Source organism: Alnus glutinosa, chromosome 14, assembly GCF_958979055.1.
Source record: "Alnus glutinosa chromosome 14, dhAlnGlut1.1, whole genome shotgun sequence".
In the NCBI taxonomy this organism is placed as follows: Eukaryota; Viridiplantae; Streptophyta; class Magnoliopsida; order Fagales; family Betulaceae; genus Alnus; species Alnus glutinosa.
In genome coordinates this window covers 18,824,143-18,891,750 of record NC_084899.1, presented here as the reverse complement: position 1 = coordinate 18,891,750, position 67,608 = coordinate 18,824,143, and the positions used below count along the sequence as shown (strand labels likewise).

At 35.6% G+C, this 67,608-nt stretch overlaps 5 protein-coding genes, 1 long non-coding RNA gene and 1 pseudogene across 6 annotated transcripts; 2 read left to right on the top strand and 5 right to left on the bottom strand.

Annotated features, from left to right (window-relative positions):
• The first annotated feature begins 9,511 nt into the window (after nt 1–9,511).
• LOC133856772 (two-component response regulator-like APRR1) lies at nt 9,512–10,522 on the top strand. Its single transcript, XM_062291821.1, has 4 exons — nt 9,512–9,743; nt 9,866–9,997; nt 10,205–10,218; nt 10,391–10,522. The coding sequence occupies exons 1-4, from the start codon at nt 9,512–9,514 to the stop codon at nt 10,520–10,522; spliced, it is 510 nt and encodes a 169-aa protein (XP_062147805.1).
• A 1,750-nt stretch (nt 10,523–12,272) lies between these two features.
• On the bottom strand, nt 12,273–15,816 carry LOC133856771 (uncharacterized). The gene is made up of 3 exons (XM_062291820.1): nt 15,726–15,816; nt 13,580–14,659; nt 12,273–13,531 (listed from the first exon to the last, which is right to left on the bottom strand). Exons 1-3 carry the CDS (start codon nt 15,814–15,816, stop codon nt 12,273–12,275), a joined length of 2,430 nt encoding a protein of 809 aa, XP_062147804.1.
• An 8,104-nt stretch (nt 15,817–23,920) lies between these two features.
• On the top strand, nt 23,921–24,778 carry LOC133856770 (uncharacterized). Its single transcript, XM_062291819.1, has one exon. The coding sequence runs from the start codon at nt 23,921–23,923 to the stop codon at nt 24,776–24,778; it is 858 nt and encodes a 285-aa protein (XP_062147803.1).
• Nucleotides 24,779–29,585: 4,807 nt separating this feature from the next.
• LOC133856769 (cytochrome P450 71AU50-like) lies at nt 29,586–37,144 on the bottom strand (annotated as a pseudogene).
• An 11,941-nt stretch (nt 37,145–49,085) lies between these two features.
• LOC133856539 (transcription termination factor MTERF5, chloroplastic) lies at nt 49,086–50,632 on the bottom strand. The gene is made up of 2 exons (XM_062291591.1): nt 49,372–50,632; nt 49,086–49,210 (listed from the first exon to the last, which is right to left on the bottom strand). Exon 1 carries the CDS (start codon nt 50,574–50,576, stop codon nt 49,398–49,400), a length of 1,179 nt encoding a protein of 392 aa, XP_062147575.1. The 5' UTR covers nt 50,577–50,632; the 3' UTR covers nt 49,086–49,210; nt 49,372–49,397.
• Nucleotides 50,633–59,876: 9,244 nt separating this feature from the next.
• LOC133857963 (uncharacterized) lies at nt 59,877–60,700 on the bottom strand. Its single transcript, XR_009898404.1, has 3 exons — nt 60,592–60,700; nt 60,417–60,505; nt 59,877–60,321 (listed from the first exon to the last, which is right to left on the bottom strand). It is a non-coding gene; the product is annotated as an uncharacterized LOC133857963 (long non-coding RNA).
• A 4,448-nt stretch (nt 60,701–65,148) lies between these two features.
• On the bottom strand, nt 65,149–66,996 carry LOC133857527 (cytochrome P450 71AU50-like). Its single transcript, XM_062292792.1, has 2 exons — nt 66,055–66,996; nt 65,149–65,954 (listed from the first exon to the last, which is right to left on the bottom strand). The coding sequence occupies exons 1-2, from the start codon at nt 66,931–66,933 to the stop codon at nt 65,337–65,339; spliced, it is 1,497 nt and encodes a 498-aa protein (XP_062148776.1). The 5' UTR covers nt 66,934–66,996; the 3' UTR covers nt 65,149–65,336.
• Between the last annotated feature and the right edge of the window lie 612 nt (nt 66,997–67,608).

Sequence of the window (67,608 nt, the reverse complement as noted above, 5' to 3'; positions counted from 1 at the left end):
AAGCTAATAACCTTAAAAGCATGTAATTTGACAATATTATACAAACTAAACTACATAAAGGCAGTCATAGCACCAGTTTTAGAGAGTGGTTTTAAAGATTTAAAGATTTACTAGGATTTATAACTTGGAAGCCCAATTAAAATTCAAGAAAAAAAAAAAACATCAAATATTTTAAATAAGGTTTCATTCTTTATGCAGACACATAGATATCTTATCAAATATATCCGAAATCACACTGATATCTTATCGATTCATATTAGCAACAGAATGCAAACTTCAACAGAATCAATAAAGCCCATGCAAAATTGAGAAATTTTAGAGAGAGAGAGAGAGAGGGGGGGGGGGGAAGGACTGCATTGGAGGGGAAATGAAATTGAGAAATGAAATTGGGAAATTGAGAAATGATTCCCAGATGGTTCTTATGTGTGGGATAGGTTGGCTACTTTGAGAAGCTTGAGCCATGAGAGGATAGATACAGACATTCTAATTTTGTCTGCAATGTGCATGCTGTTTGCCAGCCTTGCCTATGTGTTCTTTGTGGTGATGAAGCACAACTCCCCTCCTCACATATAGAGTGATAACATACATTACATGGACCTCTTAGAAGCAAAATTGGGAAGTTTTTAAGGAGCAAGACAAAGCAAGGAAACAGAGCAAAGAAGCATCCATAGGGTAAACGTCAACAAGAGTTAACCAAAAGGAAGCCTTCAATCGAAATTATGCAGAATACAACCAGGTATAACATATAATTTCTGTAGCCTGAATTGTCACATTCATGGCACACTGATGTATTCATATACAAATGTACCTTTTTTTCCTTCTCCAAATTACCATATCTAATTGCCTGGCACTGCAAAGAATGCAATATGCAAATTCGTTGGAAGCACTTTAATGAAAAAGGTGCATGAAGTAGCCTAAACCAAGTCATAGGCAATCCACTGGATCCGAAAAAAAATAACACAAGCAACGAATGACATGCCCCAAGGAGAATACTTCTTTTTCCTTAAAAGATGATAAAATAAGCAGCATGTTCCAGTCAAGAATAATATACACAAGCTGCATGATGTATCTCAATGTACAATGTAACAATACCAAAAACATCAAATGAAGGTGCTAGAAAATATAGAAGGATTCACATTACTGGCACAATAATAAAGGGGGACAAGCAAAGTAACCTATCCCCAATCCAAATGACAATAGGGCACATAATGAAGGGAAGAATATAATAAATCCTCAAAAACATAAAAGCAACTCCCATATTTCAAAAATCATGACAGCTTTCTTCAGGGGAAATAGTTAAGCATTCTAGAGAGGATTCTCACTCATCCAATCCACCCTCTTATTTCTTTAATAATACGTCATATACTAAGTTCTACCATTGAGCTGAATCCCTTGCACAAAATTATGGGTGAATAAAATGTGATTTCATACTGAATTCATAAAATTCCAGCTAGCTATGAATCAGAACTCCATAAATGGATTTAATACTCATGTCAAGATGCATCACTTGAATAAAAATTATCAAAACAAGACCAAAATTCAACTAGGTCACCACTTGTGTCCTAAACTGCCTAACAATGAAAAGAAAAGAACAAATCCCCAGAAAACCTGATCAAACAAGCTGAATCCCAAAAAAAAAATACAAACAAAAATACAAACAAAAAACAAAACAAAAAATTAATTAAAAAAAAAAAGGCATAACAATGAAAAGAAAAGAACAAATCCCCCAGAAAACCTAATCAAACAAGCTAAATCCCAAAAAAAATCAAAAACAAAAACAAACAAAAAACAAAAACCAAAAACCAAAAAAAAAATAATAATAATTAAAAAAAAAAAAACCGGGCATCGACTGCCTCCACTGTGTGAACAGCAAAGCCAAAAATTTTCCCCTTTTTTTTAGCAACAAATCCGACCAAAGAGAGAGAGAGAGAGAGAACCTATTTTTTTAGCTGGAAGGGGACGCTGGACGACGGAGGAGGCCGACCGCCGATAGGGACAGGGACCACCGGGGACTAAGCTTCGGACGATGCAGAGAGAGAGAGATTGAGAGGGACCGCCGAAGAGGGACCCCGGACGCCGAAAAGGAAGCCGCCGAGAGGGACGTGGACTACCGGCAAATGAGCTCCGGACGATGCAGAGAGAGAGATCGAGGGGGACTGCCGGAGAGCGATGCCGAACGCCTAGAAGAAAGCCGCCGAGAGGGACGGGGACTACTATAGACTGTCTCCGGATGATGCAGAGAGAGAGAGATCGAGGGGGACTGCCGGAGAGCGACGTCGAATGGTGAGAGGGATGGGGACTGCACGGGGTACTGTACGGATGCTTCAGTTGAGAGAGAGACAGAGACAGAGAGAGGGGGATTGCCGGTTGGAGGGACGCCGGACGCCGAAAGGGATGGGATTGTACGGACGTGAAATTTCGGAGAGAGAGGGGCGGGGGGTAGCGTTGGAGGGGAAATGAAATATCATTTCCCTCCAACCGGTTTTCAAGCAGCAAAAAGAAAATGAAAAAAAAAAATTAAAATCAGCCAGCCACATCAGCTTGTTGTGCGGTTGTTGTGAGAAATGAGTGCAAGAATCATTTCTCTAAGAATTATAAATCAATTAAAACGTGAATCTGACTCACACATGGTGCTCAATAAGTCGATCACGGAGCCACACTTTTGCCTCAAATCAGTAGAGATTAAAAAATAAAGGTCGACAAAAATTGATTAAAATATTAAAATATATAATTAACAAAATAATTCAATAATTCAATAAAATTTATTTTTTTTTTAACACCTAATGTTAACTTATTCATTTGTCCTCGATGGGTCTTCATAATCTTAACTAACTATAACTATATATTTTATACAATTTAAATATGTAACAAAAATTATATATATTTACAAACAAATAATTTTATTTAGAAATCTACATATATATATATATATATATATATATATATATAATAAATAAAAAGGGTGACTTCTTCTCTGTTCTAGGCCATCTTTTTACTATATTTGAATTGTTGATCCCCTTAAAAATGAAAAATTTGGCTGACCATGAGGAGAATGGGAATTCATAGTTTGAAGGCCATTTTTTTTTTTTAAAAAAAAAAAAAAAAAAGCTAAGGAACAGAGAAGGAAGATGGGGAATCTTTTCCAATACATGGAGGAAAAGAACTAGAAAAAGGGAAAGGATGGGAATGCTGGAGGAATAAATTCTGGTTGCGACCGAATTTGCCACATGATGGACACGAAAATTTACACTTCGGTTAATTTTACTAGTTGTCCAGCTAGTAGTTGATGAAAGAAGGGAATGAATGTTTGAAATGATAGAAGCAATTCTCCAGTCTTGTGTAATGGTGGGCAGTTGAAGTGCCAGAGTGATTATAAGCGAATCACCTTTTAAAATAAAATCTGATAATGTAATGTTCGGGGCATTATTTAATAATGAAAGTATAAAATTTAAGTAAATAACTAGTTATGTTAATTTAGTGTTATTAAAAATGTAAGAGAATATTTTTAAAGTTAAAAAAAAATATATATATATATATATAGAAAAGAAATTAGAAAAGAAATTGGAAAAGAAAATAAGAATAAAAAGAAAAAAAAATGAGGCCCTTCACAAAATGAAGGGCCACGTGACCCTTCCCCTAAATAAGGCTGGGCACCTTATTAAGTTAATAATAATAATAATAATAATAAATAAATAAATAAATAAAAGTGGGGAAGGAGGTTGTACGCCTCTTTGAGAAAAAAGGGTGCTTGATTTCATTTCTCATTTTTATGAAAAATCATGATCTACGAAAATTCAACCATCCAAACTCAAATCTAATTTTGAAAAAATGATCTACGAAGCCCGATCTACGTTTCTACTGATCGTTTTAAGATAAATCGTTAAATTTGTACTTTTTGAGATTTTTGGTTAAATCTTGTAAAATATGAGTTTAATCTTGATTATTCTTTAGGCTTTGTGTTATTTGGAGCTGGCAAAGATTCCCCAAACACTGGGTATTATTTGGGCAAATTTTTTGGCAAGTCCCTTTAAACCCTAGATTTTTTTGTATTAAATTTAAATGATATTTGGTGAAATTAACCCTAAGATTTTCTTATGGGTTAATGTTATATTGAATATGTTAGTGTTTATTGTTATTAGATTAGTGAATATAATTTGAGAGTTAGTATTTAGTGTTATTGTGAAAGTATTAATAAAAATAATTTATGGGTTAGCGTTCATTATTAGGGGTATGTGATTAGGATGCGATTTTAATGTCTAACCCTAAACTAGTGTTTTGGGTTAGTAGGGTTGTGGTTAAACTAGTAAATAAGGTTTATGAGTGTGTGTTTGGAACCCTTAAAATATTATGGGATTTCTAACTATATAGCCTAGAGCGATTCAAGTGTTAATTATGGTGTTAAATTATTTAGAGTATTAAATGGTGCAATGAGTTATTCCATAGTGGCGCATTGCATAGTGGTGTCTAGTAGACCTAGTGCTTAAATCCGCGTAACCAAGGTGAGTATTCTACTCACTTAGAAAAGTTACTTTTATGTATTTTATAGGAATGCAAATAAAGTGTTTTTCTTATAGAACCGACAATATGTTAATTATATGTTTTGGATGTATTGAGTAATTTTAATTATGTTGAAATATAACAATAATTTTTATATGATTTAAGAGGATTTGAGATATGAGTATGAAATATGTTTGATGTCTTGAGATATGATTTGAAGTGTTTTATTGTCTACTACGATTGGAAATTTGAGTTATATAACTTGTTTGAGAAAATGACATGTTGAACTGTTTATGTTTTATGAATAAAGCATGTGTTAAAGGCATGTCCATGAAATTAAATGTATAGTATTTGAGCATGAGCGTTGAGCATGAAACGAACAAGACTGAGGTTCAATTCCCTTGGCAAACGAACAAAACTGGGGTTAAATTCCCTTGGCAAACAAACAAGACCGGGGTTCAATTCCCTTGGCAAATGAACAAGACCGGGGTCCCTTGGCAAACGAACAAGACCGAGGTTAAATTCCCTTGGCACATAAACAAGACCGGGGTTAGATTCCCTTGGCAAACGCAAAACGACAAATGGAACAAGAAACAGAAACAAGCACGATGAATGACAAGCATGCATAGCATTGTTTTTATGAGTGTGATGTTTTCATGATTTGATATATAGTGTTTGCTTTTACAAGTTTCCTATAGTTATTTTCATGATAATCTACATAACTGATTTAAAAGCATAGAGCCTAGACATACATAGATGTTCACATTGTCCAGAAATGGGAATGCTGAGGTCTTTGTATAGTTAAGCTAGATGCCATTGTTTTCTAGCTTAAGGTCTACGTGCATGCCAATGCCCTCGTGTGTATGTAAGGCTAAGTCTCGGAATCAAAAGTATTATAGTAAGTGAGTGTATGTAGTTGTTCCTAGTAATGTAACTTCTATGTATAATCTCAGCTGCATAGTATGCTTTAAATGTTTTCTAATAGTCAGTGTTTGCTGTATAAGCTATAGGGTTTTTTTTTTTTTTTCAAACAAAGGTTTATAAAATTGGTAGTTGAAAATAGATGGACTTGTAAATGGCTCTTGTTGTAATTAATCGTTATGTATTAGATGTATTTCCGCTTATGATATGTGTGCCGCTGCACATTGATTATTATATTCTGCTGTTAGATGTAACTTTGAATATCAGGTATATGTTATGGAACGTGTACGTTATGTTGGCTGAGCAACACGTAATCATGCCACTGTGAAGATCCGTTTGTATGTTTTCAAAAAACAAAAAGGGGGTCACCATAGATAATCTCAAAGAAAACGCCAGTCGAGCTGCTAGTAGAGCTGCAAGGGCCTCACCGTGAATATGAGAACAAGAAAAACTAATAAGGGAGATACACCTGATAATAGAGCCTCTGGAATCTCTGCATACTGCCGCTTGAGCAGAGAATGTATCTCTAATAGTTGTATTGTAGTTAATCTTGAGAAAACGGAGGAGGGGACTGCCATACTCCACAAGAAATGGGCAGTTTAATCTTCCAAGCAGAATGATGTTCCAAAACGATTTTGTTGATTGTAGATGCAATAACAAGAGCATTCGGTATAAGATCCTCATGATGAGCTTTATACCTAATAAACCAAAGATAATCACAAGCAACAACAGCAAAGATTTGGAACATGTAGACCTCAACCTGAGGGATACCAATCGGACGATGTGGATTAAGTATAATAAGGAGCCAATCTCCCTTATTAGTTACATTTAAAGCAATAGTATCTAAAGGACAGAAAGATTGACACCATACCACTCGAGCAATAGCGCATGTAAAGAAAAGATGTAAAAGAGAGTATGTGGAAAATGAGTAAAGAGAGCAACTAGTATTAGTGGTGGAGGAAGGGATAGATTGAGAGATCCAGACTTTAGTAGGAATGATGTTCCAAACCATTTTCCAAAGAAAAAGTTTTAAACGATGATTGAGATTGAGCTTCCAAATGGCTTTCCAGGAAGATATGGAAAGGGGAGAGGGGTAGGGAGAAGAGAAAGACACTACAAGAAATTCGCCCATTAAGGGCGACACTATCAGCGTTAACTAAAAGTCAATGCTGATAGGTTAGTTGACGCTGATAGTCGACTATTAGTGTCAACTTTGGCAGTCGACTCTGATAATCGACTATTAGCGTCGACCCCTTAGTTGACGCTAATTGTCTAAAAAAATGCACTATTAGCGTAAACTTTGGTGTCAATGCTAATGTGTCGTTGCTAATAACCTAGCGGAAAATTTTGCCTCGCGTGGGTTGAGAAATAGCAACAACATTTCAGTATTAGCATCCACTTTCTTCGACGATAATAAATAACTTTCAGGATCGACATTAAATGTAGACATTGATAACCTATTATTAGCGACGACTTATATGTGTCGACGCTGATAATAGGTCATTAGCGTTGACTCTAGTGTCGACGCTAATGCTCCTATATAAAAAAATTAATTTTTTTATGAAAAAATTGAAAAGCATCAGCGTCGACCAAAAATTGGATGCTGATAATACATTATCAGCGTCCACTATAGGTCGACACTAATGACTATGTATAATTTTTTTTTTTTTTTTTTTTTTGAAAAATTGAAAAGCTTCAGTCGATGCTAATAATAGGTTATCAGCGTCGACGCCTGCAAGTTGGCGCTAATAACCTATTATCAGTGTCCACTTTAGGTCGACGCTAATGACCATGTATAAAAAAATTATTTTGTTTTTGAAAAAATTGAAAATTATCAGTGTCGACCTAAAAGTCAACGCTAATAATAGGTTATCAGCGTCCACTCTTACGTGTCAACACTGATAACATCTTATCAGCGTCCATTTTAGGTCGACACTAATGATCCTATATAACAAAAAAAAAATCATATAAACATATTGAACTTTTTTAAAAAAAATTAAAAAATAAATTTGAAACCTATAGAAAAAATACTTCTTTTATATTATTAGTAAAGTTTTTCTATTTTTTTAATTTTAATTTGTTGGGTTAAATGCCATTTTAATCTTTGGGTTTTAACGACTTTATTTTTTTATAGCTAGGTTTTATTTTGTATCAAAAATGGAATTTCATGTCAAACCAATCAAAACCTGCCATGTGGTCATATGTCTCATAAAAAAACATAAACATGAGGAAAATAAGAAATATATATATATATATATATATATATATATATATATATATATATATATATATATATAAAATAAAAAAAATAAAACAAAACAAGGGGTGGCAAAACATTGTGCATTAATCTGATCAATAAAGATAAGATCAATCTGATTAATCCTCACGAATCAGTTTGATCGATTGAATTTGACACAATTGAAGGCTCCATCGAACATCCTATCTATCATAGTGCATTAGTCTTATCGATCAAACTATATGGATTTTGTATTATTTATACTTGTGTATTAGTCCGATTAATCATTATAAGATTAATCTAATTGATCGTAATCAATTGAATGATCAATCAAACTTGACACGATTAAAGGTTTGATCCAAGATCCAATCGATACTAATGCATTAGTTCGATCATTGTAAAATCAAATAAATCATGATCTTATTTAGGACTGATCGAACTTGACATAATTTAAGGTTTGATTGAACGTCTGATTGTTCCTAGTGCATTAGTCTAATCGATTAAACTTTTTTAATTTTGTATTATCCTTATACATTAGTATGATCGAATGAAGAATTGATCATTAGTCTGATCGATAATGATAAGATCAAACTGATCGATCCTTACACATTAGTTTGATCAATTGTGATACAATCGAATGATCGATTGAATTTGACACAATTGAAGGTTCGATTGAAAATCCGATCGATTGTGATATGATCAATTGATCAATTGATCGATCAAACTAGTTCATAAGGATAATGCAAGATCTAAAGAGTTCGATCGAAAATAAAAATGAAGTATATATATTTTATATTTTTCCCTATATATAGTGTATGTATATTGAATATGATTTTTTTTATAAGTTTTATTTTTCAAAAATTTTAATAAGATTTTATTATTAAATATATATGTTAAAATTTTATTTGGTTTATACAAATTTTAAATTGCATAAATTAATAGGTTTTATTCACTATTAGTGTTGACTACTATTAGTCAACGCTAATAGTATGAGTATCAGCGTCGACTAATAATAGTTGACGCTGATAGTATTAGTATTAGCGTTGACTTATAATAGTCGACGCTGATACTCATTCTTGGCACTATGGAATTTTTTCAGACGAAATTTTTATCATATTTCAGAGGCTAGGTTTTCTTTGGCATTTTCAGAAATCTCTCTCTCACGCTCTCTCTCTCTCTAGTCTACTCTCACATCTCTCTCTCACGCTCTCTCTTTTCCTTCAACAGCCGTACTACCGCTCACCACCGATCTCCAGCACCGTTAACAAGGCAGATTCTCAAATCCTGTTAGATAATAAATTTTGATGGTGATTGATACAAAACATGGCACCAGGAAACAAGTTTTAGATGCCATCATCTGTACTAAAAATTCAGCTTCTCTAAAGGTTTAAATGGCTAAAAGATGAATTTGAAAGGCGACTCCATAGAAACAAGCAACGAATGACAGTATAATTCATTTTGTGGGTATTACTTTTCCATTTGTTATGTTCTCCTTTTACTATCTTGAAGTCAAATACTTCTTGATATGAATCAATTGAATTTCCAACCTTGATGTTAAACTTTATGATTTCCTAAAAATAAAGGCCAATGCAATTTAAGTAAAGGCCTATAAGTCTTGCTTGGATTTAAGCTGTAACAATGCTTAGCACATTGTTATTCATCCCAATTAAAAAAATTCTTAGCACATGGTTTGCTTTTCAATAAGTGCACATATAAACTCTCTGATTCTTGTTTCAAAGCAATTGTATGGGATCTGGCCTATGTGGAGTAAAACTTTGATAGAATTTATTGCTTTTTGTCAATTATGTAGTATGAGATACTCTTGTCATCCAATTACAGGGTTTCCTTCATCTTCTAATGCAACTTTCTGTTTCTTATATTTTGGGAGAGGATATTAATGACAACTCTGGATTTATTTGCTTTGCAGTGACTCCGGTGAGGTCAGCTAGACAGGTGATTGATGCACTGAATGCAGGACCTAATATAGATTTAATACTAGCTGAACTTGACCTTCCATTGGCCAAAGGCATGAAGATGTTGAAGTACATCAATCAGGATAAAGAGTTACACCGGTGCATTCCCGTGTTCAGTAAGTTTGTCTCATTTTTATTACTAGCACATGCATTCCTTGATAATAAGTTTCTCTCTTCAATCTTCATGGTAAATTAGATCCTCATCATCCTTATTTAAGTTTGTCTTTGTTCTGATAAGTGATGTCGGCACAAGACGAGGTCCCTGTTGTTGTCAAGTGCTTGAGGCTTGGAGCAGCGGACTATCTTGTAAAGCCTTTACGCACGAATGAGCTATTGAACCTGTGGACACATGCAGAGAAGAAAGCACATGGTTTGTTTTACATGACTCTTTGTTCATATGCCTTTTTTGCCCACAACCTAGATGCATGTCCACATAAAATTGATAGTCACTAATAAATGCTGGGAATTTTTATATACACAGCAAATGCAAAGAGCAGGAGTGATCCTTTATGGTACAGATAGAAAATGATACAATCTTAGACTGTTAACATCTTTATATGAGGCTCTTATTCTGTAGCTCATGGCTTTTCAGTAACTAGGAAGAATGCATAGGTGCTTGTCCATGTATATCACTTTTCCATTCAAGTGACCACCTTCTTGTGCTAGATATCACTAGTACACTTTCTCAAAAGTTTTACTCATAGCTAGCTTATCTCTCCCTAGATCAATATTGAAATGTTCATTCATATGATTATGTTGGCAGCTTGGACTTGCTGAGAAGAACATTTTGAACTATGAATTTGATTTGGTGGCCTTGGACCCTAGTGATGCTAATACAAACAATATTGCTACTTTGTTCTCGGATGACACAAATGACAAGTCTCACAGGAGCTAGCACCAATCCTGAGATGGAATTGTCAACCCATCAGGAAGATGAGGTGAGTGTACTATAGGCTTGGAATTTGGTTCTCAAAATTATAAGATCACCTCGATCTGCATTATGAATTAATTGATTTGTGAATTGTGACAATGGTTGGCCCTAATGACAATGGAATGTATATAAATTGTGATTGACTGTATCAATTCGAGATCTACTTTACAGGTTTACTTATTGCTTTTTCAAAATCTGGTTTCTGAACATTAGTTTATTTTTTTGGTATTATTATCGGGCTTGGTATCACAGCAATAGGCTTAAATATACCCTCACCCACCCACCACACACACACAAGAAAACAAAGAAATATTTGAAGAAATAATTAATGAACACTAGGAAATTTGTTGGTATACTGCAACGCGTGTAATCATTTTGATGCTGTCAGAATCAAGATTCTATCATTTTTGGCTAACTTTTTGTATGATTTTTGTCTTATCCTTTCTTAGGTTGGTTGACATGGTCCTTCAGACCATCAGGATTTATTGTTGGCTGATCAATATTCAAAGTTGAACGTGAGTGATGTTAAATTTTCTTTGATTAGCTGTATTGGCAATGATGATGAACTAAGGTCGTGGTTAAATTATTCAAATGACTTAATGGTATGGTTGGACAAAAATGCTCATTTTTCTCAAATTTCAGTTGATAATCTATACTGTATATGAGAGTTTGGATTAGTACAACCTAATGGGACGAAATGAAAGGAATGGGGGGATCTGTGCTGCCCAACAATGTTAAACGAAAGGAATTCAACTTTTAAGTAACTAAAAGGAATGCAAAGTGGCTAATTTTATGTTATTCGGTTCTCTGTTTGCACTTTGTAAATTACTAAGACATATTAGAGAGTGCCAAGAAACAAAAACATTTTCCAACCTTATATATATATTTTAAGCTACTAAAGTAAATATATTGTGTTGGATTATGGTTTGCTTCTAAGTAAGCTTGAATTGTATTAAGTTCCCCATCTATTTGTATGTTTTATCATTTTCTTTCTTGTGTATAAATTACGAAATATATGTATAAACTACTAATGGCATATTAAAAAAAATAAATTTTTTGTAGGGTATTAGCGTTGACCCAGTCGACTCTAATGGCCTTTTAATAATAATAATAATAATAATATATATATATATATATATATATATATATATATATATATATATATATATATATATATATATATATATATATATATATTATTAAAAATATTTAATTTTTAGGGTATTAGCGTCAACAAAGTCGACGCTAATGGTTTATTATTTATTTATTTTTATTTTTTATTTTTAGTGTATCAGCGTCGACTCATGGTATATGTGGTATAGGTTTTAGCGTCAACCGCATATAGTATTAGTGTCGACATAATAGTCTATCATCAGCGTCAACCATTAAGTTGATGCTGATGATTGGTTGATGAGCATCAGCGTTGGGCTTTTAGCGTCAACTTCAGGGGCGGAGCCAGGAATTAATTGGTGGGGGGGCCGAACTTAAATAAATAAATATGTATATATAGTCATTTTATATGTGCGCCCGCTTGTAAAATAAAACAAAACAAGTCTTAAACAGTTAAATTTAACTTCATACTAAAACATAAGTTATAACTGTATACAAGTCTTAAAAATAACTTTACTTTCAAATACAAAAGCTTTCTAGTTAATAGACATGTACAAAACAAAAAAAATCCAAAAAGGAACTTCATATCTCCTTCGAATTGTGCTCAACGTCGACGATCTTTCATGGAATAAAATTCATCAATTATCATCTCTGTCGTGAAATCCTTAGCAATTTCTTTCTCGATATAAACTACCAAATTATCTGCTAGAAACTCATCTTCCATTCTACTACGTAATCTAGTTTTTACAAGTTTCATGGCAGAAAAGGCTCGTTCAGTAGTAGCAGTAGAAACAGGGAGAGTCAACACTAGACGAATCAACCTGTCAATCAAATTATAAATCTTCGATTTTCCTGAAATTGCTAATCCTCTGCACAACTCAGATAAAGTGGACATATTCTGAAAATCTGAATGTTTTGGCACATCAAGCTTATAATGATCCAATTGAAATCTCAAAATCATTTTCTCTTGCTCAGTAAAATCTTGAGGATAGAACTTCTCAACTAAGCTACATATATCATCAATCTTAAATGATTTGTATGCATCTAAAGGGCTTAAAGCGGCACTAAGACAAAGAAGTTCCACTGCATGCTCACTAAATCTATTATCCAGTTCTTGTAATTGGAAGTCTCTTGCAGCAATAAACACATCAATTCTAAAATGATGCTCCATTGTCATGGAAGATTCTTCATTTTGGCGACATGATCTACCTCGAGCTCTAGTGTAACGAGTATTCATATCAGGAACATCTATTTCATTTTTTTCACAAAATGATTTAACAGTATGAAGGAAAGGCTCCCACTCTTCATTTCTCAAATTCTGAAGAAGTGATTTTGTAGTAGAAACCACTTTCATGGCATTTAAAATGTCTTGAGAATTTTGTTGCAAAGCTTGACAAAGACAATGCGTATATCCCATAATCTCTTTCATCAAATGCAATATCAAAACAAATTCAAATGATGTTAATACCATATAAGCCGCTTCAGCATCACCGCGTTGAGAATAGTTGGTTCCTTCCTTTGAGATAGTGTCAAGAACTGAACAAGTTGCACGAAACATTCTTATCATGCTAGAAACAGAATTAAAATGAGAAGACCATCGAGTATCTCCAGGTCGTTGCAAAGTACCAATTTGATTTGCCCCCCTTCCAGTCTCGATTTCATTAGAAGCAATCATACTTTCAATCTCAGCAACTTGAGCAGATTGCAATTCATCATTGCGTTTTGAAGAACCAACAACGATGTTGATAATAAAATTCAAATTCTCAAAGAACTGATGAACAGATTTTGCTTCTCTAGATGCTGCAACCAAAGCTAATTGTAACTTATGAGCAAAGCAATGCACATAATATGCATATGGACATTCTCTAAGAAATAAAGCTTGTAACCCATTCCATTCACCACGCATATTACTACCTCCATCATATCCCTGACCTCGAATATTCTGAATTTTGAGGTCGTTACAAGAAAGGACATCACATATCTTCTTTTTTAAAGTTAATGCAGTAGTATCTTTGACATGGACAATATGAAAGAATCTCTCTCGAATAAAACCATCTTTATCAACAAATCTCAAAATGATTGTCATTTGCTCCCTTTTTGACTCATCCCGAGCTTCATCAACAAGAATGCAAAATTTAGCATCCCCAATTTCTTTGCGAATTACATCTCGCACTTTAGTTGCAAAGATATGCAAAATTTCTTTTTGAATTTGGGGTGATGTATATTTGGCATTCCGTGGAGCATTTGTCAACACAACTCCATCAACTTTATCATTAAAAGTTGCTAATAACTTTATCAATTCAATGAAGTTACCTTGATTTTTTGAGTCGGAGCTTTCATCATGACCTCTAAATGCACATGCTTGGAATGCTAGCCATCTAACACTATCTATTGAGGTTTTGAGCCGCAATCGATTATTCTCTATTTCTTGTGATGACTGCTTTTCAATCAACTTCCCAATATGCTGTGAATAATTCTTCAAATCTTCACAACATTTCACAGCAATTTTATGTGGTGAATTTGGATCTGTCCCCACATGTCCCATTAAAGGACAATTCATTCCATCGTTCACCTTTTTCCAATTCCTAAAACCTTTCACTGTAAATGCATCTGATCCTGGACGGCCTGTTGATTTCTTAGCAAAAATGTAACATGGATGACAGAAGATGGCATCCTTTGATTCCGAATACTCCAACCAACTTGAGTATGTCTGAAACCAAGAAGCTTGAAATCGACGACGATGATTCTCCGGTCCTGAAGGTGGATATTCTGTAGGTAAAAGAATAGGTTGACATGGGCCAGCTCTAAGATAAGCACGCCGCATTTCATCTTGTAAGTTTACAGGATATTCCCATATTTGCGGACGTTTCCCTGGATCACGTTGCAAAGTGGTGGCATCAATTTCTTCAGGAAGGATTCTTGGACATTTAGAAGGCCGCTCATTAAGATCCGTTGCTAACGGTCTATTTAAAAGTGTATCACTATCAACCTCTGAATGACTCGCATTCTTTTTCTTAAAGAATGAATCGATTGTTTTTGGTTTGCTCATATTTTTTTAAGCTGTAAAAAAAATTTATAGATTAATAAATTAACCGAAAAGTACCCCTAAAAATATAAGATCTTTGTTAGAATTTTTTAATTATAATAATTCTTATTAGCATTAACAATTGAAAAAGGCAAAAAGCAATGAATAATTAACCAAATCAAATAACCCATCAAAATAGCAAACAAGAAAAAATATAAACTAATTGACAAATAAATTAAGCACAGTTAATAGAGCATAAAAAAAAAAAAAAGAGTACCTTTCAGTGAATCAACGTTATCTTGAGTTTGAAGGATTTCTTGAAGACAAATTAAAGATAATAGTGTGCTAACTGAACGCTGCAAACCAATAAAAAAATAATAAATTAGAAGAATAAGTGATGGAACACAATTAAAAAAGAAAAAAAAAGAAAGAAAAAAAAGAAGGCGTAGTTAGTTCCTTTTTTTGTGTATTTATTTTGTAAGTTTCTTAAGAATTCAATCTAGACTAAATACTGAAAAAAAAAAAACAAATTAAATAATAAAAACATATAAAAAATTTTATCAATAAAAAACAAATACTAACAAAACATATTTGATTAATTGATTATTTATCATATTAATAACATAATCACATTTGAAATTTTAAATAATTTGATTCCTAATTTTTTTTTTTTTAAGAAAAGGTCATTGATTAATTCTCTTCCCAATGTACATTTAATCTTCAATTAATTTTCTCCCCACCAAAGGTTGATGGTCCCACGAATAGCACCACTCTGCACTCATCCAACTATCCAAGTGATTGAACAAAAGGACAAATTCACAAAGAGTCAAAGACAATTTATCAAAAAGTGGTTTTGAAGCCCAATAACCCATTACTCATTGATTCACTCATGACCCACCCAGACCCACGGTATTCACTTCCAGTTTCTTATTTCTAGGACCTTCTTCTGGCTTCTTGGCTTCTCACTTTCTGCCTTTAATAATTTTGCTCTCCCCAATGCAGTGTCAACCACTCAACACAAAAAGGCACAACCGCACAAATGCTTCAAGCTTTCAAGCAAATCAAATTTCACAGATGCACGATCACAACCTTCAGTTTCAGTTTCACAGTTCACTCCTCCCATCCTCCGTCAGTCCGTCTCCTCGTCTCCTTTTACTTCCTCACTTCTCTAGTTTTCTCTACACTCTATTCTTCTTCTTCTTTTTGTTCATAGAAAAGCCCCAAATTTTAAAGCAAAAATTGCAAAATACTGAAATAGCCTACGGAAGTGAGATCTAGCAAATAACTCACAGTGCTGGACGGCTGGACCTGCTGGTGGACCGGTGGTGCGTGGACCTTGGACGGCTGACGGTGTTTCCTCCAAAGTTGTTCTTTTCAAATCTCAATCTCAGCTCTCTCAGTTCTCTCGAGCCTTCGGTATTTTGAAGCTGTGTTTTTCTTTTCTTTTCACTTAGGGTTGAATGTGAGAACGAGGTTGAGTGAAATTTGAGTTATTGAAAAGTTAATTTTGCCTCTTTTTTTTTTTTCCTTGTGCAGTGTATTTTTTAATTTTTTGATTGATATTGCCAGGTTGGATTGCCGTGTTGAGGAGGATTTGCTATTTTTTTTTCCTTTTAAATCTGTTGTGCTTGCTGTGGATTTGCAGGGTTATATATATATATATTTAAAAAAAAAAAAAACAAGGAAAAAAAACAAGGAAAAAAATTATATTTGTAGTTAGAGTAGAGTTTTTTTAGGGGGGGCCTGATTCTATTTTTGCAGGGGCCAATGCTTAGCAAAAAAAAAAAAAAAAAATTTGAGGGCTTTGAACAAACGTGCCTCCGCCCCTGGTCAACTTATTAGTGTCCAAAAGTCGACACTAATACTCATTAGCGTCGACTTTTGGACTTTTAGCGTCCACTAAGTGTTAACGCTAATGAGTAAATTTTTTGTAGTGAGACTTGATGAGATGATGAGCTCTTTCTCATTCAATTTTTCAGACTATGGCAATAAGTTGTAGGCAAATCACAACTCATGTTCAGTAAGGTCTCGGTTGGCTACTATCTCGATCCCCCTCTTATTTTCATTTTTTCAAAAAAATAATAATTAATTTCTTTTCAAAACTATTAGCAAATAATTTTTTTCACTTTTCTCTTATGAAAATTTCAACCTCATTTTTTTTTACTTTATATCATATCAATCACTTCTTATTACCATTCAAACAAAAAAAATCACAACAAAACTCTGTACCAAGCGACCCCATGTATTTATATAAAGGTTTTCTACTTCTAAAAAAAATTAGAGCTTTTTATTTTTATGTTGGTATTTTTGAACAGAATATTAAACATAAGTTAAGTCGGCATTTACTCTGGAAAAAAAACTTTGGCGTTACAGTAGCCAAAACGAGTCACTTAACAAATAAACCCAGCGTTTCTACGTTTGTATTTATGTTAAGTCGACCTTTATAAAACGCATCATTTGATACGGTCAAATAACTAAATTGAACCAACTACGTCACCGTTGTCTTCCTTCTCCTTTATCATTAAATCTCTAAAACTCTCAACAAACAATGAAACAAGAAATTAAAATACAAAAATGTACTGAATCCTGGCTCTCTTGAAAAATGTTTGCCGTCATTGACGATGGCCCTAGATGAGTAGTTGGGGGTGGGCAACCAGAGCATTCGGGGGACTTTTGTAGAGGGTAACAGAAAATTGGGGGGGGGGGGGGGGGGGGGGGTTTGCCACCATTTACGATGGCCCTAGATGAGTGGTTGAGAGTGGGCAACCACAGCATCCGGGGGACTTCTGTAGAGGGTAACAGAAAATTGGGGGGGGGGGGGAGCGCTTTTCCCTCCGCCCATACTCTACAATATATAGTGATTGACCATGCGGTTTTTGCCAACATTTGTTTTTTAAAAAAAATAAAAAATAAAAAAAAAATAAAAAAATAAAAATAATCACAGAGAACACACTTAGAGAAGAATTAGCACATCATAGAAATAAGGAAAAAATTATGCGTAAAATTTTTTTCGTTAGAAAATATTTTAACAAAATTATTTTTCAGAGAAAATGATTTCCCTCAAAATATTATTCTACCTTTGGTTCGTATGGAAAATGAGCGACGACGAAAAAACGGACGCAGACTTTTGGCAACCAGCGATGACGATTTGGCAAACTTTGACAATTTGGGAAGGGGAAGCTCAAACTCAAAAAATGGTTTACAGTTTTCAAAAAGCGAACCAATTTTACGGAAATTAAAGACACTTTCCTCGTCAAAGCAAAATGTTTTCGGTTTGACTAAAAAATTTATGTTGCACCAAACACCGAAAAATATGAAAAATATTTTCTAAAAATCATTTTACGCTAAAACAAATGGAGCCTTAATGCATGAGAAAGAGAGAAAAACTAGTTGAAGGTGCAAGGTAAAGAGTTTTTTCCTTTTCAATCCAATTTATTTGTTGTAGTTGGGGCTAAATGGTTCTCTTTGATAACATCATATCATATATATATATATATATATATAAGCTTTAAACACTGAACCGGTCTTTTAAGTAAAAGACCGATAAATTTTAAAGGTTGAACCGGTTTTGTCATGATTTTAACTAATTTATTGTGCTTTAATGAAAAAATCATGGGTGTGAATCTTCATAAGACCAAAATAAAGACTTTTTCACATTACAGCATTAAGTGTCATTATTGTTAGAACAGATTCTGGTATGGTTGTTGGCGAACCGGATGAGCCTATCTCCTCTATCCTGCAAGAGAGAAAGCTACGTCGGGGGGAGTCCGACAATCCCACTCCGATGCTTTTGTCAGTATTATCTCAAGTGTATATTACTCTTAATCGCAGTGAACAATCTAAAAAATACCTGTCTAGTTGTGAAGTATTTATAATGGGAATGTCGAGAATGGTCCGGCTTTTCCATTGGACCACGTGTCAGATCCGGAGTGCTTGATGACTACTCGGATCATGGGATTGAGGTGTACTCTCCACGATCGTTGCCGAGTCGGTCTTTAACCGACTTGAGATCGTAGCGTCGTGGTTCGAACTCCGCAAAGATCGCGGAGTCAACCCTCAACCAGCTTTAGATCGTAGGGGCACCTCCCATTTGTGCGGATCATGGGATTGAGATATATTCTCCACGATCGTTACCAAGTCGGTCTTTAACCGACTTGAGATCGTGGAGTCGTGGGACTTCCTTCATGGTCGTCATAAGTTGCCAAGTCGGTCTTTAACCGTCTTGAGATCGGCTTTTAACCCTCCTTGATCTTTATATAGTGACGGCAAATTACCAAGTCCTTTGGATATGACAGTCTTGGCAAGTCTTAATGGGCCACAATCTTGGCCCATTGGGCAGAATCGGATTTCTTCCCTAACAATTATAGCATTAAGTGGTGAGAATATTTTTTTAAAAATATAAAATTAAAAACTTTTCTTTATCATATCATATATTTATATATATATATATATATATATAAAAGCCGAGTTCTAACTTAGAGTTGGGCTAGAATTGTGACACGTGGCGTGAACCCTTCATTTTTAAACACTAAATTGGTCTTTTAAGTAAAAAACCGGTGAATTTTAAAGGTTGAACTGGTTTTGTCATGATTTTAATTAATTTATTGTACTTAATGAAAAGATCATAGGTGTGAATCTTCATGAGACCAAAATAAAGACTTTTTTCGCATTATAGCATTAATTGTCATTATAGCATTAAGTGATGAGAATTTTTAAAAAAATATATAAAATTAAAAACTTTTTCTTATATATATATAAGCCGAGTTTTAACTTAGAGTTAGCCTAGAATTGTGACACTGGGAGTGAACCCATCATTTTTAAACACTAAACCGGTCTTTTAAGTAAAAAACCAATGAATTTTAAAGGTTGAACAGGTTTTGTCATTATTTTAATAAATTTATTGTGCTTTAATGAAAAGATCATAATGTGAATCTTCATGAGACCAAAATAAAGACTTTTTCGCATTATACCATTAAGTGTCATTATAGCATTAAGTGGTGAGAATTATCACACTGACGATATAAATAATTCACGCTAATTTTCTATTTTATGCTTTAGTAATCAAAATCATGGTTTTCTTCTTACTATTTTTCTTCATACTCATTTTCATTCTAAACTACACCTATGGGAACAAAGATTTTAACATGTTTTAATTTAGAGAAATGTTTCTTGCACACACGTTGTACACAAAGTCCTATGTGATACGCACTAAAAAAAATAAAATTAAAAAACGTAATACGTATCACACTAGCAATATCAGAGATTCTTACTATTAATCCTACTATTAATGCTTTGATAATCAGAATTCGGGATTTTCTCTTGCTACTTTTTACTCTTTACATTTCTTTTCAATTTAAACTACACATCTAGGAATATTTTAAATGTTTTAATTTATATGGATTAAAACTAAAATTATGGTTCTTTTAATAGTAAAATTTTATGTGATTTATATATTCATGGAGTATTCTATGTGCAATGAAGATTTTTTTTTTAAGTTTCAAAATTAAATTATAATTAATAATCCCGTGCATTGTGCAGGTTATGAGCTATATATAAAAGTTGAGTTCTGTATTAGAGAGAACCTAAATTCTATACATGTGGCATGAACCAATTATTTTGAAAGGCTGAATCGTGCGTCTATTGTGATTTATGTGTTTCAATGAAAACAAAATGTTGACTTAAACAAGGGAAACGTTTCCTTCCCCGTCTCACCCTTCTCTCTCTTAACTCTCACAGACGCTCCCTCTCCCTCTCTTTCTTTCTCTTATGTTCTTTTTCTCTTCTCTTTCTTCTTCTCCGCTATTGTCTCTTCTTTCATCTTCTGTTTTCCTTTTCTTTCTCTAACGCACGCTCTCTCTCTCTCTGGTTTTCATATTTCTCTGTTTTTTATTTTTGTCCTTGCGGCAGAATTGAAAGGAGGCAATTTTAAACGCTGATTTGGGGCTTTCGCCTTTTGGTATGTATATTCTTCTCCTCTCTCTCTGATTAGGTTTTTTTTTTATGATGATGTTTTCCTTTTCTTTCTCTCATGCACGCGCGCGCTCTCTCTCTCTCTCTCTGTCTGCTTTTCGTATTTCTCTATTTCTTAGTTTTTCTCTGTTTCGTATTTGAAGACCTAAAAAACATTATGTGAATGTAGTTAGTTTACTGCAAAATCTAGCCATATAATAAACAACAAGCATTTTATGTTTTGTATAGAAAACAGACCTATCAATGAAGTGTGGATTCATTGAGGGACGTAACATTAGTTGGCATATGATCATCTATGAGGGCACATGTATCGTCAGTATTACCTTGATACTATGCTTCTCTGTAACTGTTTCTTATTTCTTCCAAAAATTCAAATTATATATATATATATATATATATATATATATATATATATATATATATATATATATATATATATATATATATATATATATATATATATATCAGTATACAGAATTTGTTCGAGTATTGGAGATTATGATGTTAAACTTAAGGTGTCACATGCATTATGTGAGGTACATGAATCAGGATAAGGCACATCCTGTGCACATATTTTCTATTTAAGACATAGATGAATAGAGGAATCAGGATAATTTGCACAATACTAATTTTTCTGTGTCCCCATGGGTATATTTGAGTTCACCATGCAATGTGGAGTTCCGTTGTTAGAGTTCTTATCATTGACATTTCCAAGAACTTGGTTAATAGGAGTAAGAAGGCCTAAATCTTTTGTTCTCACTTTCGATTTTATCTTGGTATTGAAAGAAGTATCAAAATTTGTTCAAGTATATATAGCAGGAAGTCTGGAATGAAGCCCATGTTGTGTGTTGAAATTATTTAAGTGGCTTTAAGTTTGGCACAAAATTCTTTTGGACGTTTTATATTGAGCTTGAAAGGGGGCAATTTTTAACGCTGATTTGGGGCTTTCGGTATGTATATTCTTCCCCTCCCCCTTTCTCTCCGATTTTTTTTTTTCCTTTTTCTCTCACTCTCATAAGAACATCTTGGAATATTTTGATATAAGGTATCGAGAGAGAGAGAGGAGATCGTAGAAGATGACGATTGCTTACTACCTCCCATTGGCAATTGAAAAAAATGCCTTTGAACTTTTCTTTCAAGTTTCGACAGCTTGTAAACCTTTTTTTTTTTTCAATTCAGGACAGGGTTTCTTTTTATTCAATTTAGGAGAGAGAAAATAGAAATTACAACATAAGAAATAAAATAAAGGATGAACAACTTAAATAAAGCCTCAAAACAATTAGAAATAAAATCTCAAAACAACTAAAAATGAGTTCAATAAAACCTACAACTATTAAAAATCTATCAAATAATTAAATTACTCAGGCCAATGGGAGAACTTAAGCCTCTTCTAGAACTTCTAAAAACAAAACTACTTCTATAGTTTAGCAAGCGAAAAGACACTTCACAACAAGAGAACAAGTACAGAAGAAGATTGAATCAAAGCGTTAGAAGAAAAGCTTCACCTCGGTTTTCGGTAAGGGCAATACTCGAGAGAGCTTGGTGGACATCAAAATGGGAACTGCAACCAGATATGAGGTTCTCCAAAGTAAAAAATAAGGTACCAGTTTTGAAGATCTAGTGAGGAAGAAGATGGGGGAAGCCAACGATCTGCTGCGTGAACCATTGTTAAATAATTGCCCCAAAAGTTTAAACTGATAGGAATAGGTAAATTTAATTATTTAATACTCTCCTTCACATGTGGGCTTAAACTTCCTTTTAATAGGTGAGGCTCAACACGTAGAATATTTTAATTGAAATGTAAGTGAATTGTGGAGTCAGGGTTCGAACTCATAACTTCTAATTGTGATACCATGTTAAATCACCACTTGTATCAAAACTTTAAGCTATTAGGAAGAAGTAAATTAAATTCTTTCATTAATCTTTAACAACCATAAATTGGAGAAGGAAGAGGCGGCGCGTGCGCCGTTGTGGCGCGTGTTGAACATGTGTACGTTGGAATGGACGAAGTTAATGGGAGTAGCAGATGCTAGTGGTGCTGAAGAGGACGAAGTCGGCTGATCCCCAGTTGGAGCGGAGTGGCGGAACGCGGTTTGGAAAAAAGGGGAGAAAGAGGAGGAGGTGGAAGGGAGGAGTACTAGAGCTCCTCCATCCTCCAATCCGCAGTTGGCGTAGAGCAAGCTAGAGAAGATAAGGAAAAAGGGAAAGACACTCGCATAGAGGGGAGGAGAGATGAGTGATGAGTACCAAATATTGTATATTTTGACCCCTTAATTTGCATTTGTTAAACCTTTAGTATTGTTATTTTTTATATTTTAGAGTTTTGCAGGCATTGAGAGGAAATGACAGTCTTTGGAGGGAATAATATTTTGTCTAATAAAAGACTCAGGGTGCAACGCCAGTGTGATTCAAATTATAGAATACTTTGTCTTGACCTTGGGGGAACTGAAATGCTATTGATCTATAGCATATATTTTTCCTTCTTTCTTATACACATGACTGGGAGTGAGCAGTGCAGCATTTTCATAGTTTTATATTTGTTTTGTCCCAGCAGCCGTGCATGCATGAGACCCAAGCCAAGGTTTCTTTCCATATCAGACACGTTTTCTCTTCAAAATTGGCAAGCACCGAGACTGAGCATGCACATTTTCTCCAAATGGCAGCAAATCGTGAGAAGTGCATTTAAGATCAAGAGGACACGATTTTCTCCAGCCTTGCAAGGGACCGAACGAACGTGTAAAAATTGCCTTGGAGAGCAATTGTCACCATGAGACAAGTTAGCACAGAGAATCTTGGGTTTACTTTAGGAAGGCCTAGCAGCACATGAATTTTGTCCATGGAAAGTTGCAGCACCGATTGAGCATACATATCAAATTAGTTAGATTAGTTTTTAATCTAGTTGTAATTCTGTTCAATCTGTTAGATTAGTTCATACACGTGTAATTATCCTATTCGCTTCCCTGTTTGTATATATACAAACCTTACTGTAATATTTCAGTTTACAGAATGAGATCAGATTTTAGTCTCACTTTCTCTCTCTGAGGTCATCTTCTTCCTTACATTCACTCTACACATTCAGATTCTGTAGTGGTATCAAAGCGTTCAACCATGAACGATTCTTCTGCTATTCCTTCTCTATTTCCAATGAGAATGCTTCTAGTCCGTTCTTTCTTCACAATTGCGACAATCCCAGCACGATGCTCGTATCTCAAACTTTGACCGGTGATAATTTCAGCACTTGGCGTCGATCTATGGAGATGGCTTTCACTGCCAAAAATAAAGTCAGTTTTCTTGATGGTTCCATTCCTAAACCATCTTCTATCGATCCTTCCATTTCTGCTTGGACGCAATGCAATACGATGGTCCTCTCGTGGATCCTCAACTCGATCTCTGCTGAGATAGCCAATAGCGTGATCTTCATTGATTCAGCTGCTGCTATGTGCTCCGATCTTCAAGAACGATTCTCTCAGAGCAATGGTCCCAGAGTTTTTCAGCTGCAGAAGAAAATCTTTGTTCTTGCTCAAGGTAACAATTCAGTCAGTGCCTATTATACTCAATTGAAGAGGCTTTGGGACGAATTACTGAGTTTTCGTTCGGTTTCCAATTGTTCTTGCGGTGGATCGAAGGTTCTTGTTGAGCACCATCACCAAGAGTATGTATTTCATTTTCTCATGGGCTTAAACGAGTCTTTTGCTAACATCAGAAGTCAGATTCTTCTGATAGATCCTCTTCCACCTATCAATAAGGTGTTTTCCTTGGTGATTCAAGAAGAGAGGCAGCGAGAACTTTGTGCTTCTTCTTCCTTTGTTCATGACACAACAGCTCTCCTCACTAAGACTGATCCTTCTTCTTCCAATTCATATCCAAAACAGTCACATTTTCGCATACCACGTCCTCTTTGTTCTCACTGTGGTCTTTTAGGTCACACTATTGAAAAATTTTACCAGCTTCACGGCTATCCTCCGGGTTATAAACCTAAGCCTCGACCTGCTTCCGCTCATCAGGTTCAGAATCTTGGTCAATTGCTTGCTCTCCTCAAGCCACATGACATTCCTGCCAGTTCGCCAACTCTAGCAAGTTCCTCTGCACCTCCACAAAGATCATATCTTCTCTAACATGGCGGGTAATATCCAGACTTTTACTCATGCTTCTTGTCCATTAGATAAGAGGTTTTCGGTATTTTCTTGTAATTCTTTTATTCAAATCCATCAAATTCGTCATACATGGATTATAGACACCGAAGCTACTGATCATATGATTAGCTCTGTCACATTGTTTACTTCCATTACTGCTATTGTCTCTCAAAAAGTTAAACTGCCTAATGGTCACTTTGCTCAAGTAACACATATTGGCACTATTAGACTATTTGAATATCTTACTCTTACAAATGTTCTTTGTGTCCCTTCCTTTTCATTCAATCTCATCTCTGCCAGCCAATTGCTTAGGACTATTCATTGCTGTCTTATTTTTATTGTTAGTTTCTGTTTTATGCACACTTGGAGGATGATTGGCATGGGTAGACAACGTGGTGGCTTATTTCATTTTCTGCAAACATCCAAGGCAACTACTCCATCTTTTCCTGAATTGTCTTGTACTGCTTTTGTTTCTAGTCTTGTTAAGACTATAAATGCCGATCTGTGGCATTTACGTTTAGGACATTTACCTCAATCTCGATTATCTCTTTTACATGATGTACTTCCTTCCATTACTTGTAAATCCACTACTGTTTGTACAGTTTGCCCACTAGCTTGCTAAAGAAGGCTAAGTTTTCCAACTAGTTCTTCTATATCAAGTTCAATTTTTGACTTGATTCATGTAGATATCTGGGGACCATTTTTGGTTCAAGCAATAAATGGCAGCTCTTTCTTTCTTACTATTGTAGACGATTTTAGTTGTTTTACTTGGGTTTACTTGCTTCAATCTAAAACTCAAGTTCGCAATTTACTTCAATCCTTTTATACTTTTGTTAAAACTAAATTTCAGCTTAAAATCAAAGCGATTCGATCTGATCATGGGGCTGAATTTTGTATGTCTGAATTTTAATCTTCAAAAGGTATTTTACATCAATTGAGTTGTGTTGAAACTTCACAACAAAATTATGTTGTGGAGTGTAAACATCAACATTTGCTTAATGTTGCTCGAGCATTAAGATTCCAATCTCAATTACCTCTTAAGTTTTGGGGTGATTGTGTTTTAACTTTGGTTCATATCATAAACTGAATACCTACTCCTAATCTGTCCAATAAATCTCCCTATGAATTACTCTTTTCCAAATTACCTTCTTATATACACTTAAAGGTTTTTGGATGTCTCTGTTTTTCTTCTACTCTTACCCCCAAATAGATCAAAGTTTAATGCTAGAGCTAAGCCTTGTGATTTCATTGGATATCCCTCTAATTCCAAAGGTTATAAACTCTATGATTTAGCTACTCATTCTGTTTTTGTTTCTCGGGATGTAGTTTTTCATGAGCATATTTTTCCATTTGCTTCTCAACTTACGAAATTCAATTCTGATGGATGTTTTGTTGTTCCTACACCCATTTCGGATACATCTATTCCTATCAATAATTCTGATTCTACTCCTTCTGATTCTATTCCTATCAATTCTGATTCTACTTCTTCTTTAAATCATAATTTATGATTCTGTTGTTCGATATTCTACCCATGTTCAGCATACACCTGGATATTTGCAGCAATATCATTGCAATTTAGTAACTCAATCTACTCATCCGGTTGGTTCTACAAGTTATATTTCAGGTATACAACATGATATCTCCTCTGTGATTATACTCATCTTTCTCCTTCTTATAAACACTTTCGTTGTTCTGTTTCTTCCCACATTGAGCCAAAATCCTTTTTCCAAGCTGTTAAAAATCCTCAATGGCGTGATGCCATGGCTGCTGAGATCAGTGCTTTGGAAGCTAATAGTACTTGGGTAGTCACGGATCTTCCTCCCAATAAAAATCCCATTAGTTGTAAATGGGTATACAAATTAAAGCTTAAGGCTAATGGTGAAGTTGAGAGATACAAAGCTCAGTTGGTCGCAAAAGGATATACTCAGTGTGAAGGTCTAGACTACTATGACACATTCTCCCCGGTTGCAAAGCTCACAACCGTTCGGTGTATACTTGCTCTTGCTGCAATGAAGAATTGGCATCTTCATTAGTTGGACGTTAATAACTCATTTCTTCATGGCGACTTGGCTAAAGAAATTTATATGAAACTCCCTCCCGGTTTCGCAAGTTCAGGACCTTCTAAAGTCCGCAAATTGCAAAAATCCCTCTATGGTCTTAAGCAGGCCTCTAGGCAATGGTTTGCCAAATTTTCTTCCACTTTGATTTCCCACGGTTTTACACAATCGAAGGCTGACTACTCATTGTTCACTCTTACACAAGCTTCCTCTTTTATTGCTTTGCTTGTTTACATCGATGATATAGTCATTGCTAGTGACAATGTTGCAACAGTTTTGGAGCTTACTCAGTTTCTTAATAGTGTTTTCAGCCTCAAAGATCTTGGTCCATTGAAGTTCTTTCCTGGTATAGAGGTTGCCCATAGTGCTAAATGGATTTCTATCTCTCAACATAAATATGCCTTGGAGATTCTAGAGGATTCTGGTGTTCTTGGTGCTAAACCAGTCCTCTTTCCCATGGATTCGAATCTCAAACTTTCTCGGGGTGATGGTGAGCTTATTGATGATCCTTCTAGTTATCAAAGGTTAATTGGCAGATTGGTTTACTTAACCATTACACAGCCAGATCTTTCATATTCGGTTCAATTATTGAGTCAATTTATGGATTCACCTAGAAAGCCACATATGGATGCTGCATTTCGGGTTTTGAGGTATTTGAAATCTTCTCCCGGGCAGGGTCTTTTCTTTCCTTCCGATTCTCCTCTTAAGCTGAAGGCTTTTTGCGACTCGGATTGGGCTGCATGCCCAGATACTCGAAGGTCAGTTACTGGTTTTTATGTATTTTTGGGTGACTATGATCTCTTGGAAATCAAAGAAGCAGCATACGATTTCAAGGTCTTCTGTTGAGGCCGAATACCGGTTTAAGGCTACTATGACATGTAAGATTACTTGGTTAATCGCTTTGTTTAAAGATCTTCAACTCTCTCATCCTCAGGCTACATTGCTTTTTTGTGATAATCATGCTGCCCTTCTCATAGCAGCTAACCCGGTTTTTCATGAACGCACTAAGCACATTGAGTTGGATTGCCATATTGTGCGTGAGAAAATTTCTCAAGGTTTGATTCGGACTTTACTTGTCAAATCTGCTCACCATCTTGCAGATATCTTTACAAAAGCTTTACCTAGACTTTTGTTTCATGATCTCCTATCCAAGATGAATGTTATAAACATATTCCATCCATCTTGCGGGGGGCTATCAGATTAGTTAGATTAGTTTTCAATCTAGTTGTAATTCTGTTCAATCTGTTAGATTAGTTCATACACGTGTAATTATCCTATTCACTTTCTTGTTTGTATATATACAAACCTTATTGTAATATTTCATTTTACCGAATGAGATCAGATTTCAGCCTCACTTTCTCTCTCTGAGTTCATCTTCTTCCTTGCATTCACTCTACACATTCAGATTCTGTTAATACAAGTTCTCTCCACACTTGGCAATCACTCGAGATTATCATTTTTTTTTCCATGTAGACTTGTAGCCGTGCACCAAATTAGGACACCTTCCTTCCATAACTGCCACCTGTGCACCAATCGAATCAACGCGTGATTCATTCTAGAATAGACCAAATGAAGACAAGTTTCTGAATAGGTGCCAGTGTGCATTATTTCTAAACCTAAAAGAGCCATGCAACAATGTCATTCTATATTTGGAACAATTGAAAGACAGCAGGTGTGCGGCGCAAGGAGAACCAAAAATAGAGCACATAATTTTCCATAGCAAGCAGCATGTTTTCCGCTTGCACGTGGTCTGCTGTATATTATTCGTTAGGACGTGGAGGAGGCGCTAAAAACCCTAGGGATTTGTGGCTATATATATGCTTCTTTTCTTTTCATGTAGAGTGTGGGGGGCTTAAGCGAAAAGCTCCTCTTTGTACATAACGGGCAGCTGGGTTCTTTGACTTTTATTTTCCTGCAACTTTTTCTTTTTGTAAGTCTTTTATTTTTATGTTCTTAATGAAAGTTAGTGTTTTGTTTTTAGCCATGAAAGACTAATTTTTCCACTAACGTTGAAGATGAAGTTTTGCCATTAATTACATTTCGTATTTTCTTGTTTTGTTCGTATAATCTGAATGTATGTTTATTTCAATTCAATTAAAGAATTAAAACTCTTTTAATTGATTATTTCGATTAATATATGTGTAAACGTTGGATATTCAATGTGTTTCATCCAACATATACATTGAATCTTTTGATTTAATTTGGATATCCATTGTGATTTGTTAATCAAACGAATACATTGGATGGTTTTGAATTAAATTGGATATTCATTGTGATTTGTAGAAATGATGGATTCATTGAATCTTTCAATAGGTAATTTTATGAAAATTAGAACATGCATAAGATGTATGAACAAATATGAGAATATGTTCTTTGATTTGGCGAGGTGGATTCTAAAACCTTAATGCTTTTTATTGATTGTTTTCATTCTATTTTATTTTATCTTATTATTTTGCATAAAAACCCCAAAAATTCAGCACAAGGCTAAAATATGATTAATTTAGAAATTGATTTTAGCAACGCAATTCCATGTGGATTCGACCCCATACTTGCACACACTATATTATGAACGATTCGTGCACTTGCGAGTAATTTAAAACTCATAACAATGAGCCTCTCCGAAAAAAAAAAAAAAAAAAAAAAAAAAAGAAAAAAAAGAAAAAAAAAAAGCCAAACTTCGCACAACGCGAGGGGGACTTCTGGCTCAATTTGAGTGTAGCAGATCAAGTACAAACAGAAAACAATCCTCAAATTGAGTTCTATAAAACCAAGGTTCAATTATTCAGCAACAGCAAGCCTCTCTTCCTTTCGTAAAGAAAGGAAATTCTAGGCTTTTGAGTTGTGATAAGTGAATGCAGCATACAATTAGCAAATACTAGTTAACTACAAATCCAGGCATTGTACACAGTACGGGCACAAAAGTATAGACAAGAAAAAAGACATGTTTTCATTTGCATAGGCGATAAGTAGGAATTGCAAGTAGATGCTTGGCTCTTGGTGTTATGAGACCAAACTCCTCAGTCATATCCAACTCATTTGGCAGCATGTTATCAGGAAGTTCCCAATCAAAGCAATGGACTAGTTGTGCTACCACTAGCCGAACCACAGTTAGACCCAATTGCATCCCCGGGCAGCCTCTTCTACCGGACCCAAATGGGATAAGTTGGAAGTCACGTCCCCGGACATCAATATCACTCCCAACAAATCTCTCTGGGAAGAACTTCTCTGCATCACTCCAAACACTTGGGTCTCGCCCAATTGCCCATATGTTTATTATCACTTTAGACTTCTGGGGTATGTGGAAACCGTTGACAGTGCAATCCACCATGGCCTCATGAGGCAGCAACAACGGTGCTATTGGATGTAGCCTGAATGTTTCCTTTAAAACCATGTCCAAGTACTCCAAGCTATCCAAGTCCGATTCCTCCACCATCCTCTTCAAGCCCACCACATCTTTCAGCTCTTTTTGAACTTTCTTCATTACCCGAGGATGCTTCATTAGTTCTGACAGTGCCCACTCAATTACCGTTGCTGATGTGTCCATTGAGCCTCCAAGCATGTCCTACAAAAAGAATGATTGTCAGAAAATTTAATTTTCTAATTGAAACAGTTCAAGTAGTATGAATAATTACCAAAATTATGGCTTTGATATTGGAGCGTTCAATACGGTACTCAGATTCTTCAGATCCCATGAAGCTCAACATGACATCAACGAAGTCCTTGGTCTTATTTTCGTCCTTGGATTGGACTCATCGATGATCTTCTCAAAAAAGTCATCAAAGATCTTACTAACGTACAGCCTTCATTCGTCGTGTCAGCCCCTGCAGGTCAAGGGGCGCAAGGCAAGGAATATAATCACCAAGGTTGGGAGTTGCTCCCAGCTGCATGGCTTCGTGCATTACAGCCTTCAATCCCTTCTCATCAAGATCCTTGTCCATGTACTTCTTCCCACACACCATACGGCAACTCATATCTGCGCTGAGAGATGAAACCTTGGCACTCAGATCAACAGCAACACAATCACGGGCAGCCTCTCGAATAAACTCTATCAATAGGCCAAGTTCTTCTTTTCTCATGGATTTGAAAGAATTGATTTTATGGTTGCTAAGCAATTTCGAGAGTGCACATCTTACGTATGTTGCGCCAATAAGAGCCATACGGAGACATGGACAAGCTCTTTTGCTCATAAGAGATGTACTTTGAGGCCTCAAGAGGTGGTCTACTAGCAAACACGAGGTCGTGTGCTTTAAGGAACTGCTCAGCAGCCTGAGGCGATGAGACAACGATGCCAGGCACCAAGCCTAAGCGCAAGTACATGATGGGGCCATGTTTTTGGGCAAGTCGATGGAGATTGCGATGAGGTAATTTGATGGAAATCAAGGCACTGCTTCGAAGGATCTCGTTCAAGTACCAATTGGGCCGGTTACGAGAGCACGAGCAAAGAAGTTCAAGGATGTGCTCAACGGACGCATCCAAGAGTTATGAGCTCAAGCAAATTCGTGAAGGCCCATTGAGCATGATCCACGTGGGCAACAAAAAATCTTCACCTTGATTCAAGTTCTAGAAGGATCCGGTCAAGGCTAAGAATTGCTGAGATTGTTCGTTAATTTAGAAGGATCGGATTGCATGACTTTATTTTCTTTACCTACCTAAGATCTTTATTTATTTCTTTCCTTTTAGGATTAGGACTTTATTTTCTTTCCTTGCTAGGAATTGATTTGTTTACTTATTAGGATTAGGATTACTTTCTCCGCAAGTAATTTTCTTGTATAAATAGGTGTGCCTACCATGTAATCAACATACATTGATTATTCATAAAACTTGTGAGGTTTATTCTCTTTAGTTCTTTGAAGAACTACGCGAACTTATCGGGATTTCCCGTGGTGTTCATCTCGACTTATCAAACGGAGTTTCCACCACCGTTTGTGGCGTCTTCCTTATACCAAGGTTCTTGTTTGTCATAAACAACGGGTCGAGGTCTTCCATTCGAATCTATCCTTAGAACGATCTTGGGTTCCCTTTCATTGTTGGGTCTCGTTATTATTGACGGGTTTCACATCATAATTCCCCTAACATGTGAAGGTTCCCGAAGATAGGGAGCCCTCTTGGACCAGGAGGTAATTTCTTCTTGTTGCTACTGCTTTTCCATGCCCATTCTCGTGTTAAAAGTTCATGGGCATTACTTACCCTCAAAAGAGGCCTTAAGAGAGGAGGGGTGTCCATGGCTTATAAAGTCTACAAGACAAGGATCTCTTAAAAATGTGGGACACTTCAACACGCCCCCTCACGTGTGGCATCTTTGGCTAAACACGTGTTCAACAACAGGAGGGAAAGGCCCATCATTGTCAAAGGAACCTGTTCTGATACCATGTAAAAAGTCTATGGGCCTTATTCACCCTCAAAAGACGCCTTGAGAAATGAGGGGACACCATGACTTATAAAGTGTCCAAGTGAAGGAAATCTTAGCAATGTGGGACACTTTAGCACGCCCCCTCACGTATGGCAACTAATAGCCAAACACATGGATAACAACGAGAGAGAAAAACCAATCATCTTATAAAGTCTATAAGACAAGGATCTCTTAGCAATGTGGGACACTTTAACATCTCGCAAGAGAAAAGCAAGCGTCACCAGTGCAGCAATGGTCCATGTCCAAGCCATGGTGGGCATGTTTCATCCAGATGCAGGCAGGGCTCAGCAGCAACAAGAGAAAACACCCGTCAGAGAGAGTTTTTCTTTTCTTTTTCTTCTTTTTTTCTTTGTGAAATTATGGATAATTGACTAGTGTGTAATCGTCAGAGAACGATAGTCAAGGGGTTTGGCTGAGCCTGAGACAAAACGAGTACCCACTTGATGGAATTTTCCTTCCGACAAAGGCTACTACACAATTTAGAAATGAGAAATTCTTGTACAAGCATCCTTTCTTTGACTAATGACTAAGTTCATTACTAGAAGATGTCTTATAAGCGTTTTTTCCTTAAAATAAGAAAAATTTGAAAAAAAGTTACAAAAATAAACAAGTCACAAAAATTGCCTTATTTTAAGGCTTCATCCTTAAGTAGTTACAGTGTTAACCAATATATTATTTTAATTAAAAAAAAATCTCTCTCTCTCCTCTCTTCTTCACGCCTCATTTTTATTACGAAAGTAATTGGTGCACAATAATTATGTAACTTTTATGTACATTTCTAGACATATAGGTGATGGAACCCACGTGCCACCACAAGGTTCCACATAAGACCCATCTCATGTCTCTAGACTCCTGCACAATAGTTACACAAATTTTGTGCAGGAGCCTTTTTTTTCCTTTCACCCCTTCTCCTTTCTTTTCATTCTCCTTCCTTTACTAACTAGAACAAGTAGCTGAACCAGCCCCAATTCTGCAACTCCAATTCTTGGAGCGTCAAGCACTCAACAGAATACTTGGAGCTTAATTATGATATATACAAGCAAATATTTGTACGTGATAGATATACAGAATACTAGAGCAATAACAAAAACTTGGCACACTAAATCCTGCTTTGAGTTTGAATCCATTCATCTTTTTCCTTGCTTCAGCTAGGCAATCTTCAATATATCATTAGTATTTCAACAAGGTAGAGAAAAAGTGGACCTTTCTAGGATGTTAGGAGGAGGGCTTCACGATTGCGGCCAAGCAGACTTAATGTTGTTGCAGCTATTTGATGTCCAGACAACCCAGCAAGATTAAGCTGTTCATCTGCTGATGCGTGCTCTATGTAGTTGTCTGGTAGAACAATTGGACGCCACTTGAAAAGTTGAACCAGAAAATTAACAAAAAAAAAAAAAAAAAGTATTTGAAATGGGCAAATTGGGGGTCGGGATGAACTGGACCTTGGAGAAGAAGACATAGCCGCAATTTTGAGCGAGAGAAATTGAGAAGAAGATGAAGAAGGGGTGTTGTGTTGAAGAAGAAGATGAAGAATGGGTGTTGGAAGGGACAAACAGTGAATAAGAATCTACCATTTCTGTTCTAACATGTGCAGTGAATAGTGAATAGTGAGTCCCACACTGCTAGTGAGCCTTTTCGTAAAACGTAAAAGCTTCTCTAATCACTTAAAACGTGAATCTGACTCACATGGTACTCAATCAGTCGATCACTACACAACAATCACTTATTGTGGTAGGGCTATTAATCATAGAGGTGAGAATTAGAGTACGTATGAAAATATTATTGCAAATATTCAAACAGTTCTTACTGAATTTCATAGTTGAATAACCTGTCATACAAAAAGAGGAACAAATTCGGCCGCACATATTTTGGCACAATATGAATCATAGTATTTGGATAGGAGGTGTTATTCCCCATTGTATTTGCGAGATTCTTTTGTCAAACTCTTTATCTTTGGTTTTGTAGAGTCTTTTGCTCCGGTTGATTTTACGTTATCAATAAAATTATTATTATTTTTCTTAAAAAATAATAAAATAATAATAATTCAGTCAATCACTACACAGCAATCACGGAGCCAAAATTTTGCCTCAAATCAATGGAGACAAAAATCGATTAAAATATTAAAAAATATCATTAACAAAATAAATAAATAATTCAATAAAATTTAAACTTTTTTTCACACCTAACCTTAATTTGTTCGAGCCTTATTTTGGCAAACAATACAAAAATTTTCCATTTTATTTTTACATTTTCCAATAACAATCAACATCTAAATATTTCAACTTTTTTTACTTTTTATATCACATCAATAATTTTTTATTCCTATTCAAATAAAAAAAATTCACTACAATACAAATTATTTTTCACATTTCTATGTAAATTATTTTTACTCATCTATCACTTTTTACTATTTCCAAAATTAACTACCCGGCCACTATCCTGTTCTGCACAGTACTTTGCCAAATAAGGCCTTAGTTGAGGCATTGTTTGGCAACTATCTCCCTCTCTTATTTTCATTTATTAAAAAAAAAAAAAATGAACTTCTTTTCAAGACGATTAGCAAACAGCTTTTTTCACCTTTCTCTTTCAAAAATTTGAACCTCATTTTTTAACTTTATATCACATCAGTCACTTCTTATTACTATTCAAACAAAAAATTCACAACAAAACAATTTACCAAGCGACCCTCAATTAAAAAAGTAAGTATAAGTGTAGCAATCCTGTTTTCTGAATAAGTAATTAAAACGTCTACAGTATGAGAACAATCAAATGGATGAATTTAGTACCCAAAAAATCCATTGGTCCTTGCCAACTTTCAAATCCCAAGCTCTGAGCCCACAAGTGAATTTACAAGATCAATCCCTATCAATTTGAGTCATCCAACCCCGACAATTTTTCGCTAATGAAGCACAAAAATCTTACTTGAACATTCAAACACAAGTTTTTCAAACAAAGAAACACATTTGATTCCTTCTAAACCTTGAATTAAACCTAATTTAATCTGATAAAACCTTAGCTTCACTAGGGCTGTACAAACAGGGCGACTATATATATATATATAAACACCAACTGGCGTCGTTTTCGTATTAATATATATATATATATATATATATAGAACCTTTTACCCTTAGTGTGTATTTCTGAACTGCGCACTCATATTTTGTGAATTTGCTTCTTCAAGTTGAATTGATGCCATATATTATTTTCTTTCTCAATTTAGTTAAGCTGGAGCTTGTAACACATAAATTTCACTCCCACTCTGGAGCTGATGAAGGAAACTGATTATTACTCCTATGGCTTGCTTGGCCTTTAAAAAATAATAAATAAATAAATAAATAAAAAGGCATATGTATTTTTCTTTATTCTTGAACATTAATCGATTTAAGCTCAAAAAAATTAAAATAAGCTCAAAACCGGCCCAAAATGTCCAAAAGCCCACGTATAAAAAGCAGTTATCAAACTGCCAGTCATAGGTTTTAATAACTGATAACTGCCTAAGCGGAGCAGCTGTTAAAATTCAATAACAGCCATAGGCGGTTAGCGGTTGGAGCAAATAACTGCTAACCGCAATTGCTTGTACAAGCCTAAGCTTCACTACTAATGCAAGTAATGAATCCCTCTAAACCACTTTATATATAATAGCACATGCAAATTAAACCATTAAAACCTAGAGCTGAATACGAGAATTACGGAAGTCTAAGAATTTACAACCGAGGAATAAGAAAATATTTAAAAGGTTTAAAATTTTTACCAATTGGCTTGGCCGGCATTGGACGTGGTGGCGGAGATGGCCAAGGTGCCGCACATGGATGCGGAGGAGAACTCGGTTGTGGGCAGGTGGAGCCTAGACGAGGGTGTAGAGGGGCTTAAGCTCACCAGAGAGGACAAACGCCGAATCTAGAGGCATGCACATCGAGCCAAGGCGTGTGGCGCCAAGCCATCTTGCATCACTACCTTAACACCCACAACTAGCCTAATCAGCCACATTACCAACACTACAAAAAAAAAAAAAAAAAAAAGACATTTATGGACGGTTTTTTTCTAGACGGTTTCTAAAACCGTCTAGAAAATAAAATTCGCAGACGGTTTTTTTGAAACCTTCTGGAAAAAATTTATTATGGACGGTTTGATTAAACCGTCTATAAAATTTCATATGGTTTTAACTAAACTGTTTGGAAATTTTCATTTCCAGACGGTTTTATAAAAATCGTCTATAAATTTATGGGCGGTTTTTTTTAAAACAGTCGGTATATTTTATTTCCAGACGGTTTAGTTAAAACCGTCTGGAATTTTATAGACGGTTTTTACCAAACCGTCTGGAATTTTTTTTTCCCACGCCATGTCATTGCTGCCGTATAGGTCGGTGTGCATGCCTCTTATTTTTTCCCACGCCTTTTTTTTTCCCAAACGGTTTTTACCAAATCGTGATACCTCTTATTTCACCACATTCGTCAGATTTATTTCCCAACCAAAATCAGAACCATCGATCTCTCTCTCTCTCTCTAGCTCTCTCTGATCTCTCAGTCTTCTTCTTCCCCCAAAACTCTCTTCTCCCCAAAAAACTCTCTTCTCCCCAAATATCTCTTCTCTCTCTCGTCTCTCTGATGCTTCTCACTAGGTGGCGATCTCGCCCAGATACGCGTCCACGGTCTTGGCGACTCTCTGCATTGCAGTGGAGCAGTGCTCTCCGAAATCACCGGCGACCTCGTTGTCCATGGTATCGATGTTCTCGTCATCCTCGTTGACGGGGATGGACGTGACGTAGGCGTCGCAGTCGTTGCTGCCGTATAGGTCGGTGTCGAAGGTGACAGAGGTCAAGGAAGCCAGTTGCTGCTCCATACGCCTCCGCTCTTCCTGGGTCTTCGCGATCTCCGGGTCCATGGCGAAATGGTCGAAATTAGGGTTTTTAGATTTTGGGTCGTAATGTTGAACTTGAAGGGATTTGTAGTTGGGCTCGACACTCCAGTACGAACTACGATGAAAAAAAAATTGTCAAGTCGAAGTGCTTTGGCATATGTCGTGTAAAAACCACATGTGCGGCGATGAAAAAAAACTAGAGCACGCCGGCGATGAAAAAAAAAAAAACCAACGAGAGAAATAATGGATATTAATTAATGATATTAATATATAAAACAAAAGGAAATAAATCGAAACAGGAAATTTTTTTTTTATAAAAAAAATGAAGTCTAGATGGTTTTGGGCAAAACCGTCCAGAACTGCTTTTGGACGGTTTGGGTCAAACCGTCTGGAATTCCTGACGGTTTTTCCCAAACCGTCCAGAAATTCATTTAGCGACATTATATCCTTAAACCGTCTGGAATTGATTCCAGACGGTTTTTTTGCATTTCTGGACGGTTTAAAACCGTCCAGAATTTGCTTCTTTTTTTTTTTTGTAGTGCAAAGCACCCTTTTTTTTACTCTCTAGTTGTAGCATCCTACTTAAATACGTGATAATTATTTTAAAATAAATATCAGGTTACAAATCATGAAACTTTTGAAATATTTTAAATTATTTAAGTGTATATTTTTCTTTAAAATATATATTATTGCACCTATGTACTAGTGCTCCACAAATGGCGTTGAAAAGATTTTAAAATTTTAGGGCTAAACAACCATCTATTGATCGATGGTAACATTGATCAATTGATGCACGAGGCACATCCATCAATCGACTTAAAGGTTGAATGAACGATGCTCACACACAAGGTTTTGGGAGAAAATTCTAGAACCATGTAGCATGGGTGTCCCTATTTAAGGACCAAGGATAAACCATAGGTCATATTTTCGCCCCCATTCGAGAGACCCAAGCCCCAGAGAGAGAGAGAGAGAGAGGGGTTTTATGGAGGTTTTGCTTGGAAAGCTTCTATCATTGGGGTAATGACATAAACCCCATCTTTAACTTCAGTTTATATGCATAATTTTACTGTACATTTTCGTATCTAATTATGATTAGTTGTTTTTCTAATAGAATGAGTTAAAGTTAGTATTTATTCATTTAAGAAACTATATTCATGCTTGGAAACTATAAAATTTGAAAATATGTTTTCTTTTAAATGACAAATAGTATTAAAACACACATCATTGGATGTTTTAATGCACTTATCTCAGATGGTTAGCGAATGGATTTTAATTTTGATAATAAAAGCTAAATGCCTTTAATATTTCAGAGCAATTTATGGAGTTAGGACTGATGGAAACATTTGTGCATGGTCGATGATGTATATTAGGGCTTTTGAGATGATTATGAGTCTTGCTTATGCATGAGATTAGGGTTTTGTAGTAGATTTTTAGTATTAATCAAGATAACAGAGCTTCAATCGATCGATCCTCGAGGATCAACCAATCGATGCTGGCAAGAAGTGTGTAATTAAGGTTTTGTTTATAAGTATATAATTAGGGTTTTAACACATGATTAAGGTTTCAAGTATGGAATATGTCTAATATATGAATCGCAGTGATGTGAAGTCAAGATGTTTGAAATTAAGGATAAGCGTTCGAGTTAAATAAATGTTCACGTAAAGGTTTAACGGTTTTTATTATGCAACATGTTTATTGAGCTAAGTATTTCTTTTAAATGCATCCTTCTTAGTAAATAATTATGTTGTGAGCCTAATGTTTCTTACAAATGTTTATAAGTGCATTGAAACAGATATTTATTTATTAAATGAATTATGATTATTGAACATATGATGTGAGACATGATGTACAGATGACGAGCATACGGTTATAAAGGATAGGGTCCATAGTTTATTTTATTTTTTGGTCTTGGATCCAATAGTTTTATAAGTGACCAACGTAACCATGTTTAAGTGGTGTTCACAAAGACGGCATCATTCGTGATGTGGATCATCCGAGGTTTAAACCCGGTAGAGCCACTAGCGATGACAGTATGCGTGCTTTATTGTGGCACTGATGTCATATAACAGGTCCCACAAGACAACACCAACCCTATCGAGATTAAAGGCTTGAATAGACCATATGGAATAAAGTTGTGGATTATATATAATTATGTATAAGATTCTTATTAGCATGATTTCTGAATTAAAATAACATGTGAATTGTCCTTGGAATTATGCAAGTCCCAATTTCAAAACAAAACATTTTTTTATGTTAGTGTATTAACAAAGGCAATACTTACTAATTTTGCATAAACCATGTCACTCTCAATTACGAAATTCAAATGTTTGTATTATATAAATTAAGGTTCATTGCATAACAAGCTCCGTACTAAGCCGTAGACTTATTCATTTATTTTTTCACTCGTGAAACACCTTGGTATTTTGTAGATTAGCATGTTGATAGATAGTTAGGTTAGAGCATTTCGCTGGGCTAAAGATGCTCAGAGAATGGCCCGTATAGTCAGGTTTGCATAGCATAGATAGATAGTAATGAACATTGTAGTTAATATTTCTTTAAAAGCTCTATCTTTATGTTGATAATAGCTGAATAATATTGTTAAGGATATTTTTTATTCGACTCAGATCATAAGTTTTTGCTTTTCGCTATAATTTAATCAGATAGTTAGTATTTAAGATAGTAAATTCAGCTAATTACAAGTTAATTAGCATTGAGGCACTACAAGTAACACATTGAGTTAATTATCTTAATTAATTAATTTTAGGGACGTTATAGTATGATATCCGAAGATTCGGCTCTACAAACCACAAGTGTTGATCTAAGCATAGGAAATGATACAAATATGTATGAATTGCAAAAAATCAGAGCATATGAATAGAGTTAATTAGGATGTTACGACAATAAGGTTTGGATGATTGAAGTGCAGGCTAAGTTTGCAGCCTAATTGCTTGAACTGTTTGGTAGAGATACGTTAGATGAATATGCCTTGGAATGAGCTTACCGGTTACCATACTGCAGATGCCTGGCTCAATGGTACAAACAGATGTGTGACCGACACAGGCATGAGATAAATCAAGACTGGCCATCTGGATGTGGACCACTCACTCGAAGATGTGGACCACTAGGATGTAGTTGCACCAGTCATTTATATGGCCCCTTGGATCCAATCACAAAAACATAAACACTATCTGGACCACAGGGCCTTACTCGTATAATGGTAGGGCATGACACATAGTCATGTCATACGATGCAATTCTTTACCATCTTTACATGCATGCATAGTAAAAAAGTACTTACAGAAATAATAATTGTATTCCATTAGTTCAAGTATTTCATATGCATAAGAGAATGAGTCCACATGTTTATAAAAAGAATTTGCGTGCAAGTAGTGATCATGCATGTTTCGTATATATGAAAATAACATGCCATAAAGATAAAAAGATAAGAATATCCATGTGAGGTTCGCTCACCTTGGTTGTAGGAATAGTCTTCAAAACTGACCCGGAACTCACCAATAGGGTCCTCTGCAAAAATCATAATATTAGAAGATTCTATCGGACCAAAAACTTGAGCTAGAAATCAAAAAAGGAACAATTCTCTCACCTTCTGGGGCTTAGAAACTCCCAAAAACACTTTTGGAGTTTTAGAACTTCATTCATTCTCTCAAAGCACACATTGGAAGTCTCTAAGAACCTTGAAATATGTGTAAAGGTGCTAGAGTAAGGATTGGGATGAATATATAGTATCTCACAATCATTTGGAGGCTTGAAAACCCTAAAAAAAAAAAAAAAAAAAAAAAAAAAAAAAAAAAAGTGCATGATTTCGCGTGAGGTTTGAGTCCGAAAAAAGGGAATAGGTTCAAACCCTAGGGTTTCTTGAATCCTACGATCGAACCTAAGGGTTGGGGATCGATACTCCCCATGAAGTGTTCGATCTCCTTGGCCAAAAATTGGCACTGGAGTCTTTCCGGGTCTAAAACTCATCTCATTCAAGCCCAACTTGATTCCAACTAACCCTAACGTTGAAATTACTTAGTCTCTAAACTAGGGTTAGGATCATGGTGTTACAAGAGATGTAATTCCCTATATGTATTATACACCTCTTTGCTCTTCTCCCCTGTGAATGGGCTGAGCCATCATGCCTAGGTAGGTGTTGCATTGGGCTTCTTCTGTTCGAACCTAGTTCAAATGAATATCTAGGTGCAAAACTAGGATTTTGGATGTGGAGGGACAGAATTTAAAAATAAAAATAAGAATAAGAGGTTAAAAATTTGATGTTAGAACAATTATTGGAATATTCTTTTAAAAAAAAATTGTAAAATTAATCATTGTGGCTTATCTGATTTACAATTAGTTCCATGTGGTATCAAAATGAAATCAAAGGTCCTTGAGGTATGCCAAAAAATAATAATTTACTCTCTACAGTCATATTTCGTCTATTGAATTAAAAGGTTTCAACAGTGTGGCATGTCATAGCTAATAAAATTATGACATGTGTCTTATTTAAGTAAAAATCACACTAACGAGATATATTAAATCAATACACGGAATATGACTGTAGGAAGTAAATTATTTCTTTGGCATACCTGAGGTACCTCTGATTTTATTTTGATTCCATATGGAGCTATTTGTAAATCAGATAAACCACATGGATTAATTTTATATTTTTCCCTAAGAAAAAGTTGGCGAACATTTTGAGGCTTCCCCCAAGCATCTTTTAGTAGTTCGACTCCAGAATATTGGTCCATCACTTATGCTCTATTTGTTTTGACGTAAAATATTTTTTGTCGTTTGGCTCGTATGAAAAAATCACCAACGAAGAAAAAGACCGGCAACGAGATTCCGACGACCATCGCCGGAATCTGTCAACAGTGGGCTGGATTCTGGCCAGTTTCGCCGGAATTGGGAAATTGTGTAGAATTCTGGCCAGCTTCGCTAGAATCCAGCACCAAATTTTGACAACTCTAGCCAGATTTCGGTGACGGTTGCCGGATTTCGGCAACCTTGGCTAGTTCTCGGCAAACTAGCCGGAATCCGACCGATAATGCTGGATTACGGCCAAGTCACCGGATTCCTGCAACGCTAGCTGAAATCCAGCTAGTACCGCCAGATTTCGGCAACTAGATCCCAAAATCTAGGGACATTTGGCAACAAATTCGGGCTACTAACAAACTCCAATGCCCGACGTGACGGATTCCCTACGTGCAAGAAATAAGAGTGTAAATTCAGAAAATGATTTACGGTTTTTAAAATTTAAAATTTTTTTAAAAAAAAAATCGGTTAAACTTAAAATAATTTATGTTGACCATCATTTCCGATTGCACCAAACACCAAAAAATACATAAAATATTTTCATAAAATATTTTACGCCCCAACAAACGGAGCATTAGTTTAGTTTCTACCTTTAGTTTATTTTATGTCATCAATCATTATGGTAAAATTTTCAAATTCCCTCACATTCGATCTATATAAAGCAGATAATTAATTGAGACAAACCCTTAGTTTCGTTCTTCTTTTTTGGTGTGTCATTGCTGGTCAACCATATATGTCCTCATATATCAGTATTATATAAGAAAAATACTAAGCTTTCCAAAATTTCTCTCCCAAATTTGCTCCCTAAATAATGTGTCACAATCCGGCCTATGAAATTATGATACATTTCCAAAAATAATAAATTTTATAGGATTGTGGTAAAGGGAGCAAATTTGAGAGAGATATTTGGAAAGTGTAGCATTTCTCATTATATATAAAGGGTCGCTTTTCTCATTTATGCATAACCATCATCCCTTCCACTTAATCAAGATCATGAAGCTCTTTACAGCAGTTTCGATCCTCTTCATGGTTTTTCTTTCTTTTAATCAAGGTACAGCTACCATATATATCATCGTCTAAATAACTTTTGGAAACGTAGGTGCTAATGTATGCATGTGTGTGCCATATTTGCACAGGTGAAAGCTACTTGAAGGTTTGCAGGGACTGGAATGTTCCAACGGCTCTCTCTCCTTGCAAGCTACCACAATGTGATCAGTTCTGCGCTAGGCTACACTATAAACCTAGGGGTTGGGGAAATTGTATACGCAAGGTTTGCCGGTGTTCTTATCTTTGTCAACAATATGCTCCTCCCAAACATTAATGGCGGATGGATCGATCTTTAAATTACAAGGTTATGTCTCTGTCATTGGTTCATGCGGAAGTTGTACGTAGGGAGTAATATGGAACTTCCACTTGATGTCGTTAGATTTCAAGTTTTCTTAATTTATATGGTTAAACCACAAATTTGCTTTGAGACTGTTTGGACGAGTATCTAGTATCCAATGATGAAGATCAATAAATTAAACTAAATATGATATATATTTTTATTTTTATTTTAAATTCTGAAGTAAATATGAGTTCCTGAAGCACCAAAAATTGGCAGCTTCGATTTGCTTTTCTCTTCATTACCTAGGAATTCTACCATAAATGATATTTAATGGCTCGTTTGGATATTCGATTTTTTGAAAAATTATAAATATTAAGAGAATTTGTTTTTTGAAATTATGTTTGGATAGTTTAAAAACATGAGACGAAATTAGAAAAAGTTGGATAAAATCAAATTTGATATTTAAAAAACAGTATTTAAAAAATATTTGAAAAATCTCTCTCACCCAAACATGCCATAAGATTTTGTGTGCATTTGTTATGTACTATATATATTTTACTATAATTTAAAAGTGATAAGTGTGGTGACAAAAGCTCAATAATTTAATTTGAAAAAAAAAATGGTTGAAATTTACGGAATTATATATATGAAAAAACTTCACTTATTCCCTAAACGACCACAAATTTTTCAATGTCTCACTTTAAATTTTAAAAATTTGCAAGGTGGGGTTCTGATTTATCAGTCCCACATTGCAATTATTTTTTCTTTAAAGAAAAGTTTCCAATTAAGTAAAGGGTTGATGATCAGCCAAAACCATATTTGCAAATTATTCTTCCATACATGTAGGAGATTGATCAATAATTCAATGGATTCTTCTAAAAATAATACTCATAGTAATTCACTAGTGGATTGGTGTCACCCTTATTCCTAATGAATAATTAATAAAGACTTTTTTCGTGAGTAGGATTGTCACATCCAACTTGTGAACCACCAAATCAAACACGAATTCTGTCTTTTTAACCAAATGCAAAATAAAATAATAATAATAATAAAAAAGAGCTAGAGAGAGTAATTTTGTCTTATTGTTCGCTTTGATAAAATAAAAAATAAAAAAGCCCCCCAATTTTTTTTTCTAAGGAATAAATTGCCCAATTTTTTTCCTAAGAAAAAAATTGCCCCCAATTTGAGGAAAATGATTTGTAGGAGCGGTTTCACAGGCTTTTTGTATTAAAAAATTAAGTATTAATACAAAAATATCCATCAAAAGATATTTTTGTATTAATACTTAATTTTTTAATAAAAAAAGTCTGTTAGGAGACGGTCCCTGTGTATCAGGCCTCCCAATTTGATCCCATCACACAATCCGCTTGAATTGAAGGAAGAATTTGGCGTTTATGCCTTGAAGAGAAGAAGATTCTGTCGAGGATATAATATAACTATAATTATCAGGGCCGGCCATAATGCCCAAATTAAAGCCAATAATCACTATTTACTCGGCTTTTATCGTGTCATTGAACAAAAGATCAAAAGCATTTAATTCTTTGCATCTAACTCTACGTAGGAAAAAGGCCATTGCACAATAGTTGTGCACGAATCACTCATTCTCTACGTAATATCATATTAATTAAATTTTAGGGTTCAACACTTTTTTGGTACTTGTGATTTAAAATTTTTATTTTTTGCTCTATATGTTTTAATTCGTATCACAAATGGTACCTAGGTTTTAAAAAAGAGAAATGCTTGGTTGTACACTCTTATCCCACTCCTATCCTACCATTGTCTACGTGGACCAATAATGTTGTTAAAAAAATAGGGTCCCACTATACTCTCTCTACTATCTCTCACATTATTGGTCCAAGTACACAAGGGTGGGATAGGAGTGGAATGAGAGTGTACAACCAAGCATTTCTCTTTAAAAAAAGACGAAAATAGTACCTCTGTCCATTTTTCAATCCAAAAACTAATGGTTGTCCATGTGTCTATTCTCAGGTGTTGACACATGTCTTATGCATTAAAAAAATAAAAATAAAATGCTTCAAAAACTAATAAAAAAAATTACAAAAGCATTAAAAAAAATTGAAAAAAAAAAAAAAAAAGGGTGGCTCGACCACCCCCATGGCTGGTTTGGGGGTGGCCGAACAACCCACATGGCACTTGAGGGTGGCCGAACCACCCTCAAGGGCAAAACCTCCTTAATTTTTTTTTTTTTTTTCTTTCTCTTTTGCCCTTGGGGTGACAGAACCACCCACATAAGCCAGAGGGAGTAGTTTGGCCACACCCAAGGGCCAAACCTCCTTAGTTTTTTTTCTTTTTCTTTCTTTTTTTCCCTTACGGGTGGCCGGGCCAAAAGCCCTTATATATATATATATATATATTTTTTTTTCTTGCTCTTTTGCTCTTGGGGATGGCCGAATCACCCCCATGACCCGTGGGCCGGGTGGTTTAGCCACCCTCAAAGGCTAAACTCCTTTAATTTTTTTTTCTTGCTATTTTGTCCTTGGGGGTGGTCCATGGGCCACGGGGGTGATTCGGCCACCCCCAAACCAGACAAGAAGGTAACTCAGCCACACCTCCTTTTGTTTTTTTTTTTTTTTTTTTTTCATTTTTTTTTAAAAATATATATTTTTAAAGTTTTATTATTTTAAATTTTTAATATTTTTAATGCATAAAACATGTGTCAATACCTAAGAGTAGACATGTGTCAATACCTGTCAGTGCCATTAGTTTTTGGACAGAAAAATTGATGGAGTTACCATCTCCGTCTTTTTCCAAAACCCAGGTACTATCTGTGATATGAATTGAAGCACATAAAACAAAAAATAAAGATTTTAAACCAAAGGTACTAATACCCTATTTAACCCTAAATTTTATTAATATCATGTATACCGTTAAATGTATTAACCGTTTTTTCAGAAAAATGTACTGACTTTAAATCACTAAGTGTTCATTTGAGATCGTTATCCTTTTTTTGAGACATTGCTTAATATCCATCATAAACAGGTCATAAATAATGATACAAATTTCATAAAAATTGATTTGTAAAAAACTCACATGAACCAGCTTCTAAAAGCGACATGAGTCCTTTAAAAAAAACATGTACTTCTCACAAGTATGTAAGGGACACATATCACTATTATTAGTTAATTTGTAGGCAACCAGTTTATAAAAAATTTAATGGAAAATGAGCTATTTCCTTTGAAAATATCAGGAAAAATTTTAAATTAATACTCCGTTTGTTTTAGCGTAAAATGTTTTTCATCAGAAAAATTTTTCTGCTGAAAAGATTTTTTGACGTTTGGCACGTACAGAAAATCACAAATATTTTTTTTATATTTTCATTCAATCATATTAAACTACAAAAATCATTTTTTATTTACAACATAAAAATATTAATATTAAATAATTAAAAAAATTAACCTAATAATTTGAGTTTTGACAGTTTTTTGGAGGAGGCCAATCGGTGACTGACAATGGCCCGGTGGTGGTTCAACGGTGGTTTAGTAGTGGTCCAGTGTTGCCCGACAGTGGCTTGATATTGGTGGTCTGGTAGTGGTTCGTCAGTAGTTCTATGGTGGCTCACGGGAGGCTTGAGAGTAGCTCGGTGCTGATTCAAGGGTTCCTCTGTGGTGGCTCGATGATGACTTGGTCGTAGTCCAATAGTGGTCTGGACCTCCGGTGCTTTGAGAATGAGAAATTCAAACTCGAAAAATGATTTATAAATTTTTTTTTTAAAAAAAAATCTTTTTTCAAAACTAAATAAGCTTTTTTGATCAAACTGAAAATATTTTTTCAGTTTAACTAATATTTTTTATCGCACCAAACACCAAAAAATATAAAAAAATATTTTTCAAAAAATATTTCACGCCAAAACAGACAAAGCCTAAGTGTTTGAAATGGTTAGTGTGCTACGCCTTATTTAGTAATTTTTCTTTCTTAATTATGTTAGCATGAAAATAATAATTTATAATGATATTAGATAATTAAGTATCAATTGAATTATATACGTCATTATAATTGATAGAAAAATCATACAAAAAGAAAAAAAGATTTATTTATTTCAGGACTTCAATTTTGTCATTATTTTGGTAACGCATGAAAATTTTATCATCCACAATTGACTTCAACAAGGTAGCAGTACTTTATTGTAGGAATTTCACAATTATATATTATTATTCAGTAGATTTTTTAGAATAACTTATTAATAAAGTCTGATTGTTCATTCAGACTTCCTCCTAGAATTTGAACCACTATAAATCTCTTCAGTAGCGTTGAGTGCTCCAACATATCATTATATACATCAATACATGTCTTAATGGTTTTCCAAATCATCACTACTGTTCTAGGCCTGTTTTGGCCTCATCATTTTTATTTTTATTTTTTAATTTTTTTCTTCTCAACAATAAATGGAAAATGGGAAAATTACATGAGGGTCCTTACCGCTCTTTATACGAATGGAGAAGAGGGGAAGGGAAGTGGGAGGCGGCCCAATTCACAACACCATCTGATCCTGGAAGTGATGAAGAGTATACTCTAATTTGCGAGTTATTAATCAGAAGAGAGGATAGTAGAAGAGCACCGAAATGATAATATGGATGAGAGCTATCAGTTGACATTAAGAGGATAACAATTTTCTTGGATTCTTGAATATAAAACAAAACTAAACACAACAAAGCATTACCCAATTTTAAGACCATTAAATGAACTCTAATACATTATGGTATTAGAAGAAACATAAAATTTCTTATGTGCTAGATCTATTCCCTTGTAATGTTTAGATGTACATAATCCAAAGAATGAGAGGGAAAAAAAAAGAAAAAGGAATAAGACATACCCATACATGCAACTGCTTGTAAATGAAGAAACCATCCTCAAAAGGTGCAGTATAAAATGATGCTTGTAAGCATTATGGATATGTTAATCATGAAGTTCCAAGAAACATGAACTCATGCAGGTTCTTAACAAATGGGGGTGTGGGGTAGGGAAAAAAAGAAAGCACCGAAAGAAATAAATTTTACCAGATCAATTGTCAATCGACGAGCCAAATTTCTGTTCCAGTTTCTTCATCTGACCAGGCATAGTTGCAGGGCAAAGCGTGCTCTGTTCAGCAGGCAAAAGCTTTTCTAATATTATTTTCAAATCCTCCTGAAATACAACTTAAAGTTTCTGATCAGCATCAGTCATTCAACCAGAAATTCTAACCATCCCATCAAACCCTTCCCATAGATACATGCTGTGTCTAAATAAGGTGAGACTCTTTAACTTCTTTTTCCACTTGCCTTGCTAGCTCTCAGGAGGGTGCAAGGAACAATAACATTGAAAGTACAAATATTAGATATGTTAGACAAGAATAATAATAAAAAAAAATAAAAATAAAATAAAATAGAATGAAGTAAGAAGAAGCAGGAATACGATGGGTAATGGTGTCAAGCACACTCCAACTTTCTACAAGATATCATTATCTAAAAAATCCATTCCATGAAAAAGGATCTATTGCTTCACATTGAAGTGGACTGAATTCAGGGGACCACCATGTACGAATGAAGTTTTAACTCCCCAGTAGGATGAAATCGATTAGAAGCTAGAAAATGAAGTAAAAATAAGCAAGGTTTACAATGGACGTATTGTTGCACACTGCAATTATTACAACATATAATTATCTGCAGAATCGGCTCCATGAAGAAGATACTCACAAGTTCATCCACGCTAAGGAGTGAAAGGACCATATGTGCACTATAAACAATGATAGTATGACAGGCATATTTTTCAGCATTTCATGTAACTGGAGGGTTAATATTAAGAAAGTAGATTAAAGTAAATGCATCAGAAATTTCAACAACTTAACTTGCTGCAGTAAAAAATTATGACTTATCTTCCAGCATATATAAAGACCTGTCCAGAATTACAACAAACTGCAAACGTGAATTTCTACTCCCAGACAATTGCATTGGCTGACTGCAGATGGGGAAAACATAAGATGACAAGCAACAAAGTCAAGATACTTTCCACAAGAAACACTAAAAGCACATAAATTACTCGACAATGTCAAAGCAAATCACTCTACAACATTGATTATCCTCTTCGCATCTTATAATGGATTTTCCCAGGACTCTTACCAAGGAAAATGAAGACTAAACATGTATTAAGATTCATCTACAGAAGAATAATCCAATAAATGACCCTTGTAAGCTACTAACAATTCCTCTGCATGATCTCTAAACTTCGCCATGAACTTCGCCAAGAATTTCTCCTCGCTTATATTCAACGTATGAATAAAACTAGGCTCCCTCTTCAACAACCTTTTGGACTTCAAAATCTCCAAAACCATGTACCGGGGAATCACTCTTGCCTCCAAGTCATACATAAAAGACACAGGAAAACGAACTAACGCCGACTTTTCCATCTTAACGGTGTTCATGAAGAACTCAATTCCAAGCTTCAACTTCTCCTCAGATGCCCTAAGCAAACCAGGTTGGTTTCGAAACATTTCCATACATTCATCCGAAGAAAACCCGGAACTCCGAAATAATTCCAATTTCCTCATGAAAGTCTCATTGCTCATGCAACTAACCGTGTAAAGCCCATGAACCAACATCCTCGAATTCACAGAAAAACCCATGTCTAAAACCCGAGAAACAAGATCCCTAAGCTTCGATTCCTGCGTGATAAAAATCCAAGGCTGCCTCGTCAAAAGCATCGAGAGCTGAGTCCCAACGATCCCACAACTCTTCAAGAAGGCAATGTTGCCTAGCAACCTTGATTCAGGGTTTACCCTCACCACCGCAGTACACCGACTCAGAACCCGGATTAGGTCCTGGTTAGTCTGATTTCTGCACAAGACTTTCTTGAGAATTTCAACGCAGGGTACCAATTTTCTCTCCAAACTGACAGTCAAGATAGGGGAATTCTTGGAAATAAACATGCCCAGCTCAGAACCCACAAGACCCAGATCCTGAAAAAACTCGATCTTGGGCTTGAGGGTTTTGTCGATATCAGAGAAGAGTATTTGTGGGCACAAACGGACGGCGGACCGAATGTGGGTCTCGGAGAATCCGAGATTTTGGAGGAAGAGAAGCAGGGATTGCGGTTTCTCATTGGATTTGCCGCGAGGAAGCCGGGTCGAGATAGAGAGAGCTTGGGTTTTGGAGAATTTGAAGTTGTTGATTAGGTAATCGGTGAAGGAAGAGTCGGTTTTTGGGGTCTGGGTTTTGGCTTTGGTGGATGAAGAAAAAGAATGGTAGAAGAAAAAGAGAAAGGGTTCGGTTGAGTCTGCAACAAACCGAAACCGCCGGTGGAGCTCATTGCATTTGAGAGCCTGCATTCAAAATCCGATTGGGGCTTTAGGGTCAAGAGGATGCTCATGAAAAACTGCAGAAATTGGGCTTGTTTGGAAACGTCCTGCCGTGTGCAGAGAGAGATATTTCAATTTTTTTTATTTTATTTTTAAATTTTTTAATAACAACCTACGTCAAAACATTTAAACTTTTTTTATTTTTATATCATATTAATAATTTTTTAATTACTATTCAAATAAAAAATTAACGACAATACAAATTTTTTTTATTTTTTTTATACCAACACCTTTTTTTTTTATATAACATTTATTACTTTTTATAATTTTAAAATTAACAACTTATTATTCTGTACCGGACTGTCAAACAAGACCATAATAACATTGTTGTTAAGGTAAAACGACGTAATCAAAAAGTATCACTCTCTTTTCACAAGGCCTCACCAGATTAGCTAGACATGTATTAGGAACCCTTAGCTCACATCTATTCGAACTATCACCTAATTGTTAATTTTTTCCAACACATAACTCTTAAAGGGGGAGTACTTTAGACGCGGGGGGGGGGGGGGGGGGGGGGTGGATTTGGAGTTTTGAACAATGAACATGAGCCTCCAAGTGGAACTGGTCTAAATTTCTTGAAAGATTTTGGTAATTTCTCCCGTAAACTATCACTTATTTACAAATTGTCTCCATAAACTGATACATATCCCACTCAACCGCACTAAACTACCATTTTGCACAAAAAAAAAAATCGCTCTTAGGGACTCTCATTAAATCAAACATATATGCGTTTTTAGACATTAAATGATAAAAATACTCTCAAATAAAAGAAAAAAAATACAAAAACTTAAAATAATTAATAAATTAATAATAATAAGAGATAGTCATTGAACCACCCTAAGGTGTAATCAAATGGAGTGCCAAGTGTTTAGGAGTGGCTTAGCCATCCCAATGGGCTAAATGGACCACCCACAACACTTATAGTTGTAGTCGAGCCAACCCCAAGAAATTTTTTTAAGGTCGCCGAAACACATAAAGGGTGGTCGAACCACCTCTAACTGTTATTTGGGGGTGTCTCAACCATCCCAAGGTGTTGTTTGGAGATATTTCGGCCACCCCTTATGTGTTTTGAGGGTGGTCCGGCCACCACTTCAAGTTTTTTTTTTTCTTACTCTTTTTCTGTTGGTTGCTTCCTTTTTTTTTATTTTTTATTTTTATATTAAAGGTATTTTTGTTATTTTACGTTTTTTTTTAAAACGAATTTGACAGATGGAAATAAGGTTTTGCCACAAAATAGTAGTTCAATATAATTGAGTGTGATAGACGTCACTTCATAAAGACAACTTGTAAACGACTAGTAGTTTACAGGTGAAAATGTAATCAACCCAAAATTTTGCCATGTCAAGATCACTAAAATGAAGAAACTAAGAACTGAAATTTCAAATTTGGAAAGCTTTGTGACACTTGCATCTCTTCCAAGAGAGAACACTCTTTTCACCAACGTAATTATTAAATTAATAACACATTGGTATGGACTGGTTTTGCATAATATAAATTAGGGTTAAATATTTTTTTCTTTTATCCCATGTGGTTCTTTTAATATCGTGGATAATATTTCGTTTATAGCTAAAGGCGCAGATGATACTTCCGTCTAAATTTCAGTATAAAAATTGACGGAAGTCCACGTTAACACCTCCAAGATGTTGACACATGTTCTATACATTAAAAATTAAAAAAATTAAAAATAATAAAAAATTAAAGAATGGAGTAATTACCTTTTCCCCCTCATGAATTACCAGTCTGTATCATTTTGCCCTCACGAACTACCACTTCGACCAAAAAAGAGCATCAAACTACCATATTTACATATTTTGGCCACTTCTGTCAGTTTAATTCATGCAAAGACTTAAATGCCCTAACTCAATTTAAAAAATAACCTAAATACCCTCATTTAAATTTTTTTTTTTTTAAAAAAAAAAAACTTAAAGGAAAAGCAGTGGCGGCAGCCACCCCCTGAGGTGGTCGGGTGGCCTACGAGCCACCCCCAGAAGCCACCTCTGGGGTGGCTCGCGGCCCACCCCGACCTAAGGGGTGGCCGCACGGCCACTCCAGAGGCTGTGGGTGGCCCAGGAGCCACCCCTAAAGGTGGTTTTGGGAGTAGCCGAAACCACCCACAAGAGTATTTGGCCTAGGGGTGGCCGAACTACCCCTATAGCCAAACTATGGCCGAACCACCCCAAGGGCCAAAGCCTAACCTTTTTTTTTTTTTTTTTTTTTTTCTTTGGTCTTGTGAGGGTGGCCGAATCACCCCCAAAACTTTCAAAGCCACCCCCATTTTCTCTTTGGGGTGGCTCAGCTACCCCTTCTCTTTTTCTTTTTTCTTTTTTCAATTTTTTTTTAAGCTTTATTATTTTTAATTTTTTAATTTTTTTTAATGCATAGAACACATGTCAACACCTGAGAGGTGTTGACGTAGACTTCCGTCAATTTTTGAACAGAAGTATCATCTCTATCCTTACCCATAAATGAGGTATCATCTACGATACAAAATGTATCACAAGAAAAAATAAAAAATAATGACATTAAACCACATGTGATCAAACGTATTTAGCCCCATAAATTAAAGAGTCGGCAATAGAAACTGTAGATTTGATACCATCTTATACTGAACGTTGAACCCATGAATCTTTTTTCTGCTTCTAAAAAAAATTCAAATGCGATCAACACATTTAGGACTTATTCCACAAATAACCAAAAACACACCCCAATTATCTTATTCCATGACACAGACAACCCTTTTTAAGGCATTTCATCAGGCCCACTTTTGTATCTATCTATTAAATCACTATTTATCTTAAAAGGGTATATTAATAGGAATATGTAAATTTAATTGTTTAATCAAATAATTTAACATTTTCTCTCACGATTGGACTCAAACTCTCTTTTAATGGGTGAGACTAAAAACGTAAAATATTTAATTGAAATGAGAGATGAATTATGAAGTCAATGTTCAAACGCATAACCTCTGACTTTGGTACCATATTAATTAAATCACCATTTAGCCAAAAAAAAACTTGAGTTAATAAAGAGAATAAATTTAATCATTTAATCACAGAACACTCCCGGCCCACATCCACAATTACCGTAAAACAACATGTGTGTATTCCCAACAAAGAACAACCATGTTTTTTTTTTTTGAAGTTAAAGATCCCTTCCAATAGATTGAAACGAGACCAAATCGGTCTAATGTCCATGGTTATAAAGAATCTCTAATAAACTAAGTCAGAGGCACAGGGTTAGCTAGAGTATCCTCCACCCAAGCAAAGTCAGACTTAGACCACCATAATAGACTACAACTGCTACAAAATAACTTAGCCAACAGAAGATGCCTCTACGTATACATAAGTCTCTACAAGATCGAGGAGAGATAACACAATTTGTGCTATACACTAGCTTTTATAGACCAAGTTTTGATCTTAAAAAATAAAGCAGACTGTCAAAGTAGACTAATACAATAGACAAAAACAAATAAACAACACAGCTTTAACTTCATTGGCTGGCGAAAACCATGGAAGGGGCCAAAAATCATTCCGCCACATCCCCGTATTTCTCGGCGTTTTCGAAGCACCCAATATAGACTCATTACCAGATTTGTCGGGCGGTTTTAGCGCCTCAATGTGCAAAAGAGCAGTTACCGAAGGAAGAAACCGCTTGTCAACCAAACCACCGGCCCATCAGGACGCTATTGCCGTCACTACAAGACCCCTGGACTCCTGCAGACCCAAGATCACCCAAGCTAGCCACCTGATCCCTTTGAAACCTCGCTCATCTGGGTTCGGTGTGGGTGAACCCAGCAACCATGGAGAGGACCTGGACAGCCACATCATATAATACCTGCAGATCCAAAAAACCCAAGTATAACAGCCAGGAAACCCATGAATCAAAGCACGAGGAATTGATGAAACACCCACTCTAATTCAACAACCATATCCTCTGATTCACCGATCGGTTCTGATACAACATCTGATTTCACAAATCCAACATCTGATTTCACCGAACAGGAAGAAAAACCTCCAACAAAACATGAAAACAACTTCTCCATCCCAAATCAGGATGAGAAAAAAACTACTCCTCCATCCTCGAAGGCGCCCACGATGCCCGAAGAGAGGAAAACTAATTTATTGAAAGCAAAAACACACAGCACACACAGCACCACAGGAGGAGAGAAGCAGAAAGCTTCCCTCCTCCGCAACGAACCATGCTTTTCCCCTTCGCTTTGTTCTCTGGAAAATAACTGCTTATTCTTTACGTGGAATTTTTTCAGGAACAACCATGTTAAACATTAAGCTTAAACACAATTTCATCTAAGGGTGTACATGCAGGCAGTTATTAATCGTTTTTGTAGGTGATTGAAAAAAATCGCTAACCATCTATAGCGATGCAGTTAGTGGTTATAGGGGTAGGCGAAAGCAGTTAATAACCGCCTACCCTTATATAAAGTATAATATATTTAAAACAATATAATATACCAAAACAACTTGATTTTGGTGTTGAATAAAATTTAAAATTGGCTTTAAATAGTCCAAAAACCATTTAAAATAGGCTTTAAAAAGAGGCCGAAGGTAGGCTCAAAATACCAAAATAGGTCCAAGAAGCCCATACCTAAAAAGTAGTTATGCGTTGTCGTTTTAGGTTGGAATAACTGCTAACCAGCTGTTGTTTCAAAATTGTTAGCTGCCTAAAGTGTTGTAGTTGCAATTACTAAAATTTAATGACCGCCTAAAGCAATAGCAATTAGATGTAATAACTACTAACCGTAACTGCTTATACTTCCCTAACTTCATAAATCTCCATTCCCTTGGACATACCAAAAACCCAAACATGCCTTGAGAAAGGAAGGGAAGGTAAGATCAAAAGAGTGCTTTAGAGTCCCATGTAATAAGAATTGAAATAAACATTAGCCATTCCACCAAAGGCCGACAATTAAGACATTCTTCAAACATGCTGAATGTACATCATACTGAAAGAATGAAATATTTTGATAAAAACTAGAAACACACAGAAAATAATCTTTACAAATTCGTCCACTTTCTCCTTGCCCACATATAATAATCTTTACAAATTCGTCCACTTTCATGAATTTCTCGATCGTATATATATATATATATATATATATAATATCAAAACAAATGTATAAAAAATTGAACCTAATAAAACTACTCATCGGAAGGAAAAATTAATTGAACCTGATGAACTTGAAATTTACATGGTAATTAACCTTTGGAAATTATACTTCAGACAGAATACACAAAAGAATAACAAAAATCGATTTTTTAATAAAGTAGAAGACTAGACAAACCAGCGGATCCTCAACTCCGATTGGTATTGCTTCATGAAAAATAACAAGACGACCAACGCGGCAAGAGCCCAAGGCGTTAACCACCCTTTATTGAAGCAGAAGCGCTCGCTGCTTGAACCGCTGTGATCGGCGCCGTTCCCTAAGATCTGGGACTTCATTTTGGAGATTTCCGATGACGACATGCAATGCAAGATTAGCGTGAGCACCAGCGGGATTGCTCGGAGCGCCCAACCCAAGCGTGATCCTGCAAGGGATTTCTTACCCGACCCCTTTGAAAAACGCCAAGATATACCAATAAGGACGGAAACGATCACCAAGATTAGAACCACAGGGTACGGCACAGGGTCTCCTAAGCCCGACGAGGCCCAAAACCCAATTCCCCGCGAGGACGATCCGGCAGAGACTCGGTTCGACTCAGTCCACCGTCGGATCCGAGTTGGGGCCGGGCCCTGATACGGGCCCGACCACTCCATCGAACCCAGATTCGGTTCTTCACGGTTCGACGCCGTTTCGCTCGGCCCCTTGCGGCGTTTTCTCAGGATCTTGACAAGCCCCACGGCGAGGTTCTTGGACGGAGTTTTTGGGGGCAGTGGACCGGGTCTTGAGGAGAGCGCGTTGAAGAACACCATGACGAGTTTCGTGGGGACTGCCGCGTGGCTGTTGTAATCGGCCATGAAAGGCACGATCGGTGCTTGGAACAGAGCACGGTTCAATTCTCTGGAAGACAAAGATTGAACCAGTGAGTAGGCTTTTCTTGATTTCCTTCAATTCGATCTCTCAAACACAAAGCTTGAACCGCCTTTTCTGGATTATAGCCGTTGTTGGAGTCTTGCAACGGCCGCCCATTATATACGTTTTGATTTTGAACTTGAATTTCGTGTGTTTTTTTTTATTTACTTTTATGCCCCTACTCACCAGTAAAGCCTTTTTCTTTTCCGCCTCTCTTTATTTGGATAAATTTACGAAATTGCCATGAAGTTATATTATGTGATTTTTGGCTTCTACGTATTTTATTAACTAATTTAATTGTTGTTAATGATTTAGGTTCCGTTTGTTTTGATATAAAATACTTTCATCAGCATTTTCTAGTTTTTGGTTAGGCTTGAAAATTTTAGTCAACCATAAAATACCCTATTATTTTTCATGATAAAATGGTTTACTTTTTTTTTTATGGCATAAAATATTTTCTGTTCATAGTTTTTCTCTTTAGGCCTCACTTGATTTGCAAAATAAATTTATGAATTTATTCGGTAGGGATCTATTCTTTGAAATACTTATTCCTATTGGAATAACTATTTTTTTACGAAGATGAATACATATTATTCAAAATGAAAGGAATAACTATTCCTAAATTAAAGAATAAACTATATTTTTCAAAAAAAAAAAAAAAAACTAATTATTTTTAATTTTCTCTCAATTTAAAAAAAAAAAAAAAAAAAAAAAAAAAAAAAAAATCAACCTTTACGGTACCTCAAAATCATCAAGCCAATTTTCAATTTCCTTAAAATATGCAATTCCTTCCATTCCCTTTTCCCTCAATTTTCCTGCTAATCAAGTAGAGCTTAATCCAAAACACAAATTCATAAAAAAAAAAAAAATTAAAAAAAATAATAATATTAGAGGTGCAACTAATGCCAAATATCGAGCTAATTATTCTCAACTTCCGTAAAAACCGCATGAGATTTAGAATGTCAAGTCCTATGGACTTTTACTTCTCCTTTTCACAATTTTCTATGGAACCACTTAGGTCTCGTTTGGTTTACGGAATGAGTATTCCACTAATAAATGAAACAATTATTACTGAAAAAAAAAAAAAAAAAAAAAAAAAAAAAAGTGGAATGGAATGACTATTCTTACTCTTTAGTTTGTTAACAACTCATATACTTTAATTGGATTCCAATCACAATTACTAAAAAAAAAACCCCACATTATTTTTTTTTAAAAAAAAAAAATTGAAAAGCAGTCGGCCAGCCACTGTTTTTTTTTTTTTTTTTTTTTCAATTTTCTTTTTTAAAAATAAATTAAAGAAAATAAAAAATAATGAGTGTTTTTTTTTTTTTTTTTTTGGGAGAATGTAGTTTATTCCTTTAGGATTAGCTATTCCTCTCATTTTTTAGAGGAATAGTTATTCCAATGGAAATAATTATTTTAAGAAATAGATCCTCACAAAAAAAATAATAATAATTCAATTATGAGGTCTATTCCGAGAATCTATTTCGTAAACCAAATAAGGCTTTAATGTTGCATAAAAACCATATAATACTCAAAATATGAAATTTGATTATACACAACTCAATTACCAATATTCTCAGTAGTGAAACAATAATGGTAATAGGAGTCTAGGGAATATCTCATGCATTGTAATAGTGTTTTAGTCCATTTAGAGCATCCTCATCAAACTCGGCATTTCAAAGGTTTAACCAAATTTTGGTAAAATTTCAGAAAACCACCTCTGCATCAAGCTCTTCATCCTTTCACCAAAATAAGTTATGTCAGAATCCATCTCCAAATTTGGCTCCAGATTTCTTCACGCCATTTGTTTTTTAATAATTTTTTTTTTCTTTCCCGCTTCTCCCCTTTCTTCCTCAGCGCCTCTTTCCTTTCCTTTTCTTGTTCCGTTTCATTTTCTGAGGATTTCTGTTTTTCTTTCTTCTCTCTTTTCTGAGAGACACCGAGAGACCCGAGAAGAGAGAGAAGCCGACTGAGAGAGAGAGAGAGAAACCGGGAGAAGACCACCGGAGGTCCGATTTCCGGTGGTCGTTGCTCGAGAAACCGACGGAGGAGAGGACCCAGAACCGGAACCCGTCAGCAGAAACCCGACCCTCCAACGACCCAGACCCGATTTCCGGAGAGCAGAGGCGCGGCTTCCGGTGGATCGTAGGCCGGAGCTGATTTCCGGCGATTCTGGCCGGAAATCCGGCGACTTCCAGAGGCGATTTCAGGTGAGCAAGGAGTGCGATTTTCCGGTGATTTTTCCCTAGCTTTGAACAAAAATTCGCTAGGTAATTTCTGATGAATTCTTGTTCAAATTGTTATAGGTTTATTTTGATTTGTGATTTGTTGGAATTATCTTTGATGTTGGTTGATTTTCCGGTTGAATGGCATTCGGTGGGTTATGGGTATTTGTTGAATTTTTCCCCTGCTTCGGTGATGATGGTTCTGATAAATGATTGGGTGTTTTTGGATGTGAAATTATTGGGTAAAATTCACTGATTGGCTGAACCCCCTTTGAAACTGATTTTCTGTTTGTTCTTCTTTCTTCCGATTGTGTATGTGTTACGGTATTGTGTTGATGTTTGTAGAAACTTTGAGTTCTTGAGATACAGGTAAAGTAGTTATTCTCAAAACTGATAAAAAAAGAATATATAATTAAAATAGAGAAAAATTTAGAGAGTTTGATGTAAGAGTAACTTTAAAAGTAATGGATAAAATTAAAAAAGTACCTTATTTGAGCTAAATTTGGAGAAAACTTTGAAGAGCTTGATGAGGATGCTCTTAGGAGTTTACTTATGTTTCTATTAGGGGTGTAAACCGGGAACCGGCTCCGGGTCCCCAGGTTTTTTGTTTTAAACACCTGGCCCCGGACCCGAGTACTCCGGTTATCCGTTCCGGGTGGTATATTTTTTTAAAAAAATTAATTTTTTGCTAACTTTTTTAAACTTCATGTAGACTTTTTTATACTAGTAATGCCCAGGTTTAATCCCCGGTTTTCAACCTCCTTTTTCCAAGGTTTAATCCCTTAAAGACTCATTCATTATGGGTAAAAATCATTCCTTTATCAAAATCAAAGAAAATCTTTTAATGATTAAAGAGTCAGATCTACTAAATTGAGACTGAAATTTTCAAAACTACAGCATCAGATCTATCTTGGTTTTCAACCTCCTTTTTACCTCCAAAAATTCTCACGACTTTCATGTTAAAAATCTACATATGTTAATTCTACTTCATGTAATTTACAACAAGAAAACACATCAAAGTAATCTACATATATTGTACAAAGAAGCCTTGAACTTGACCACTACAACCAAAGTATTGTACAAAGTAATCTACTGCACTCCTCTCAGCATCCTCAAATAATTGCAAATTGAGAGGCATAATTTGACATATCTGTGATAATTGGTGCAGACAACTTAGAAGCTAATTACAGAGAGAATAAATTATATATCAAGGAAGGAAAAGAGAGAAGTCAGAAGGATTAAGTTCATCGAAGGAAGAAAACAGAGAAAAGGAAAAGGGGTAGAAGTGTAAGATCAAACCAAAGAAGTGAAAGCTAGACTAACAAGCTTTTTCTTGCTGGGATTTGGAATGTGTGCTGCTAAAAATGGGGTAGAAATAATCTAGTTCAAGCTGCTCTAAGATTTGTTTTATCTTCCAGAGATAAGAAGAGTGGCCTTCTATGGTTTGTGTTACATCAACCTGCAAAGACAATGGACGACTCATTAGTAATGGATAAAGTAATGCAAGCATGAAACACAATACAGTACAAAAAAGATAGGAAACAGAGAGCTTACATTTTCAATCCTGGGTACGTCAACAGGCTGAATACCAGCTAATCCTTGACAAAGTAAGCTCTACACGCGAAGCACCGAGCATGAGCCACCTATTAAGCCAAACCCCAGAAAGTCAGAAACTCAAATATTTTACAAAAGTTTCAAAGATTCAAGATTGTGGGTTGAAGTGCTGAACCGTTGTCGGCTGAATGTCGTGAAGCCGTGAAGGAGACGATTTTTGCAGGAGCTTCAATGGGCTGATTCGGCAACGAGTGGAGGCACAGGGAGCGGCGACACAATCTAGAGTTTGGGACTTTGGCCTTTGGGTAAAAGACTAAAGACGTAAGGAGTTAAGGCAACAGGAACAGGTAAAAGATAGAAAAAACCCTTCAATGAATCAATAAGCCGTGTGTAATTTTAGGGTAAAGGGGTAGGGAGGGTAAATATTTTTTTTTTAATTACTGAAGCTACCTGGAGCCGGGTATACCCGGGGTTTTTATAACTAAATACCAGGCTCAGGCTCAGGCTCCAGGTACCCGGTTTCCCGGAGCCGGGTACCCGGGTTCCAACCGGGTTTTCCGGTTTCCCGGAGCCGGTTAATGCCCGGATCCGGTTTCCCGGCCGGTTATACCCGGTCCGGATTTACACCCCTAGTTTATATCCAAGGAGCTTTAGGAGTCTAGTCATCTTCAAGGATTCTATCTTCTATCTCATTTACGAGTAGAAAGTCTATTTCTAGCTAGTTCAAGTAGTAGTCAAGTTATTCCTCTATTTAAAGGGGACGTTTATTCAATAAAAGTAAGCAAAAAATTAATCGATCTCAAGCATTGTGTTTAAAAATGTTTAGGTTTTCTTTAACGAATTTAAAGGGTCTATGTTCCTTCAAAACCTAACAAATTATTCCGTTACGTGTTTGAAAAATCATTCACGTAACAAAAACACACAAAACTCAACCAATGGCACTCAAATCGGTTTTTTTTTTTTTTTAATTTTTAATTTGGGTTTTTTTAAAATAATAATAATAATAATAATAATGTGAGATTTTTTTAATAATTTTAATTGGATTCCATTAAAATATAGAATTATTACCAATTTACCAAACTAAAGAGTATGAATAACTATTTCATTTCATATTTTTTTTTTCTAATAATAATTATTTCATTTCTCAATAAAATATTCATTTCACAAATCAAACTAAACCTTAAAAGTTAAACACCCACACCCCCCGATCATACCCCAAATACCTTCATTTCTCACTGTTACCAACCTTTTTCAAAGTCACCCCATTAACGAGTGCGAATTGCGAAACAAATAGCAAAAAAAATGTTTTCAAGAAAGCATTTTAGGCTGTTTGTTTTAGCGTAGAATACGGTCCTTGTTTTCTTTTTGAAGACCATATATCAAATACAAAATGCTATATACTACATTTTTATCTCGCAATATTGATGTGGTGGTTCCAATCAACTCTTAAATTAGTCATTGTAAAAAAAATAAATAAATAAATAAAAATTAGTTGATACCATCACGCCAGCATTGTGAAATATTAAAAATTTGGTACATAGCATTACTTTATCAAATATATGGGTGTTGATTGTCCCCTTTTAGTTTAATTTCTTCTTTTCTAGTGTTTGATTGTTGCTTCGTCATGGACCTTTTGGAAGAAGATGCGTATAAAGTAAGGGTGTACATGCAGATGCAAATATTTACAATATTCACAATCGCATCCGCAAAATGAGGATACTATTTTTAAATATTCGCATCTGCATAATGTTTTTACTAACCGCATCTGAGCAGTTATTGTCGTTATTAAATGCAGTTATTATCCGTTATTCGCGTACTAGGTTATTTGGCCTATTTTAGTCTTTTGTACCTTCTTTGGGTCTCTATTAGAGCTAATTTTAAACAATTTTAAAAATAATTTAAGCTGATTTCTAGTGTTTTGAGCTTGTTTTAATTTTTATGAACTCTAAAAGTAGGCATGTATATATGCTGGTCAAAATTGATTTTTCATTGCTATAAGGGGATGTTGTTCTTGAGTGCATCCATTTGAATGAAGATCTACCGCTAGTGCATGGAGTATTAAATTATCACTGATTTTAAAAGTTTAAGCCGATAGGATCAGAATTAAAGGTTCTGAGTTCAAATTTTGACTCTGTTATTTATCCTTATTTCAATTAAATCTTTGACATGTTGGGCAACACCTATTGAAAAGTAGTTTGAACTAGGGGTGTGCATGGGGCGTGGCGGATTTCCACCCTTTTTGCCCTCGTACTGCATCCTTGCTGGTTGCAAAAATCGCGCTCACGAACCGCACGAAAAAGGAATAATCCGTGTGGTGCGGGGTGATGCGGGGCAAGGCGGGTTCAATACCTAGATCTAGAAACAGAAGAAACCAAAGGTAGATTTTCTTAGGGACCAAACAAATCATAGAGAAATCACAAACAAATTAATCAACAATTATTATTCGCAAAATTGAAGCGACATAAGAAATCATTCAAATTTAGGATTAAATACCTAATTGCCTCATGTGGTTTGAAAACTTTATTTTTTGCCCCTTGAGTTTTACTTTTTATCATAGGTGGTACCTGTGGTATGTGAAAAGACGGAAATTGTACCTCCGTCTAATTTTCCATCCAAAACTAACGTCCAGCCACGTCATCCTACAGGTGTCGGCGTGCATGCGCAACACCTGTCCCCGTGATACACTTCAGCGCTGACATGGCTATCATTTTTTATTATTATTATTTTTTATTATTATTTTAATGATTTCTTAAAAAATAAAAATAAAAAGCCACCCCCATTTTGGCCAAGGGGGTGGCCGGACCCACCCCATGGCCCTCGGGGGTGGGCGAGCCACCCCCAGGCCAAATGGTGGTGGCCGGCCACCCCATGTGGCCCAAAAGGGTGGCTTGGCCACCTCAACAATTTTTTTTTTTTAAAAGAAATCTTTAAAATAATATATATATATATATATATATATGGTACAAAATATATTGATTTGATTTTATTTTATTTTTTGACATATCCGCACAAAAGAAGGAGTGGGGATTCAAACTAGTAACCTCCATTTCATGTGGCGTGGTCCCCAGCTGATTGAGCTACTCCTTGGAGGCAAAAATATATTAATTGTGTACAAAGTACCATGTGTGATATATTTATAAAACTAAGGTACCATTTCTAATAATTATTTAAACCACAAGGGCCACATCATGAAATCTATAAAACCACAGGAGTATACATTGGGGAAAAAAATTGTGTTTAAGTAACAAACATTTGGTCATTTTTTGGGTTATATCAATTGGTTACACAGATTATTTTGTGATTCCAATTGTTACACAAGACTGATAGCATTTTTATTTTTTTTATTTTTTTATGAAGGGTTCAATTCTTGTCAACATATTATTTTGATACACGACATGCATATAGGTTACTGTTGGTTCAAAACGAGCATACCAAATATTCCAAATATTATTTTTGTACAAAGTACCATTTGTGATATAATTACAAAAACAAAGTATTATTTTCGGTACTTATTAAAACCACATTGGGCACATCGTGAAATTTATAAAATGGTGGTGGCCGGCCACCCCATGTGGCCCAAAGGGGTGGCTCGGCCACCCCAACAATTTTTTTTTTTTTTTTTTTAAGAACCACAATTCTTTTTTCCAATAGATGTGACCCTTGTGGTTTAAATAATTACCAGAAATGGTACATTGGTTTTATAAATATATCACAAATGGTACTTTGTACACAATTAATATATTTTTGCCTCCAAAGAGTAGCTCAATCGGCTGGGGACTACGCCACATGAAATGGAGGTTACTAGTTTAAATCTCCCCTCCTCCTCTTGTACGGATATGTCAAAAAATAAAATAAAATAAAATCAATATATTTTGTACCATATATATATTATTTTAAAGATTTTGTTTTTTTAAAAAAAAATAAAAATTGTTGGGGGTGGCCGAGCCATCCCTTTGGGCCACACGGGGTGGCCGGCCACCACCATTTGGCCTAGGGGTGGCTCGGCCACCTCCAGACCGGTCAGCCCCGTGGCCCATGGGATGGCTCGGCCACCCTGGGGTGGTTTCGGCCACCCCATTTTGGCCCTTGACAACTTCCAGATTGACAAGTACTCTACGTTTCTTATGAAAGGACCCCTGCTCACATTTAGATTGGTTCCCACGATTTAATCCTTTTGTTTCTTTTTCAAGTTCAATGAACTGAAGGGCATTAAAAATCAAGTTTGACACGTATATGCTTCCAGATTTACAAGTACTCTACATATCTTATGAAAGGACCCTCCTCCTGCACAACAGCCTGTGTAGCAGTGTAAATACATGCGATAGGACTTATAAGGTGGATCTCATCGCATGAGTCTCATTTTATATATCTATATATGTATATATATGTCGTGCAAGAATTATTGAAAGGACCCTCCTCCTGCACAACAGTCTTTGTAGCAGTGTAAATACATGTGATAGAACTTATAAAGTGGGTCTCATCACATCACATGAGTCTCATTTTATATATCTATATATGTATATATGACGTCGTGCAAGAATTATTGCTCTATCTATAATGCATGCACATCCAATGAATGAATGAAAAAGCTAGAAATAATGGCATGTGACTGTGTCGATTAATAGTAATCTTTAAAACGTGCAGAAAAATTAAAAATTTAAAATTTAAAAAAAAAAAAAAAAAAAAAAAAAAAAGAAAGGAAGAAAGAAGGAAGGAAGAAAACCCACTCAAATTGAGTTCTAGAAAACCAAGGTTCAACTGATATTTATACATATATAAGATAAGTGAATGCAGCAGAAAATTAATATGGTCCATAAAATTCGCAAATACAACTTAACTTCGTACAAATCCAGAGATTGATTGCACGGGCACATTATTACGTTTAATTAGACAATAAAACACAAGAAATACCACAAATTTTCATTTGGGAAGGCGATAAGTACTAGGAATTGCAAGTAGATGGTTGGCCCTTGGAGTTACAATACCAAACTCCTCAGTCATGTCCAACTCAGTCGGCTGCATGTTATTAGGAAGCTCCCAATCAAAGCAATGGACTAGCTGTGCTACCACCAGCCGAACCACAGTGAGACCCAGTTGCATCCCCGGGCAGACTCTTCTCCCGGAGCCAAACGGGATAAGTTGGAAGTCACGTCCCCGGACATCTATATCACTCCCAACAAATCTCTCCGGGACGAAATTCTCTGCATCACTCCAAACACTTGGGTCTCGTCCAATGGCCCACGCGTTTATTATCACCCTAGACTTCTTGGGTATGTGGAAACCATTAATCATGCAGTCTTCCATGGCCTCATGAGGTAGCAACAATGGCGCCACCGGATGTAGCCTCATGGATTCCTTCACAACCATCTCCAAGTACTCCAACCTATCCAAGTCCGATTCCTCCACCATCCTCTCCAATCCCACCACGTCTTCCAACTCCTTTTGAACTTTCTTCATTACCCGCGGATGCTTCATTAGTTCTGACAGCACCCACTCAATCGCCGTTGCTGAAGTGTCCATCGCGGCTGCAAGCATGTCCTGCAAGAAAAATGATTGTAGATCGAGTCGTAGAAGACACACACATAAAATTAATTCAACAATTTGACAATTTAGGTTCTGAGTATATATATATAATTACCAAAAGTATGGCTTTGATATCGGACCGTTCAATACGGTAGTCAGATTCTTCAGATTCCATGGAGCTCAACATGACATCAACGAAGTCCTTGGTCTTATTTTCGTCCTTGGATTGGACATGCTCGTTGATGATCCTCTCGAAAAAGTCATCAAAGATCTTATTTACAGCCTTCATGCGTTTTGTCAGCCCCTGAAGATCAAGGAGCGTAATGAAAGGAATGTAGTCGTTTAGGTTAGGAATTGCTATAAGCTGCAGAACCTCTTGGATCATAGCCTTGAATCCCCTCTCGTCAAGATCCTCATCCGTGTACTTCTTCCCAAACACCATACGGCAAGTCGTATCCGCGCTGAGAGATGAAACCTTGGCACTCAGATTAACAGCAACACAGTCACGGGCAGCCTCTTGAATAAACTTTACCAAAAGGCCAAGCTCTTCTTTTCTCATGGATTTGAAAGAATTGATTTTATGGCTGCTAAGCAACTCAAGGGTGCATATCTTACGTACGTTGCGCCAGTAAGAGCCGTAGGGAGAGCCTGACAAGCTCTTTTGCCCATAAGATATGTGCTTTGCAGCGTATTGAGGTGGTCTACTGGCAAACACAAGGCCGTGTGCTTTAAGGAACAGCTCGGCAGCTTGAGGGGATGAGACAACAATGGTAGGCACCAGGCCCAAGCGCAAGAACATTATGGGACCATGTTTTTGGGCAAGTCGATATAGATCACGATGAGGCAATTCCCCTAACATATGAAAGTGGCCAATGATGGGGAATCCTCTTGGACCGGGAGGCAGTTTCCTCCTCTTGTTCATGCTTTTCCACGCCCATTCTAGCAGGAGGCAAGCAAGCATAATCAATGTGAGTATGCTCCATGTCCAAGCCATAGTGGGCAGCCTCTTTTCTCAGCGCAAACCAAGCAACCAAATTCAGTCCCATTAATAGGATATTCATTGTTGTCACCAAACAATATAGTACATGTTTTTTTTTTTTTTTTTTGTGTGTGTGTGTGTGTTTTTCGGTGAACATGCATGTAAAACATTTTACACAGACGCAAATGGACTTCGGTTCAAATACATCTCCTGCAATAGTAGTTTGCTATTGCGCGAAGGAGACAAGCAAACTACTAGACTAGGTTTTATCTAAACAACAACAGTAATTAGACTAGGTTTTAGTGTTAGCAAATTCAATGTCAAAACATGTTGAGTTATAAGATTTAAGTTTAGGATTAAAGTGAGTTATAAGATAAGATTTAATCGATATTAATTAAATTATCGAATTAATTATTTTTTATCAACTTAAACTTTTAAAATAAATGGTGACTTAACAAATGAATCGATTATGTTCACTAGCATGTTTGAAAAAATATTTCTATGCTTGCATATGTACTTAGCTTGCTTATATATCAAGCCCTAGCTATATAAATAGTCTTGAAACAGTCGAACGTTAGCAATTTTTGTTTCAACAGGGCTTGAGAAGGAACAATTTTTGTTGACTAATTAAACACGTGGATTTACTGGCCAAAATACAGGAAGAGATTGTGAACTTGAACACTGCTATTT

What these genes read in the sequence shown, in the direction of transcription:
- LOC133856770 (XM_062291819.1), top strand. Translation starts at nt 23,921, where the DNA reads ATGGCTTTCACTGCCAAAAATAAAGTCAGTTTTCTTGATGGTTCCATT.
- LOC133856771 (XM_062291820.1), bottom strand. Translation starts at nt 15,816, where the DNA reads ATGGGAGGAGTGAACTGTGAAACTGAAACTGAAGGTTGTGATCGTGCA. An exon ending in AAGCTTGAAGCATTTGTGCG is followed by an intron (nt 14,660 to 15,725) that starts GTTGTGCCTTTT and finishes CGAGTCATTCAG; the next exon opens with AGGTTGATAGTGATACACTT. An exon ending in TCAGGGATATGATGGAGGTA is followed by an intron (nt 13,532 to 13,579) that starts GTAATATGCGTG and finishes TATTTCTTAGAG; the next exon opens with AATGTCCATATGCATATTAT.
- LOC133857527 (XM_062292792.1), bottom strand. Translation starts at nt 66,933, where the DNA reads ATGGCTTGGACATGGAGCATACTCACATTGATTATGCTTGCTTGCCTC. An exon ending in ATATCAAAGCCATACTTTTG is followed by an intron (nt 65,955 to 66,054) that starts GTAATTATATAT and finishes TTTTTCTTGCAG; the next exon opens with GACATGCTTGCAGCCGCGAT.
- LOC133856772 (XM_062291821.1), top strand. Translation starts at nt 9,512, where the DNA reads ATGCAACTTTCTGTTTCTTATATTTTGGGAGAGGATATTAATGACAAC. An exon ending in CCGGTGCATTCCCGTGTTCA is followed by an intron (nt 9,744 to 9,865) that starts GTAAGTTTGTCT and finishes TGTTCTGATAAG; the next exon opens with TGATGTCGGCACAAGACGAG.
- LOC133856539 (XM_062291591.1), bottom strand. Translation starts at nt 50,576, where the DNA reads ATGCAGGCTCTCAAATGCAATGAGCTCCACCGGCGGTTTCGGTTTGTT.